The sequence below is a fragment of the Electrona antarctica genome, assembly GCF_951216825.1.
Source record: "Electrona antarctica genome assembly, chromosome: 5".
Classification (NCBI taxonomy): Eukaryota; Metazoa; Chordata; class Actinopteri; order Myctophiformes; family Myctophidae; genus Electrona; species Electrona antarctica.
Genome location: NC_136810.1, coordinates 42,910,753 through 42,967,614, shown reverse-complemented (window position 1 = coordinate 42,967,614; position 56,862 = coordinate 42,910,753). Strand labels below are relative to the sequence as shown.

The 56,862-nt window shown below is 41.9% G+C and overlaps 3 protein-coding genes across 5 annotated transcripts; 1 reads left to right on the top strand and 2 right to left on the bottom strand.

Moving 5' to 3' along the window:
* Positions 1-2,869: 2,869 nt before the first annotated feature.
* On the bottom strand, positions 2,870-25,299 carry nt5dc3 (5'-nucleotidase domain containing 3). 2 transcript variants are annotated; one of them, XR_013790121.1, is made up of 15 exons: positions 24,823-25,299; positions 23,951-24,135; positions 23,103-23,177; positions 22,880-22,935; positions 22,703-22,793; positions 22,213-22,350; positions 18,402-18,462; positions 18,095-18,197; positions 15,889-15,990; positions 15,184-15,265; positions 14,240-14,326; positions 12,115-12,255; positions 10,870-10,934; positions 5,474-7,001; positions 2,870-5,211 (listed from the first exon to the last, which is right to left on the bottom strand). XR_013790121.1 is itself a non-coding variant. In XM_079502450.1 (14 exons), exons 1-14 carry the CDS (start codon positions 25,124-25,126, stop codon positions 6,698-6,700), a joined length of 1,794 nt encoding a protein of 597 aa, XP_079358576.1. In that variant the 5' UTR covers positions 25,127-25,299; the 3' UTR covers positions 2,870-6,697. The 2 variants fall into 2 exon arrangements, 1 of the variants encoding a protein (XP_079358576.1); XM_079502450.1 differs by having other exon boundaries at positions 2,870-7,001.
* Positions 25,300-28,438: 3,139 nt separating this feature from the next.
* Positions 28,439-36,290, bottom strand: lrrc61 (leucine rich repeat containing 61). Of its 2 annotated transcripts, XM_079501119.1 has the most exons (10): positions 36,096-36,290; positions 33,617-33,712; positions 32,963-33,109; positions 32,800-32,860; positions 31,992-32,077; positions 30,580-30,645; positions 30,396-30,464; positions 28,913-29,041; positions 28,688-28,798; positions 28,439-28,510 (listed from the first exon to the last, which is right to left on the bottom strand). In XM_079501119.1, exons 1-9 carry the CDS (start codon positions 36,130-36,132, stop codon positions 28,692-28,694), a joined length of 798 nt encoding a protein of 265 aa, XP_079357245.1. In that variant the 5' UTR covers positions 36,133-36,290; the 3' UTR covers positions 28,439-28,510; positions 28,688-28,691. The 2 variants fall into 2 exon arrangements, with proteins under 2 accessions (XP_079357245.1, XP_079357244.1); XM_079501118.1 differs by having other exon boundaries at positions 28,439-28,798.
* A 1,064-nt stretch (positions 36,291-37,354) lies between these two features.
* Positions 37,355-53,527, top strand: cib2 (calcium and integrin binding family member 2). Its single transcript, XM_079501777.1, has 6 exons — positions 37,355-37,464; positions 41,381-41,415; positions 45,362-45,473; positions 48,505-48,652; positions 49,230-49,425; positions 52,205-53,527. Exons 1-6 carry the CDS (start codon positions 37,414-37,416, stop codon positions 52,224-52,226), a joined length of 564 nt encoding a protein of 187 aa, XP_079357903.1. The 5' UTR covers positions 37,355-37,413; the 3' UTR covers positions 52,227-53,527.
* The last annotated feature ends 3,335 nt before the right edge of the window (positions 53,528-56,862 follow it).

Sequence of the window (56,862 nt, the reverse complement as noted above, 5' to 3'; positions counted from 1 at the left end):
ATATACAGTATAATATATACTGTTGGGCGGATTAGGCCTGTATAGAGCGTCGCAGTCCCGCCCCTTTCATGACGACGCCAGGCCCAGGAAATAATTCCCAATGCATTTCCCCCATAGTACGAAGCCAACTCGAGTCGTGACAAATCATGACAACAAACACAATATTTTGGACCAAACAAATAATTACAAAGAAGAAAAACAAAAAATGTGTTGTAACCTGCCGTTTTCTTTCTTCTTTCTAATTATTTGTTTGGCCCAAAACATTGTGTTTATTCACTTTATTGTCATGATTTGTCACAACAAGAGTTGGCTTTGTCCGCGGCGTAAACGTCTTTAAATAAATACTTTTTGAAAAGTCTATGAGGAAAATTAATGGGGAATTATTTTCCGGGTCTCTCGAGGGGGCTGCGACGCTCTATAGGCCAAGGCAACTTGTGTAAATAGTTATTTTTCAAAACATGGGGAAAAAAATCTGTGTTCCAATGGATCTAATGTAGTTATTATTTAGCAATAAGCTCTTGTTGATACTTTTAGGTTGAATATCTATAAACCCCACAGACAAACTCAACTAATTTCAATCTGGCATGCCTAATTTGGGCATGTCATTATAGGCAAAATTCAGTTTTACTATGTATTTTCTTCCAAAAATAGCATAGGGCCTATCTACAAACTAACAATGTATAGAGGAAGCTGGAAGAGACCGACTGGGAAGTCCTCTCACTCCAGAGAAAGCTCTGATTCGACTCAGATTGGACTACAGTGGAGCGTTCGAGACATTCAATATGTCTCGTTTGTCGACCATGTGGCCAACCCCAAGGATGTTGTTCACTTGATCAGACACGGTTAAAAAAGGAGCTTGTGCGCTTGTGCGCTCCTATTTTCGCTACTTTTGTGCGACAAATTATAAAATAGGCCAATAGGGCATTTGTATAAATATTAAAGGTATATTCAGTGATTTGACTTAATCTAAATATCACTTATTTTTTCTCTTTTTCTGGATAATCCTCCCTACTATAGAGTGTGCTGACCATATAAGGAGTTCCTCCCTGTCCCCAGTGAGCCCCTGGGGTCAAAAAACCCTAGTTTCAGTTTTGGTGGCGGGTGGCAAAGCCTTCATCCAATCAGGATGCCTCCAATCATGATCGAGTGGGGGCGGGCCTTGGTGCACATGCTGTTGGCCTGTTGCACTTCCCCCCACTGTAGAGCGTGCATGTGCACATTTTGTTACCGGGGCGGACTGGGTGGTTTTCCAAATGACTGAATGCTCCTTTAAGGTAAGTTCAGATTCAAGGTTTTTTTATGGAGAGCAACAATATGAAATTAATTTCTGAATGCACAAAGCTGTCATTCCCTCCATTTACAGCATCTCACAAAGTCACTGAACCTTATCCATAGCATAGGAAATATCAAGTTTTCTTGATATGGATGGGGAAGCATGATCAAGCATGCCGCTGGATTAGGCTACAGCAAGACATTCTATAATCCTATTTATTAGAGATCAAGTGTGAAATGCTCTTTGCTCAGACAATTGCAAGCCATCAAGATAATGGAAGTATGAAGCCCCTTAGCTGTAAACTCACTCCTCTGATGAAAACCTTTCTTCTTAGAAGAAATGGTCTGTGGATCTTTATCAAGGATCACAAAGAATAAATACATCAGACAAAACCTTTGCCGTCTTGAGATCCTTCGGTGCTAGTAGACGGATTCTTCTTTTGTTCTCCAGTACCGTTGTACCACCTGGTATGGATGTTTGTCTGCAGCGCAAAAGTCACAACTGCTGCAACAACTGAACATTTGTTCAAAGATTGTTGGACAACCACTTCAGAGGCTATATACATCCACGTATAGCAGCAGTCTAAGCTTGGCAAGGAACATCGCCTCAAACACTACTACAGTACACTAGCCATGTGTTGTATGGAGAATATAGGTTGCTGCCTTCAGGAAGGAGATATGGTGTCCCAGCATACAATAAGGTCAGACTAAGTGCACACAGCAAGTTTGAGACCACCCGGTCGGACGCTTTCATATAACCGGGGAGCCACAGGCCCCAAAGCTCAAGGAATAGAGATTAACCTGTGATGTCATGACATACTTTTTATTTGTGTTTTTTCTATTCACTTGGTCATTAAGGTCCACAGAATGAGAGGTCTGCTCTGCCGAAAACATCGCGAAAAAACGTTATGGCCAGTGTCACGTGGCCACTTCTTTTCCTTCTCAAAGCTTCCTTGCCCAGAAACCAAGGACTATCTAAAGAGGACGGGAAGCGAAGACCGTATGGTGGACTATGTTGCTCCCTGGAAGGAACGAAACATGCGCAGTTGAGACCAGGAAGTTGTACATGCCCAAATTTGGGAATTTAAATTGTTTTAATTTTTTGTAAGCTAGAAGGCACGTGAACTTCTAGTTAAATCTACAAGCTCACAACGCATCATACTGTAAAACGTGAGTTTGTGGATTGTCTATTTAGATTTTTTGTAAAGCCATTTTGCAATAGTGGTGCAGCTGCAGCCAGAGCCTACGGCTATGTGGGTGGGGGTCCTACTTGGTATGGAAAGGTTTGGGAATCACTGCCTTAGGTTATGGAGCAGCTTATCTGTAATCCTTGTTGAAAGGACAAGGCAATTCAGGATTTCGAATATAGGTCTTATACCAGATAGTGAATCTGTCTATTTGAAAACCAATAAGGAACATTGCTATCCAACATGGTTTGGCAGTTTAATCCCAACAAATCCACTGACATAACCATAGAAAAGTGATTTTGAAAGAAAACACCCTATGTCTTATTACATTCTCTACCCTTTATATTACATGAAATGACCTCCAGAACGAATAACAAGAGCAACATTTAGAACATCACACAAGACACAAATTATGTTGGACCACTACCATTTTAATAAATAGCTAAATAAAAATACACTTCAGCAGAAGTAAAAACTCAACTGGAAAGAAATCCAGAAATACATGAGCCACGTATGCTTATGATAAAGGTGGCCAAAGCTATTCAAGCATTTCCCTTTTTCAAAAAGTATACAATCCATATCAGCTTTTACATTACTCAAATTACTCATTTGAGACATTCATCACACATATCACACATTTGCTGAAAAATAATCAAACCCTCAAACATGTCAACCATTGCTATATTTACTGGCAAACTGGTAAATAGTAATACTCGGTGAACAAGACTTGTTTACAAAGGTATGGGTGGCAATTGGCTCAGGAAGTAGAGCGGCCAGAAGGTCCCCGGTTCAATCGCCGGCTACTCCTGGCTTTGTGTTGAAGTGTCCTTGAGCAAGACACCGAACACTTAGTTACTGCTCCCAAAGCACCCATACTGTACTGTAGGTGGCGCCACTGCTTCTAATACGAGGGGTCGAATGCATAGAACTAATTTCCCCTTGGGGAACAAAAATACAAATAACAAAAAAAAAAGTGCAGTTTATTCCCAGTTGTCAGTAACTAAAGAAAAAAGAATCACACTTGTGTGAAGCGAGCGGTGCCTTTCATCACAACGATGATGTCTTGATGATGTCAACGTGGCGACGTCACGGACATTCCGTTCTCAAGCGGACAGGCTGACATACAAAGCTGTGCATTGGAGCAGCTACACCGCTCAACAAAAAAAAAAGAAAAAAAAAAGGTTAAAGCTCAATAGAGCGTTGCAGTCCCGCCCCCTTTCAGAACGACGAGGGCACCAGAAGAGAATTCCCCATTCATTTTTCCCATAGACGTTTTAAAAAGTATTTCTTTAAAGACCTGTAAGCGTCGGACAAAGCCAACAGCGGAGTTGACAAATCATGACAATATGATTAGAAAGAAGAAAACTCTAACAAAAGCGTTGTATCCTGCCCTGTTTTTCTTCTTTTTAAATTATTTGTTTGGGCCAAAGAAAATTTGTCATGATTTGTCAACTCGGCTGTTGGCTTTGTCCGAGGCTTACAGGTCTTTAAATAAATACGTTTTGAAACGTCTATGGAAACATGAATAGGGAATTCTCTTCCAGTGCCCTCGCAGGGGGCGGGACTGCGACGCTCTATAAGGAATACCTCTAAATAGTCTGTATGATGGTGTATGTTTATAGTGTGGTTCCCCAAACTGTTTTTTACCATGAATAATAAGTCTCTTGCTTCAGTCATTGAAAGTCCTTGAAACGGCAAATAGATGTAATCTGTCTCGAAGTGATTCGATCACATTGCTGTGATTAGATAACGCTGTGCGCCAAGTTTGCGCATGCACTGTGGGTGCGTGTTGATCTTAAAACGAGGCGTGGTCTATCGATATCAGAGAGCAACGCTATCTTCTCCAAAGATTTAGCGCCGCAACTTAAGACCAGCTTTGAGCTCGTCTAGTTTTTGGCACCCGGCCCATTGACAGCAGCGTCAACAATCAACAATTTGTCAAAATCCATTCAATCTGAACACAACACTTCCAACATTCAGCAATTGATTGTTTCCCAAACACGTTAGGCCTAATAAGAATTAAATCAAAACAAGTTTGTGCTGTTGTGCATCTCCAAAGAAAGACGACCTTGTGTGAGGAGAAAAAGAGAGAAAAAGAAATTCTATTTTATTCTTGGTCCTAAGAATGTTGTTGATCCCTAGCCGCCGTTAGAGGTGCATCAGCACTGCCCTCACAACTCTATTCATTCCATTACCATTTACCAGGTAACAATTACATTCTACCATGCATCACACTTTGCTATATTACTGCACAACATGGCACATTTTTGTTATCAGTCAATACAAGCAGTCAGATATACTGAGCAACATATTTTATTCAGAAAAATTGCGACCGAAGGTCGCAGTTTACTATAAAAACCTGCATCTCCCATCAGTTGGTCACGACTCATGACATCACGCCTCCATATGTGGTCACGCTTCGTGACATCACGCCTCCTGACACGTCACTCCACCATATATGGCCGTCTCCATATATGAAGATCACGACACTGACCCTGGATAGCCATACATGGAGAAGACTGGATCATCATCTAGATCTGCATATATGGAGCCGGCCCGGCAACTCTACATCTGACCTCAAACCCTTCCTCCCATCCCAAAGCGCCAGCACTCGCCCAGCAGTCTGCCGTCCCCCAGGCTGATGCATGCACACGGCCTCGCCCTCAGGGAGTCTTACTGATATTATATAATATTGTGTTGCTGAATCGATTATTTTGACACCACTAGCCGCCGTCCTGACATTCATCTGTCTCTGTAGCTAATAGTACAGTAAACTAGTAGACACATAGCTACAATAGTACAGTAAACTAGTAGACACATAGCTACAATAGTACAGTAAACTAGTAGACACATAGCTACAATAGTACAGTAAACTAGTAGACACGTAGCTACAATAGTACAGTAAACTAGTAGACACATAGCTACAATAGTACAGTAAACTAGTAGACACATAGCTACAATAGTACAGTAAACTAGTAGACACATAGCTACAATAGTACAGTAAACTAGTAGACACATAGCTACAATAGTACAGTAAACTAGTAGACACGTCCTCTTTCTGTCAACAAATATCTGTAATTCAAATTTCCTGTAATCCGCAAATTGTGACTGTTAATTGTGTTTTCATTACCAGTTAATCAATGTTGCTGCTAAAACATGCCACGCCGTGTCTCAGCCTCATTAATCCATCTATGCCGCACCCAATTCAGAACCGATTTACTATAATTAAAAGTTCTCTGTAATCAGCAAAGTGTGGCGTTAATTCGATGTATCAAATGCGAGTTTATTACCAGTCAAACAAATGCTCCTCACTGGCAGGTGAGCCAGTAGTATAGGATACAACAGCAGTGACAACAGACAGAAATGTACCGGTATGTGGGGAGGAATCAATTGGGGCTAAGAAGCAAAACACACAAAGAAGCCTTAAGTTCTTTCTGGATAAAAACCTCCCATGACTGCCTTAATTATATTTTGAATGAATAGATTCAAGATGGTTGGCTTACTAGTGCTATACTGCTTAAAAATATTAATATTTTATAAAAAATACACAGAATTTCCAGCTTATGTTATTAACATGACTAAAACCTCATTTACAGGTTCAACGTCAACAGTGCGAGGCAACGCATGTGCATTTCCTCAATTCAGAGCTTTACGTGAATGCTATTGTGTAGAGAGTATATAAGCCAAGCAGAAGGCAGCATGCGTCTTTTGTATTCCCCACAAGCCTGGTTTCCAGCCTGCTTCGCTGCGTTCCGTGTTTTTTTTTGTCACTTCGCTACTCTGGACAGGGTCCTATCTCCAAGGTAGGCGGGACATGTAAACGGGTGAAATCGACCCGTGGCTTCTGATTGGTCTGTGGTGCGGGTTGGGGAAAAAAACACCAGTTTGACGTAGTATTAACACATTCCCTCCCATTACACTAGGCGGGATCGTGAGGCAAGTGCCAGTCAAATGTGCAAAATACCAAAGTAGATCATCATCATTTGATGATCTACTAAGGACCCCTGGGGTTCTCTGGACCCCACTTTGAGAAGCACTGCTATACATTCTAAGCAGTTTTGGACAATTACGTTTTATGAATGACATTTTAAACATGAAAACAGACAGTTGCGTGCTGGTGTCTAATCGTGTGGTTCAAACTACTTTTACTGGGGACCCCCTGGAACCCCCAGACCCCACTTTGGGCCCTCTTACTCAGAGTCTGCCGTGGTCCTGTGGGGCTGTGGGCAGGCCTCTGCTCAGGCTGCCGTGGTGGTTCTGTGGGGCTGGGGGCTGTGGGCAGGCCTCTGCTCAGGCTGCTGTGGTGGTCCTGTGGGGCTGGGGGCTGTGGCAGGCCTCTGCTCAGGCCAGAAGGGCGACTCGTGCTGCAAGGGGGTGCGGCGGGGGAAGAAGGTGTGCTGGAAGTCATAGTTGAGCAGGCAGCTGATGGAGGCCATGTAGATGTCAGCGAAGCGCGACAGGCGGCGCGAGAAGTAGGTGGGGTTGTGGTACGTCCGGAAGAGGCTTCCAAATTGCTCGTTGAAGATGTCCTTGGTCTGGGACCTGTCAATAAATTATGAACCTTTATTGAAAGGATATCCCCTTGAGATGTATACCATCTCCTTTTCGAGGGAGGGGGTCCAACAGAAAATACACTAGACAAAATAATGCAACAAATACATCCATGCATTAAACAGACAAAAACAGAAAGCTCTCCCGAAACTGGCCGCTCCCACCCCGCCTAATCACCCAGACCCATAGAATCCACCCCACCTAATCACCCATAGAATCCACCCCACCTAATCACCCATAGAATCCACCCCACCTAATCACCCATAGAATCCACCCCACCTAATCACCCAAAGAATCCACCCCACCTAATTACCCAAAGAATCCACCCCACCTAATCACCCATAGAATCCACCCCACCTAATCACCCAAAGAATCCACCCCACCTAATCACCCATAGAATCCACCCCACCTAATCACCCATAGAATCCACCCCACCTAATCACCCATAGAATCCACCCCACCTAATCACCCATAGAATCCACCCCACCTAATCACCCATAGAATCCACCCCACCTAATCACCCATAGAATCCACCCCACCAAATCACCCATAGAATCCACCCCACCTAATCACCCATAGAATCCACCCCACCTAATCACCCATAGAATCCACCCCACCTAATCACCCATAGAATCCACCCCACCTAATCACCCATAGAATCCACCCCACCTAATCACCCATAGAATCCACCCCACCAAATCACCCATAGAATCCACCCCACCTAATCACCCATAGAATCCACCCCACCGAATCTCCACCCCACCTAATCACCCATAGAATCCACCCCACCTAATCACCTATAGAATAAGAGACTCCATGCATCAATGTATTCATATGAAGATACATATGGTATCATGCATTAATAACATTATTAAATGAATACACGAATATAAACGTGCACATGCAGCATGGATGTTAAATTACACGGTATTCACAGGCTTGTTTATAAGACACAGAGGGAACAATCAGAGGCATATTAGAAGCAGGGTATTTGAAGATGAGTAAGGATAGACGATTTAAAGATATTGAAGGAGTTAATGGATCTAATGGCCCCTACACACTGTAGGAGTTTTAAAGTTGTCGGCGAGTCATCAGATCGTTATGTATTTCACACCACAGGAGTCTTTTTTTTTAAATAGACTGTCATTATATCTGTGTGGCTTTCACACTAAACGATTGATAGCCGACTAGGCATCACACACTGCAAGAGTTCACCACGATGCAATCCAGACCTGATACATATAGGCTACATCATTTTTTTTTTTTTTCAATTCATTTTGACATCTCACGCACGTGCAGCGGTGCAGGATGCCGTGATAGACCGACACAGGTCGGTCTCTCTCTCTGTGTGCACGCCACACACACAGGAATAGCCAGGCTACACAGGGCAAAATGTTTGTGATAGAGTATAGCCTACGTGCGCGGCAGGACGTTAAATCTTGATTTTCATTGGGACTAGGACGGACACACACACACACACACACACACACACACACACACACACACACACACACACACACACACACACACACACACACACACACACACACACACACACACACACACACACACACACACACACACACACACACACACACACACACACACACACACACACACACACACACACACACACACACACAAAGTTTGCTCTGCACTGTTTATTCTGATGCGGTTTTATCAACATTATTCAAGTGAAATGCTTAAGTTTTGACTATTTAACAGCAACATTGGGCTAATATACGTAGCTACCAATATGTACGACACAGTGATTTACCCAAGGAATAAAGGTTATATACATTATCATCTGATCATCTATCAACAGTCGACAGACACAACCCATTTCATACTGTAGGATGTCCAGTCGGTGAGAGAGCCAAATTTCAAACCTGCTAGATATTCAGAAACGGTCGGGAAGGCATCGGCGAGCGTTTTTATCTGCGCTATATCTTCTCGCAGAGCCTTTCACAATTCACACACAGCGAGCAAAACCTTGGCGACCAAAGCCTGATCTTGCGTCAGATCGGGAGTTTTGTCCGCAAGCACCAAAAATGCTCCCAGACAGCATAATCGGAGCAAATATCGTACAGTGAGTACGAGCCATAAGGGAACTGGGAAGATTGTTCCAATCGTCAGGAGCTTTGTAATTGACAGCACGTCAGCAAACTTATTTTCTGACGTTGGTGGAGACAATGAGGTAAGGATACTCTGTATGCCTCCGGTTATATGAGCTGAAGGACAATGAGGTAAGGACACTCTGTATGCCTCAGGTTATATGGTGAGCTGAAGGACAATGAGGTAAGGTTACTGTGTATGCCTCAGGTTATATGGCGAGCTGAAGGACAATGAGGTAAGGATACTCTGCCTTAGGTTATATGAGCTGAAGGACAATGAGGTAAGGATACTGTGTATGCCTCAGGTTATATGAGCTGAAGGACAATGAGGTAAGGACACTCCTTTATGACTCAGGTTATATGAGCTGAAGGACAATGAGGTAAGGATACTCTGTATGCCTCAGGTTATATGGTGAGCTGAAGGACAATGAGGTAAGGACACTCTGTATGACTCAGGTTATATGGTGAGCTAAAGGACAATGAGGTAAGGATACTCTGTATGCCTCAGGTTATATGGTGAGCTGAAGGACAATGAGGTAAGGACACTCTGTATGCCTCAGGTTATATGAGCTGAAGGACAATGAGGTAAGGATACTGTGTATGCCTCAGGTTATATGAGCTGAAGGACAATGAGGTTAGGATACTGTGTATGCCTCAGGTTATATGAGCTGAAGGACAATGAGGTAAGGACACTCTGTATGCCTCAGCTTATATGGTGAGCTGAAGGAATGCACATATTGTTTTAGATATTCAGGGTAGTTAAAGTAAATGCATTTAAAGATAAATAGCAGCCAGTGAAAGTGCCTTCAGGATTTAAGTGGTACCAGTTAAGAGACTCGTATACATAACACAGTGGTGGGTCATATAAGGACACCTCAGTATACATCTACAAAGATTGTTACGTTACATTAAGAGGATAGGTTTGTTTCAGAAGTATTTTGATAAACAATGTCAGCATAGTCTAATATTGGGAGGATTCATTGTGAGATCATTCTTTTTCTGACCTGAAGGGTGAAACAGTTAATGGATCGATAGTACTTTCAGGCTGAATTTTACTTTTTGGACAACAGAGGTAATATGAGACTTGAATGAGAGTTGAGGGTTGAGCCAGAGGCCGAGATACACCTTTTCTATTTGTGTGCCATCAGCAAATGTAATAGATAAAGGTAAAGGAGTTGGTCTTGTGGAAAAAAGCATACTGAAGGACTTTTTCAATATCAGCTTGTTGAGGTAAAACCATCTTTGAACTGCATCAAAGGCAGCCTGTAGTGTACACTGAATTAGGGAAATTCAGTGTATCAGGGAGATTTTGAGGAATAGATGACTGTGTCATCGACATATAATTGAATGTGGCAGTCAGAAGAAATTGTGGGCAGGTCATTAATAAAAATGGAGAACAGCAGAGGACCCAGGGAAGAACACTGGGGTACGCCTTTCTCCATAACCATAAATTCAGATCGGTTCGCCCGATACGACTCGAGACCCACTGACGTCTAAGGTGGAGATATGAGTTAAACCAGAGAACGGACTCTCTTGAGAGACCAATGGAATGCAGTTTGTCGAGAAGTAGGTAATGGTCTACCAAAACGAATGTTGTTTCTACATTGGCAGCAGCCTACCAAGTCTAATTCCTTGTATGTGTTGTGGACAATGCACTAACTAACTCTGCTTCTGTGCAGCAGTAAATGTTTCTGAGAGCTCAAAAAGCGCAATATGTTGTGGTGGACAAACAAAATGTTCTTTACCTCATGTTCTCTCTCTCTTTGATCCACTCCTGGACAACAGCTCGGGAAGATGGATCCCTGTGGACCTGTTTCACAACAGAAGAGAAGATGAGCGGCTCGAAGCACACACTTCGCACAATTCATCAGTGAACATTCATTCATTTTCATGTTTCAGCCCTGAGGCCATCTAGCTAATTCTTTATGTATAATAAATAACCACACAAACCTTAGTGTCCCCTTAGTGTTCACCCATTTGGTGAAAACAGCAGGTCGGCTATAGCAAAGAGATTTAGGGCCCTATTTCCGTCAGTGCTAAAACCCTTTATACCTGAACTTCTTTGCCTTTTTATATTAACATATTCATCAAATCTCGTTCTCTCGGGCGTGGCGTCCTGGACAAAGGTAGATTAATCTCGTTTTCTCGGGCATGGCGTTGAAACAGTAAAAATTGTTCAACTAGCCGATCTACATCAACACGTTGTGAGCTTGTAGATCGACTATTTGAACTATTAAAAAAAAAAAAAGAAGTTTAGGAATAAGGGGTTTAGCATGGACGAATGGACTTGGTGGTGCATGGACTTGGTGTTAAGGGAAAAATGTACAGTGAAGAAAGTAGTCCGCACACAGGCTTTGCTCCAGTAGGGTTTTATTGTATTTTAAATATGAGCTTGTAGGTCTGCTATTTTTGAACATTTTGAAAAAAATCATTTTCAAACAGACATTTTTAGAATCTGATCTCAGGTCAAAATGGGTTAAAATACAATAAAACACTACTGGATCAAAGCCTGTGTGCGGACTACTTTCTTCACTGTATGTATCTACCTTAGTCCAGCACCAGCCAGGAACTGGATGTGCGCAAGCCACCTGCTTTTTAAACAAGGGAAAAATGTACCCCTAGGGTACACTAATAAACCTACTATTGTTTTTTTTTGTTTGTTTGTTTTTTCTATTCACTGTTTGCTTGGTTGCTCTATGGAATTGACATCCTCTAAAATCTGCCAACTATGTTGGCTAATATTATTAATTGTATATACCGGTAGGTAAGTATTTATACTGCAATCATGTCATTTGTAAATTATATACAGTAGATTCATATTTCTTATTGTGATATACATAGGTATAGGCCTCATATAGGCCCTTTGGGCTTCTTGTCTCCTCCTGGCACTTTTCTTTTTATCTTTGGTGTACCGTTTGTTTTTGTATTTTGTTTTTTACATCGTACTAAATAAATCAAATCACGTTCTTGCCGATTGATTGTGATCTGACCTGCATGTGTTCGATGAGTCCGGTCAGCGACTGCAGCCAGGTCATCATGTGGACATATTGCTGCGTGTTCATGATCTTTATCTCCTTCCTCAGCTCGGGGATGATGGCGCCCGTCCTCCAGCCATGCTTCAGAGTGAGATCCTGCATGCAGAGAGAGGACACCCGTCATACCCAATGAGAGGACACAGACGCAGAGAGGACACGCGTCATACCCAATGAGAGGACACAGACGCAGAGAGGACACGCGTCATACCCGGGGGCGGCGATGGCTCAGGGGTAGAGTGAGTGGCTGGATGGTAACCGCAAGGTTGCCAGTTCGAACCCGGGCTCCCCCAGAGTTGGTGTCGAAGTGTCCTTGAGCAAGACACTGAACCCCTAATTGCTCCTGATGTGCTGGTTGGTGCCTTGCATGGTTTCCACCGCAATCGGTGTATGAATGTGTGTGTGAATGGGTGAATGTAATGCTATCTATGTAAAGCGCCTTGGATAAAGGCGCTATATAAATGCACCATTTACCCAATGAGAGGACAGACGCAGAGAGGACACCCGTCATACCCAATGAGAGGACACAGATGCAGAGGACACCCGTCATACCCAATGAGAGGACACAGACGCAGAGGACACCCAATGAGAGGACACAGAGGACACCCAATGAGAGGACACAGACGCAGAGAGGACACCCATCATACCCAATGAGAGGACACAGACGCAGAGAGGACACCCATCATACCCAATGAGAGGACACAGACGCAGAGGACACCCATCATACCCAATGAGAGGACACAGACGCAGAGGACACCCATCATACCCAATGAGAGGACACAGACGCAGAGGACACCCATCATACCCAATGAGAGGACACAGACGCAGAGGACACCCATCATACCCAATGAGAGGACACAGACGCAGAGAGGACACCCATCATACCCAATGAGAGGACACAGACGCAGAGGACACCCATCATACCCAATGAGAGGACACAGACGCAGAGGACACCCATCATACCCAATGAGAGGACACAGACGCAGAGGACACCCATCATACCCAATGAGAGGACACAGACGCAGAGAGGACACACGTCATACCCAATGAGAGGACACAGACGCAGAGGACACCCAATGAGAGGACACAGACGCAGAGAGGACACCCATCATACCCAATGAGAGGACACAGATGCAGAGGACACACCCATCATACCCAATGAGAGGACACAGACGCAGAGAGGACACCCATCATACCCAATGAGAGGACACAGACGCAGAGGACACCCATCATACCCAATGAGAGGACACAGACACAGAGAGGACACACCCATCATACCCAATGAGAGGACACAGACACAGAGAGGACACACCCATCATACCCAATGAGAGGACACAGACGCAGAGAGGACACCCATCATACCCAATGAGAGGACACAGACACAGAGAGGACACACCCATCATACCCAATGAGAGGACACAGACGCAGAGAGGACACACGTCATACCCAATGAGAGGACACAGACGCAGAGGACACCCATCATACCCAATGAGAGGACACAGACGCAGAGAGGACACACCCATCATACCCAATGAGAGGACATAGACACAGAGAGGACACACCCATCATACCCAATGAGAGGACACAGACGCAGAGAGGACACCCGTCATACCCAATGAGAGGACATAAACCAAATGACTTAACCCATTGAGGACAGGAACCCCTTTTGGTGTTTTAAGGATTATGTTATACTTTAGCAATTGAAAAATAGCAGATCTACAAGCGCATAGTACGGCACTGAGTGCTGCGCTACGAGCTTGTAGATCTGCCATTTGTTTTTAATCTTGAAAACGTGGCGCAAATCTTTGAATATATATAGTTTCACAGCGAACATTTTTAACTCAAATCTTTGCTTCTGGGGGGTCCCTGGAACAACATATTTTCACTTTCTTGACACGCTTTAAGCTTGTTAGATCTGCTATTTCTGCTTCTTTTTAATGAACATTACATGAGACTTTAGCGTAAATACACCGTATTTAGTAGAGATGCCAATTTCCATCCGTAGTCCCCGGACATTGAACACTAAACACAGCTGACATAACAAGACATGAGAGTGCATGAGATAATAACTGTGCCTACTTACAGCCAGGTCACTGTAGATGTGATCTCCAAAATAGAGCACCTTGGACCCCCTCCACCCTGTCAGCCTCAGGAACTCATACAGGTTTCCCTGAATCACAAGCAACAAACAAACAAACAAACGGACCAAAAGAGGGGTGATTAGGGATGCACCAATGTATCGGCCGATATTTGCCGCTATCGGTCAATATCGGTATCGGCAACTAAAACTGACATTAACCAATGGCAGTATAGCCGATATTTATTTGTTGTTGAAAAGCATACATTTTGCGTTGGCTATGTTGGTTATCTGTAGCCTATACCAATTTGTAGATTCTAAAAATGTATTTCCTGTATTGAAGATGAATTTGTTTCTCTGGCACAAAAGGGGGAAATAAAAACAACAAAAACTAAATAAACATATCGGTATCAGTATCGACTATCTGCTGAATTGTAATTTTAAACATCGGTATCTGTAATGAATTTCCATTAAACTCTTGTCTTTCTGGATGTCTGGAAGGACCAGAACTCAACAGGGGTGTGTGCGTGTGTGACTGTGTGTGTGTGTGTGTGTGTGTGTGTGTGTGTGTGACTGTGTGTGTGACTGTGTGTGTGTGTGTGTGTGTGTGTGTGTGTGACTGTGTGTGTGTGTGTGACTGTGTGTGTGTGTGTGTGTGTGTGTGACTGTGTGTGTGTGTGTGTGTGTGTGTGTGTGTGTGACTGTGTGTGTGTGTGTGTGTGTGTGTGTGTGTGTGTGTGTGTGTGTGTGTGTGTGTGTGTGTGTGTGTGTGTGTGTGTGTGTGTGACTGTGTGTGTGTGTGTGTGTGTGTGTGTGTGTGTGTGTGTGTGTGTGTGTGTGTGTGTGTGTGTGTGTGACTGTGTGTGTGTGACTGTGTGTGTGTGACTGTGTGTGTGTGACTGTGTGTGACTGTGTGTGTGTGTGTGTGTGTGTGTGCTGGTACACAACACCTGCTTATAGATCTGTCCTTTCTCCAAGTGGTGAATCCGGTCCCAAAGCAGCACCCCTTTGGATGTCACTCGTCTGAAAGGTCTACAGAAAATACACAAACTTAAAGATGGAGTGCCACGATTTCTTTCCACTCTATAACATGATCATCAGGTATTATTATAATATAAGGAGGAAGAACTTTTTCCAAAAAGTGTACAGGCCAACAGCACGCACACCAAGGCCCGCCCCCGCTCGATCATGATTGACGCACGCACGCGAGTGGGTGAGTGTTCTCAAGCACCTAGAGTATGAATATAATGTTCAATGTATATATAATTTTACTCTCACTAAAGACTCTGGGCCCTATTTTTGTCAGTGCTAAACCCCTTATCCCTAAACTACTACTATTTTGAAAAACATTAAAAAAAAATTGCTCAACTAAGCCGATGTACATCAACACATTGCTTATAGATCGAACTATTCAAAAATTATTTTCAAATTAGTAAAAAAGGCAAAGAGGTTTAGGGATAAGGGGTTTAGCATGGACGGAAATAGAGCCCTCTCTCTCTTGATACTCAGGTGAGTTGAGAAAGGACAATTGCCCTCTGCTGCCACCTAGTGTATTAAATCACAAACACGCACGCAGTTTCAAAATTATGCAACTAAGATGAAAGACTGTAACTTTGTATACACACACACACGCGCACGCACGCACGGATTCTTACTTTCTCCTGTCGTTGAAGAAACCAGGTTTGTCAGCCTGCACAATAACCACATCAAACAGGTCCCTCCAGTCTTTCCCTACGATGTAGCTCATTCCCCGGTTCCTGCATGGGGGAAAACAAACAACAGCTCAGCATCAGGAATATCTGCACAATTCTCATGAGGGTTCTGTGTTGCATCAGGTCAATGGATAGTGCAGTGTGCAGTAGTAGTGGTCAGTGATATCAATCAATATCAAACTATTGTAATTAAGTACAATAAGCAAAAAGCTCTTCCAGCAAACTTGGTAAACCCACCGATTCAATACATCAAGTAGTTTCGCTGCTTGCATTAGAGCACAAAGTGGTCTGTTACAAATTACTTTACGGTTCCTGGTTTTCGCAGGTTTGATTCCAGGCCAAGCCAGCAATGTGTCGCTGTGTCCCTGAGCTAGCTCCCCCGAGCGCCTCGGAATGGCTGCGCCGTAGGCTGGGTAAATGCAGAGGACCAATTGCACGTATGTGTGCATATGTATATACAGTGACAAAAAACACTGCAATGAGTGGAGATAAATATTTGAAATATTTGTTGTTTTATTATTATTCCAGGCTGCGTACCAACCCAGACAAACTGCACCTATATATGTGACCAAATTTGACTGAGGGACTGCCATTGGATTTTTTTGAATTTCCATTTTTTCATGTCATGAAAGCAGGGAATCATAGCTTCAAATTGACATATTAGTTGTTCAGTTTGACCCACCAGTTTTGGAGATATGGCTTAGAGAGTAATGTCTTGCAGTAAACAGCGAGTTGAGAAAACAGGCTTGAAAGGTTCACTTCTGTGGTCTCTGTGTTTAAGCATTTATTTCATATTTACATGTTGATTTCAGCTCTGACACTTATTTCAGACATGCTCTAGTATGTGAAGAGTCCGCCTGTGCTATTAACTCATTTTGGGGGGAAAGGAGAAAAAAATGGGTTTTCTCCTCTGGTGAAAAGCTGGAATTTGCGCGATGGCAAGCTCTCAATCAAATCTCGTTAAGGTCAGAGATAGTTTAAGTTTAGTTTAAAATTAGATTTGTTTTTGGCTTTTGTGCCTTTATCGATGGTTACAGTGAAGGCGGACAGGAAAGAGGGAGAGAGAGAAGGGAAGAGACATGCAGCAAAGGTCGTCATGAACGGGACTCGATCGCGCAACGCTCTGTCAGGCCAGAGCCTATACGTGGCATGCGCCTGGACCACTAGGACCATGCTAAATTGTAAATGGCTGGGGTTAGGGATTTGCCAATTTAGGGTTAGGGGCCGGGCCATGGTTAGGGTTAGGGATTTCCAATTTAGGGCCATGGTTGAGGTTAAGGGTTGCCAATTCTACCGGAGGAGTCAGGATTTACCAGCCTCAGAGGACGTGGGCAAAAAGTCCCACTTCACGTCTTCTCGCCACTTCAGGTTCAACAAAGGGAGCGTGCAATGACATTGGTGCGACCCCACACTATGGTGCTCATGTTTCCTTAGTTTTGAATAAACACAGCTAACAACTACAAAATGCTTTTAACATTTTATAGTGTATTGCTTGCCATGAAGACTGAGACTGTAACCAAGGACACAAGTTGGATATCTTTTGATACTGTGTGAAACGCTCGTGCATGTGTTCCATAAAAAAGTCAGCATAGTGTCAATAGAGCCCCAATGTGAGTGATAGTCATGGCAACAGTAGTCTTAGTATTTGAAATATTAAGACTACTCGAAAGGCTCAAACGCAGCTTACCGGGGACTGTCAGACTGCTGAAAACTGTCCAAATAAAATGCACTTCAGCTGTTAATATTTTCAAGTGGTGCAACCACTTCATTAAGTAGCTTTGTGTGTGCCTGGCTGCGTGCCTGGCTGGCTGGCTGTGTCTGAGCACGAAAATAGCATTTGGTTGGTTTTCAAAACCAAGTGTCATTGTTGTGCAGCCTAACACACACAACTGTACTGTATATATGATGATACACTGGTGGTCCTGTGTACGTTTTTACTGTATATGTGCAAACATGTGAAATGACAAATAAAGTGAACCTTGGCTTGAACGTAGATGTTGAGGACCTGACAGTCCTCAACATCTACCTTTGAGGATACAAGTAGGGTAGAAAGGAAGACCAGTAACACCCATACCCAAATTAAAACTTTAAAAAAAAAAGATCAATTCTGAATTTTCGCTCTTTTTCAGATGTGACAAGATGGACTTACACAAAGTCAAATGGGCTGTTTGTGATGAGAAACATCTTTTTCCCAAATGCAGACAGCTTGTTCAACACCGCCTGACTGTGTTCACCATATTGTATGTATTTATCTGGAGAAAGACAGAGAGAAAGCGTAATAGGTAAAGAGACATGGCCTTGTGCAGACAATATGAATGATGAATACAATAATACCAGCCTTGTTATTCCTTCTTGGCACATTTCATGTCAAATTCTACAGATTTGATTTTCATCCCGTTTTTATAACCAGCTCAAACAAAGTAATGACATTCAGGGGAATGTTCTGCATTTATTACCGATATCCGCCTCCACGGCTCTATACATGATGCCCTTTACGTGAACATCTCCGATGGCCTCCTGTAAGAGAGAAAGTGAAAAACAGACACAGTCGTCAGCCAGGGGAACGAAGACTTCACAGACACAATGTTCAGCATTCAGGAGGGTTGGAATACTAGCACTTTGTTCTGCAGGAAAACACCTGAGTTTGCAAACACAAAGAAGTGCAAATTGTTTGTGCGACAGGAGGAGTAGCATCTCTGAATACAAATGCGAGTAGCCGACAAGAGAGACAGCCTCAATTGTTGTCTGGTCACTTTGTAGAGATGGGAGACGAAAAGTCTCTGATGGCTTGTCAGTAGTCAAGCCAAGAACAACAGTTTATCTATCGTTTAGCTGTAAACTGGAACGGACAGACGAGGTAGAGTTTGGGTGGGTTGGAGGGGGGACTACATGTGAGGAAGGGCAATTACCAATGTTTTAACCGATAACTTGAAAACAAGAATGAAACGCGTATCATTAACTGCCAGGTGAAATAAGCACTCTCCGTTGTGCATCTGTCCCCCCGTTTTTTTTTCTTTTCTCCCCAATTATTTTTTGTTGTTATTATTTTAACGTGTATGTTTCTCTGTGACGACCTCGCAGCCGTTATTTGCGTTCGTTTCCGACGTGCTTTTGTTGGTTCAATCACTGTGTTTTGTTCTGTAACTCCAGTTAGCTCATAACATTAGCCGCCGTAGTTATACTGCGGCGTTGCCAAAAGTCTGGGTTAAAACTTCTGCATTATGGCCTGGGCCGTGGCTCAGTGGTCTAGGCACCTTGGCTGGTAATCCAGTCTGGCAGTGTGCTGCGGGTTCGACTCCCGATTCCGACGGCCTTTACTGCATGTCATCCCCCCATTTCCTGTCAGCCTACTGTCTGTCCATCCATAAAAAATATAAAATAAAGGGGAAAGCCACAAAAAAACATATAAAAAAAAACCCTCTGCATTATGGCCTTTCAGGGCTTCAGGGCTTAGGCGGCGTTTCAGAGTATGGTTTCAGACTCGGGGCAGCCAATCATGACTAGGTCCTCAAAGCCAACCCGAGCGAAAATAGGCCAGGCTTCACCTGGCAAAAAGGGTGAAAAAAGGAAAAGAAAAAAATGGAAATTGGAAAACTGGAAACCGGAAACAAACACAAAACGAGTCCCTCACGTGATTAGATGTCAATTAAGTAAATAGCCAACTCTCAGTCACATGTAATGACAACAAGTTAGGCTAATAAAACTTGGAATGGATATTATATAAGCCCTTTCTACTGAACAACAATGCTCACTCCCCTTTGCCGAGGTAAAGAGATGATGCTAGAATCTGCTTTTGTCCCTTCGGTCAGTCTTTCAGGGCAGTTAAGAGCTCATTTGGGCAGGTGTGTGTGTGTGTGTGTGTGTGTGTGTGTCCGTCTGTCTGTCTGTCTGTCAAGTGTGAAAACATACATTCTTTATATTTTCTGACGTGCTACTTGGTGTAAAATCTCTGGGTAAGCCGGGTTGGCTTACCCAGGGCCTGCCAACTTTGGAAGGCAGTCATAGCCAAAAAATCGTAACTTTCCGAGGAATGCTAACTAATCTTATAAAATAAGAATTCGGAAAATGTCAATGACAGTTGATAAAACCTCCAGTTTATTATTAACAACTCATTCTGTGCCACGGTCATGCGCAGAACCACTGCATTAGAACATGCTACGGTACAAAGGCCACAGTGAACGGGGAGACAGCTGCCCTCAGAGCGAGCGCGAGCACACACACACGCACGCACGCACGCACGCACGCACGCACGCACGCACGCACGCACGCACGCACGCACGCACGCACGCACGCACGCACGCACGCACGCACGCACGCACGCACGCACGCACGCACGCCCTCAGAGTGAGAACAGAGGGCTCCCCTCCCTCTGAAAAAAACAGAGCCAGGTGCTGGGAGGCTCTGAAGCAGGCCAGCCAGAGCTCTAAAATTAGACACCAGTTTTTTTTCACACCTAAAATGTCACCGACTAGTATGCTCGGAGTCACGACAGTCCCCAACGTGCAGACACACGTTACCACACACACGTTCTTGGTTGACAGTTACAGTTATACTGATTGATTGATTGAATACTTTATTACAGTGGTTTTCAACCCTTTTCATATCAAGGCCCATTATTTATTATTTTATTTGAGCCACAGACCTCCACTTGCCTCTCAGACCTGGCCGAAACTTAGCATAACAGGCAAACGTCAATCAAAATAACAACTCTTGAGAGGGTAAAATTAAACCAAACGCCATTTGGTTTCATTTTACGTTCTCAGGAGTTAAAGATCTATAAGGCTCCATTTGGACCATTTGGTTACCACCTCTCCATCATTTAGCTGGGGACCCCCTGGAACCTCCTCAAGGACCACTGGTGGAAGTGGTGGTCCCCAGACTACTGGTTAATAAACCACTGCTTTATTAGACAGAAATGCAAACAGTACAGTCATATACTTGGTCTAAAAGGGAGGGCTTATTTCCGTTGAGGTCCTATAAATAATTACATTGACTCTTTCAACTTGCCCAGTGTCATAATCGACTTTTTTTTAGATCCTTTAGTTGGGATTTTACATTTTAGTGTCTCACTTGCGAGTACCGTAACCGTAACGTATTATTTTGAGCATGCTGTTTTCAGCATTAGTAAAATGGTGGCTGGCTAGCTGCTGCCTCACAGGTACATTTGGGGGGGAAATACTACCTTCCCAAATATAAAAATAAGCAGCCTGGAATTGATAATGTAGTCAGAATGTTTGCTCTTCCATTCAGCAAAGTTAACCAAGTATGTTTTTCCCCGATGACCTTGAGATACATCACTGAGGATACATCCCAGGTGCATCCAATGAATTTTTTTTTGTTATAGTTCTTCTATTTATAGTGACTCATAGGAATAGACTATGTGACAACCAGGTATAGTCTGGTGACCACCGGAATGTAGACGGCAACCGGGTGAGCAGTATGGGTTAGTGCCCCAGCCTGTGTCCTCCGTGAGGAAGAAGCCCAACAAACCCTCGGTGAGGCCTTTGAGAGGGCCATTCAAGCAGCAAGCGGAGCCCGCAGCACCACCTTCTCGCTGAATGAAGTGTCTGGTGCAACGCACAGGTCCTGGGCCTGGTGAGAGCAGGAGTGGACCTGGTGAGACTTAGGAGGGGCCAGGACAGGAGTCAACCCACAGAGCCGAGTCCTTCCATGCGCCAGAAGCTTACCTCCCAGACCTGGCAGAGTTGTTCTGGAGTAGTTCCAACGGATTGTGTGGCCCTGGTTTTGCCCTAGTGGGAATAATTGAGGGTAGCTACTGACGTAAATCGGGACTTGATCACCCCGGCTGGGTCGCCTGAGTGAGGGGTATGATGTTCCAGAGACCCGAAACCCTGATGACCATGGGATACATCACTGAGGATACGTCCCAGGTGCATCCATGCAATGTTTTTGTTATTTCCCCGTTTGGATTTGACATGAGAAAGATGTTGATTTTTCTCATTTTCTAATTGTTGTCAGAATGAATACACTTTAGACTTTACTTGAACAACTGATTTTGATTTGTACGGGTGGTTCATACTTAGTTTTGCGCTGGTTGATACTTTGCAGATCTGCTTCATTTTTATTTTAGACTAGTCATTTAGTTGGTTATAAAATATCCTTATTTAACATCAGTGAAATTTGTGGCTGCGCACATCCCTACTTTGAATTCCTGAATACCATAACCAAACATCTAACAGAATCCAGGTCCCCACAGAGATCGTTAAACAGAGTGGGAGAATATTTGCAATGAATACTGTACAGTACCTTCACATCTTTGTAGAGATGGACGGGCTCATAGTCAATGTTGTGTTTCATGAAGAAGTCATTGACGCACGACAGGAGGGTCATCTCAGGCAGGGAGAAGATGTCCATGTACTGCTTCATGGTGAGGCCATGGGAGCTCTGCAGGAAAAGCAAAAAACACCACCATTCAAATGAAAAACAACATACTAGACATTGTATTACATAGTTTTATTTGCCAATGTGTGTATGTGACCGATACATCAGAGGGTCAAGATTTATTGGTACACTCTAAAGCTACTGTAAGTTCTGAGCACTGCGACTGTCCACACACTGCACGCAGTAGGTTTTAGCCTGGATTAAAAATGTTTCATGGGACATGAATTTGCACAATCCGTGCAGGGAAACGTGCCTTAATCCTGCAGTAATAATAATATTAGTAAAAGAACAATGTTAGTAATCTCAGTCACACTGTAGTAGTATGGAATGTATTGTGTGTGTATTGCCGTTTTACCTTCCCATAGAAATCACTCATAATCTCTAGAGGGACATGGCTGCCCTCATACATGGCAATAACTTCCTCGTCAGGTACAGGATTGAGACCCCTGCAGAATAAGTGATTATATTTTTTACCGTGTCAGGAAAAAAGCATGCTCAATCTGTTCTATGCACTATGCGTTGCCATGCATACCTGTACACTGTTCCCAACTGGATGTAGTGAAAGGCATCAATCTTCATCAGTAGGCCCTAGACAGAGCAAAGTCAGTGAATGGATTAATGGCTCCATTTTGTGATTGTGCGGAAGACCACCATTTGAAAGAGCTAGGCTCTTAACAAGAAGATGCTGGAACCATTTAAATGTCAATGTTTTACTTTTTGAGTGGCTTAAAAACAGACAATGGTGTAGATCTCACCTTCTGAACGTCATAGTGCAGGCCCCTGACAGCAAAATTAGGAATGTACTCGTAGTCCCGGAGGCCCTCTGGGTACTAGATTAGAAATAAAAATACGTTATTGTGAGCATCAACAAAAAAATAAACAACAGATAAGAAAATAAGAAAATCCAGTAGAGAACCAGTGGAGAGAAACACAGCAAACGTGTCTTAGATTGAAATTTCTGTAATTTTCAGATTGAGGTTATAATATGTGTCCGGGTCTATGTGTATTGTGTAACATATAATGAGGTTAGTCTTACCGCTAACTAACCTCATTATATGTTACACATAAAAGAGGCTGTCGAACCAGGGGTTTGGGGGGGGGGGGGGGGGGGGGCAGATTGTGTTTTGTGCTTTGATCATTTCGTTTTCAACCCTTTTCATATCAAGGTCCATTATTTATTGTGGATTTGAGCCACAGACCACCATTTTGATGACAGTTGGCCTCTCAAGTTAAAGATCTATAAGGGTCCATTTGGTTACCAACTCTCAATTTAGCTGGGGACCACCTGGAACCGCCTTAAGGACCACTGGTTGAAAACCACCGATTTACAGTGCATTACTTGACGTCACACAGTTTCGCTAACAGGACTGATTCTGCCAGGATTGGAACCTGGAGCCGTGAGACATGCGTGTTGTTGTGTTGTGTCAGAGAAGAAATGGAACAGAAGAGAGAGAACACACAGTCCCACAGCAGCAGTACATACCCACCCATAATGCATACACACACACACAAACACAATGCACACGGTCACAGCTAAACCCCACCACACAAACGTGTGAGTGCGTGCGTGCGTGCGTGTGTGCGTGCGTGTGTGTAAACGCACCCTTTTTTCTGTGACGAGGATGTCACGTGCAATGTTGAAGATCAGTGTGTGCAGTTGACTGGAGTAGAATGCCAGGGTGTAGTCATAGTCAAAGCCATAAATCTCAATGTCGTCCAGGTTCATCTCGTTGTTGGCAAAGATGTTGTCGGGGTTAACCGAATTCTTTGTTATTACTGGAATCAAATCTATAAGGGAGGACAGGGAGTGGTTATGGTTATTAATAGTGATGCACCATATTATCGGTACATCGATATTGGGCGATATGCCATTAGAAATGAATTAATATTCTGTATCGAACTGATATCAAAATAATTCTGATATATTTCACCGATATTTTTATTATCGGATAACGATATAGGCCAAAATGACAATATTGTGCATCTCTAGTTATTAACTTTTCTATTGCAGCTGCTGGTAACTGTTCAGCACTTTTCCACACAGGAGTTAAACTCAGTCTTGTGTCTAGTTCAACACCTGAAAGGGGTGTATAATGTACATACATCCATAGTAGGCTACTGTACATTGATTTTGCCTCTTGAATAGGAATTAAAGTGGGAGTTCCATAACTTCCATTTCAACTGTACCATAATCAACAGGTAGCCCCTTGGTTACCTTTTCTGTATTTTGGACGGCGGTATGACACAGAAAAGGTAACCGAGGGTTCCAAAAGGGGCTAATCAACAGTATTCCACAGGTCAAGATGATGATGATGATGATGATGATGATGATGATGATGATGATTATGTTATTAGTAGTAGTATTTTATTGTAAATTTGTTTAACTACAAGTAGAGTTTACATGCAGTCATGTTTGAGGCAGTCAGTCAGAGATGACCCCTATAAGTCTAATATAGTCTATACATTCTTTCTTACCTTCGGTTTCTCTTTTGGTCTGGTGGTAAACAGACCACAGCCAGTCGCTCATGTTTTGGCCACCTGAAGAGCTGCTGGTACAAAATGGCACTGCTGTGGTGTTGTTGGCACCATGCTGGGGTCGTGGTGCCCACACATGTCCCACTCCAAAGTCCCGTTTACACACTAGAGTCCTGGGCTCTGATGATGGGTGTCTGAAGAAGAGCCTCCTCTGCTGTAGGACATTACAGACAACAGACAGCTTCTGCAGACACTCCGTATTTTTTAAGAGAGTGGAAAGGGACAGCGACATGAAGGGCGTCATGGCTCTCCTCCCGTTTGGGGTCGTCTAAACCCGTGTGTAGGTCGTGGTGGTGGGCAATATGATGATGCATGCGGTGGTCTCCTAGCTGTAAGTAAATATACACACACACCGCCGTTAGCGAATATTGTTAGTGCCCCCCGGGCTCCAAACCATGCACGACGTCACTTCCCTGTTCTAAATAAAATCCCATTGCCCGAACGGACATCACTACTGTGAATGGATAGTTGGTTGTCACTGGCAACCGCAATTGTGGACAGTGATATTTGTGATTATTGTACAGACTACAGATCATACAATTGTACAGACCACAGTTGAAAATGTAACTAAAGTAAACTAACCTATAAAGTTAACAGTCTTTTGTCAGTTCAACTTAATATGAAATTGATACTTGATGTTGTTAATTCAAATTATAATAACTTCACTAGTACCTTAGACTAGAGGGTAGGCCTACTCACCAGAGCCATGTAATAGAAGAGTTCTACATAACTCTGTCTATATCTAAGGCTCTGGTACTCACAAAACACCCTTTGTAGCCATAATAATAATAATATAATGGAACGATCGTCCTTCATGACAGTCATGTTTCAGGGCTAAAAACGTTTTGTTTAGCAAAACTGTGTGACGTCAAGTAATGTATAAATGATCAAAGCACAGAACTCATCTACAATCTGAAAATTACAGAAATTGTTTATTTATTCTAGTCCCAATGTGTGCCCACTCTTGGCTCTTTTTTAATTCAGTTTAGTTCCACTTTATAGTTTATATAGCTTTATATAGCTAGTAGTCTAATTTCATCAGGTAATTTTGGTTCCAGTTCATCCCTCAATATACACAAGCCTAACTAAAATGTCATGCCAAATACAGGATGACTGGTGGAATAAGTCTGGTCTGGTGACACAAGGTTACAGAATGACTAGCAATAGATAGATACACATGCTCACGCATGTTAGATAAATTCTGACACGTCATGTCAAGTTGGCCACTCCATATTCTGTTGGTCAACACATATAGAACTTTGGGCCCAGACCGTGTTCCATATAGGTCATATTTTGTCATCTTGCCCTTTTATCATCATTTTACTCTTAGCCTACTGCCTGTTTACACAGGATTGTTCATCTTATCCTTTATATTATTTTATCATATTTATATTATGGATTTCCTGACGCCACATTCAGATTTAATATCTTATATCTTGTTTACTCCTTATTCGGTCTCCATACTGTCTGTCCCCAGTCAAGTAAACTTGCCATAATGAAAGGTCTATTTTGATTCGAGACTACATGTATTATTTTGACCTTGATGCCTAGTGAGAAAAGAGATAGCTGCTCAGTGGGAGTCAGGGAGTGTTTCTCTCTGTCGAAAGTTCACAGTGCAGGGAAAGTTATCAACAGGTTGCCTGGCAACGCCAGCGTCCACGTTCTCCTGGCTTGAGGCGACATCAATGATACCAGTCTCATCATCCATGTGCTGGTCCAATGAGTGCTCGACAACCAGCACCACCGTGGATATTACGGATATGAACTATTTACCAGCCAATGAACGTTTATCAACAACTGACGTGATCTGCAGTATAAGCCAGGAACATACTGTGAAGAGGTTCAGGTTCAGGTTCAGTTCGGATCCATATTGGAACAATTGAATACTCTAAATTATAGTGATGTATTGTACTATTATTATTATTATCTGAACCATGTAGCACATTCTCTATGTAAATTGACTTTATTACCTACTAAAAATTACAGTTAAAACCTTAAACTTCCTCTCAGAACTTTATTTCCTCTGTCTCCAATTCGTTTTTAAGGTATCCTTCTATTTTTTATGGTACCGTGGCTGTCATTCAAGATTTAAAGGGCTATCCACTCATTTGTAAGGTAAATACAGCACGGTATTTGGTCTCCCTGCTGGGTTATTGAAGGTATATATTTACAGTCCTTTCTAATTAGCATTACAGAATAGATATCATTTATTTTGATCCATTAAATGGCCTTTCTCGCCATCTTTCCAACAAATTGATCCTTGGGTCGCCGGATTTTTATACACAACAACGCACCATATATTTTAACTCATTCTCAGGTACTATGTGTAAATCTGTTTTGGACCTTGTAAAAAAGAATTAGTTGTACAGTCTTGCAGCAAAGTCAATATCTGATGTTAGAAAGCATGAGGACCCCCCACACAGGGAAAAGCCTTTACTTGTACTCTTTGTGGAAAAAGCTGTATGAGACCTTTCAGTTGTATACTTTTTGTAGCAAAAGCTTGAAAATAACTAGGACCCACTTAAGAAAACCCTTTACCTGTAGCCTACTGTTTGTGGTAAAAGCACTCAAACATTCTTTATTTCCCTGACTTAATTGATCTCCTCTGCATGGTAACATAATTATTTTTATGTTTCTTCTTTTGTTTTTGCTTTTTGTTTTCTGACCTCAATTTGACAATCACCCAAAAAACCTGAACTTTAAGATATGGATCTATCCATCCAAGAAAATGCATTTCAAACACTCAAAACTATTAACACATAGATCACACCATCAAATTAACGTAAAATTAGATTTTATTAATTTAAAAAGAAAAGAGCAGCTTATTTATCAGTTTCTGTTATGAGACAGAAATGGCACTGCCGGCAAGGAAATAAGGTCTTGCTGGCAGTTTAGCAACACTCACTACAACAAGGTCTGTTGTCTGACTCTGACACCACATTTCCAGCAGGAGGAGCCATAGCATTGCATCAGACACAGTGGCATACTATACAGTAAGTACACCATCAGTACATTCCTTTAATTTGGATTCACAAAGCATCACTTGCGACTTGTAGCAAACAGATTGTAAGATGAATAAGTACAGATCTATGTTCATAGAAACAACTGTATAAGTAAAAATGGATAGTTCTGATTCTGATGCATGGCTATATACTGTAGGCAACATTTTAATTGTGTGGTTGTTTGACAATTGTTGTGAAGAGTTTATCTATGGACATTATGCACAATCTAGCTGTCCAAAGCTACACCATATTCATGGTATAAAAATGAAAATACACTACTGAGGTATGAATTACATTCAGTCTTTGTAAGCGCTGTACTGTCCACCATTTGGTTAAGCTAATACTAGAATGTATGATATAAAACTCACCAATTACAAGAAACTAAGCTAAGCTTCCATCGCCAGCTTACAATATGGAACATTTCAGTTCCCAAAAGGACCAAGCAATGCAAAATGGAAAAGTATTCTTAATAAGAGAAAACCTACACAAATACTAAAGCACAGCTCTCAGCATAGCCTAAAATGCTACAGCAGATTGCAGAATGCACCGTGTGAATAAACAGCCCTATAGGGATGTCAGCATGGATCACGCTTTGAAATCACTCAGGGTTGTATCATCCCTCAAACCTAATGCATAGGACACAGGGACAGTTTCCGTCTCACATTGCAGGAAACATCAAGCATGTGAGTGGTCAAGCATTTGGATATAGCACAGTAATAAAGGGGAAAAAAACAAAGACAAGAAAACTACAGTACATTGAGACGCAAAAACGTCAACCGCACACACAAAACATAAAAATATACCATTTCAGACTGCATACTGCTTTGGTTGCTTCTTGAGGCTTAGGGATCGTTCCGTTTGTGAAATCATGTGTGTTGCTCTGTTGTTCAGGAGTCTGCATTCATGAAGGACATCTGAAAATAATGGGAGATTTGACACTGGAGTACAACTACAACACTTGGTAACCAATTTTGCACATTGATGCTGCTCTGATGAAAATGGTTCTGGGCAAAAACAAGAACTCTTACCACTGAACTGTTTGTAGGCTTCTTCAATAATGGCATTGTTGTTTGACCTCTTTATTTCCCAAAAACTGTCCTCCACCCATGGCTTGCAATCAGAGTGATCAGGGAGCTGTCCATTCTTGTATAAACCAGCTAAACAGAGATTAAAACAAAGGGTAAGATGTCAAATACAACCCTCACAATATGTAACAAACTACTCATCTACACATCTAGCTATACATTCCAGTCAACTCTGTATGCCTGTGTCTGGGCGACCAAACTACTTTTCTTTTCTTTGGAAAGGGAGGTGATAACCACATTTTGACATCATTCAGAACTTCGGGTTGCAGTATTTAACACTTTGACTCCCATTCACAAGTTACACAAGTTAATTGATAACGACCTCGTTCAGCATCAGTGTTAATCCAATAAGACCTGAGGTCAAAATTCAAAAATAAATCTTCTAAGTCATGACAGTTTTCTGAAAAACCTGTTTCTGTATCAGTGGTGCTCAAACTATTTCATGTGAAGGAACCCCAAACTTATATGTAATTGGCCATGACCTCAATCTGAAAATATGTTGTTCCAGGGACCCCAAAGAAGCAAAGATTTGAGTAAAAAAATTTCGCTCTGAAGAATATATATTCAAAGATTTGCAACATTTTCACGATTTTGCAAAAATAGCAGATCTACAAGCTCGTAGCGCAGCTATGAGCTTGTAGATCTGCTATTTTTCAATAGCTAAAGTATAACATAATGCTTAAAACACCCAAAAGGGGTTCCCGTCCTGAATAAACGATGCTGCCCACCCTCTTTTAATGGCATCATCCTGTTGCATAGAGATAAGGTCAGCATGTTGTTAGCGTTCCTTGCCCTCATCTACCCAGCCAGACCAGGGAGTTCTACAGTATCATTTCTGTGGTGTACTGTGGATGACAAGGATATGGCCTCTTTTAGCCATAGTACATTGTTTACTTTCATTATTGGTACTAGTCATTGTCAGTTATTAATTTGTATATTTCAATAGTAGGTTTGTATATTTAAGTTATGATAAATCTGCTAGTGCCATATTTGTTCACAAAGCTTAAAAAGGACAGAATTTCTCTTTTTCTTTAACTGTTCCAATGTTCAATGCCAAAAAGACAATTAAACCATAATCCAAATTATTTTCTGTGAAAATTAACTGTCAAGTATCATCATCGTGACAGCCCTATTCATTTACTAGAATCAGAATAGTTTCGACGTGGTGTCTGGTTGCTAGGATCGAGCTTACCAGCACTCCACGTGCCTCCCAACTTGCCCCAGACTATTCATAAGTATTCTGACTTGGGTCTAGGGTTATTATCCCGCCCTCCCTTCCTTCCTTCACATCAAACAGCGACACACACCGATGTACCTCATTGTACAGGCTGCAGGTTTCTGCGTTACACCATTTATTTTTTTAATCCTGCTAGTCAAGCTTCTAGTCCTGTCATTCAGAAAGGGGTACAACAGAAGGTGAATGTACCTTTGATGGTGTCATCTATATCTCTGCATAACTGATATAATTCACTCCCACGGCCAACCACTCTTTCACCTACAGTTGAAAACAGGAAAGAAAATAAAGAATTATATATGTATTATTATTATTTTCCTGGAGGGACGGATGTTACCAATCAACAAACAAAAGAATCATGCAAAAACCATCTTACCATCGAGTACTTTGATGTTGTGGAACATTTCTAGGAGTATATTTCTATATGGTGTGTTCCTGCAAACTAAAACAAAACAAAAACATGATTTTAGTTTATTTTACTGACAGTAATGTGTCTCTGTGTGAGACAACATACATATTATGGATGTTAATAGTTAATCGCTGTTAAGAAATTATTCAATTAAACTTAAGTTAATAATTAATCGAAAATACTGAAGTTCTATCATTGGGTGGATTTCTGTGCCGTCTGCAGGTGCACGTGGCCGAGGAACGCACATGTGGGCCGGTAAAAAAAGGTTCCCACCAGCCATGGTAGCCACAGAAACGTCTTGTGATGTGACAGACAAGACAGTGCACTTTTCATGTAATTATCTTCCTCTTACAAACTTACAAAGATTCCATTGCCTGGTATCGCAAATGGTCAAATAAATATATGACTAAGGAATATAATATGCCTTTTGTATTCTTTCTGTAGATCAGCAAAGTGTAGATTTTTATGTTAGACATTGAGGGAAATTAACATTCTCAGATCAAATAAAAACTGCGCTTATCGACTAACCGGTTAATTGATCGATAAGGTTATCAAAACGTATCAATTATCAATTAATGACTTAATCGATAATTCCCATCCCTAATACGTATGAGAATGGATAAAGAAAGAAACCATGTACAATACATATAGGCTAATATGGGAAATATTTGTAAATAAGTAGCCAAAAACATTTTGACCTTCCCCCCCGGCAATTGTTTTCGTAAATAAATGCTTGGCCAAGCTGGATGCACAGCGTTGGATTCGAACCCCTAGACTCCACGGTAGTGGGCAGGTAGATAATGATTGTGCCAACACTGCCATCCGAGCACCCATGTACACATACATTCATATACTGTACCAGTAGGACACCTGAGGGCGAGACCTGAGGACCTGAGGGCGCAACCTCGCCCTTTAGGCCATACAGTATATGGAGCGTGTCTTGAGTGTATAGGGTTAGATGAGGTCAGATCAACATATGGAATGTCAGAACAGGTCAGCTCCATATATGGAGATCTAAGGGTGGCATCGGGGCAGTGTCTTGAGTGTACAGGATTTGATGAGGGCCCAGGTAAGGCCGGGCCTTAATTTTCGGGCCTGTTGAGAACTCTAGTTTTTTCCGGCTGCCGGGCGCGGCTGCACAAATAACTTTGGGGCAGGCCCGTCTAGAGTTTAAATGGACAGGTATCAGTCAAAAGGGAGACATCGAAGAGGAAGGATGGATGGGGAAGGATCAACATATGGAATGTCAGAACAGGTTCTGACATATACGGTATCCATATTATATACTAATATTGATGACATCAGGGATCTCCATATATGGGCTTAATTGCGACAGCAGCATTTGTATTCAAATAACTGAAATGGTCATATAACTTTACCTGGATTGGTATAATTATAAGTGTTGTCTTTTAGTCGTATGTTCTCTAGCTTTCTCAACGACTGAAGGTAGTGGAAGTTCTCAATGCTGTTGAAAAAGAGTACCAAAATAGTAATGAACAAAACAGTTTTGAACACTTCTCTGTAAACTACCATCAAATCATTATTTTTGTTTGTTGTTCTGGATTAAAGCTGCACTATGTAACTTTCCTCTTCCACCCCGGATTTGAACCCGGTTTCCATTTTTATCATTGAGCTAATAGAGCCTGCCTGCTTTCTCAGGGGATAAATGTAACTTGACCCATCAGGTCAACATTTGTGTCATATCATAATATGATATGACACAAAAGTCATATCATGACCTTTGACACGATCTAAATAGAAGAGCAGGGAGACCAACCAAATGTACATAATGCCGCTTTAACTTAATCCAGCTCTTAAATGTAAGGTGTAATGTAACATACAACAAAATGAATAATTAATTTGAAGAAATAACGTCAAAGCTGCCATTAACATTCCTTTATATCACTCCAAACTGAGTCAGAGTCATGTTAAATAATAATGTTTCCTGGGTATGGTACTGAGTCAGTCATTATGTCAGATTATAGAATGATACCTGGATATGGCATTGAGTCAGGGTCATCACGTCACATAATGATACCTGCATGTATGGCACTAAGTCTGAATCATGTCCGATTGTAATTATATTATAATGATACATCGATGTGGCATTCAGCCATGCCATATTAGACAGCATAATGAAAGCTGGTGATGGCATCGAGACAGTCATGACATGTTACATAATGATACCTTGCTATGGCATTGCCAGCCACATTTAGGCTCTGTAAACTGTCACAGCTGCCAAGGGGTTCTGAAATTAGAAGAGCAAATTACACACACATCAAGTTCATTTCTATTAAACAGCAGTTCTTTCAGAAAGGAGAGGAAATGCCACTGGATCAGAAATTTGTACCTAAATTGGAAATCCTGTTTGCAGACAGATTGAGCACAACAAGAAGCCGCAGAGATGAGAGGGGAGCCAAGTTTGTTATGTTATTTCCAGAAAGGTCCAGTCTCTCCAAATTGATGCATTCCCCAATACAGCCGAGGTCATGGATTCCTACAGTATAACACACAGCACACATTCGCACACATTTTGACAATGTTAAATAAAAACACTCCTCGCCTCTATTTTGGGCAAGTCATTGTACACTCACATAAGCGGTTAAAGAAGCATCCATTTAACCCAGTCAGGACAGGAACCCCTTTTGGTGTTTTAAGCAATATGTTATACTATAAGCTCATAGAGCTGCACTCAACTTGTAAATCGTGAAAATGTGGCGCAAATCGTTGAATATATATTCTTTCAGAGTGAACGGTTTTAACTCAAATCTTTGCTTCTTGGGGGGTCCCTGGAACTACATATTTTCAGATGGGGGTCTGCAGCCAAATACAGATAATTCTGGGGCTCCTTGACATGACATATTTTGAGCACCACTGACACAGAAACATAGGTTTTTCAGAAAGCATTTTGTAGAATCTAGTGTCAGGTCTAAATGGGTTAAGGAAATGAAAAATCCTCATCCATATCCATAAAAAAACAATAAGAATAATCATTACACCTTACCAAGTCCTCTGAATTTGAGGAACAAAATAGATTCCAAATTGAATTCCCCTGTATGTGACTTGAGCTGTACGGCAGTTATCCTCTCAAAGGCTGTGTCTGAAAGAAGAAGAACGATGAAAATTCAGTGCACGCATGCACACACGCACGCACGCACAAGCGCACGCACGCGCGTGCGTTGTGAGCGAGTCATTATTTCAGCAAGGTCTCAGATTATTGTCTCTTCTGTTCACAGAGAAACAAGGAGACAAGCCCTGCAGCCATCTATAAATAGTAAGGTTGTACCATCCAATTCAAGTAGCCCACTTATGTTCCATGATCTGACAAGACATGGCAGTTTCATTACCGGCTCCCGATGAGAGGAGTCACAACCGGACACATACTCTCTTGTCGTTTATCAGCTACAACAGTGGTTTTCAACCTTTTTCAAATCAAGGTCCAATATCTTTGTTCAGCATTTGAGCCACGGACCACTATTTGATGACATTTAGCCTCTCAGACCCAAGACTTAGAATATTTTGTTTTCGTTGGATAAGATTTTCTCCACAATTCCATGCTGTAATGATGTGGTACCATTAGGAGAGATAATAGGTAAACGTTGATCAAAATAACAATTCTTCTAACTCTTGAGAGTGTAAAATGAGTTCATTTTACACTCTCAAGAGTTGAAGATCTATAAGAGTCCATTTGGGTAGCCTGGCGCGGCCAGACTCATAGCGAGGGTTCACTGATGTTTCCTCCCCGCATATGCGGGGAAGAATCTTCAGTGAATCCCCGCTATGAGGCTGGCCAAGCCAGGCTACCATTTGGGTACAAACTCTCCATACAGTATTAGGGACTTTAAGCAACGACAGCTCCGGCAGTCCGCTTCGGCAACCGGAAATGGATCAGTGCTCGATACATCTACTTTCTACTACGGAAGAACCTACACTTACACGTAGTGTCTACAACACCATGTCATAAAATAAAGTTTATTGAAAGTAGCTGTCATACATTTACACCGATTGCTCCATCACCTCTCTTATGATGTGTAATGTGTTGGCATGCTCTGAATGAAGAGATAACACTAATACCATATGTCATATAACCATGTTTATTAAAACGGTTTTAGAATAACACAGATTGCTTCAGCACCTTCCTCTTTCCACTGCTGTTCATGTCCAGTGCATGTAAGAATAGGCTAAGCAATATCGGCAAGTTAGCTGACACGCAACGGGGTGTTTAAAAAGAAAATGGGTGGGAACCCATCGCCGACAGCTACGGCGATTGCATCATAGCCGCCGTACTGCCGCCTAGAGGAGCCGTCCTGAAAACAGTCGTTGCTTAAAGTCCCTAATTCATCTGTATGGAGACCACCTGGAACCTCCTGTCCTCAAGGAGTGCCATCCCCCCACTTATCTCATGTCTAAAATGATTATTTAGCAAAAATATGTTTTTTGACTTGTCATTTACTTTGATGGATACGATTAAGCATTTTAAACCCAATAGGCTATAGGCCTACGTCTGCATGTTTAAATAGTGTGTCTGTGCGCGTTGCACACATGCACACAATGTGCATGTGTCTTATGGGGCGTCCCTCCCACTTAAAAAAGTAGCACTACAACACTGTGTATACAGTATACCAATACATACAGTATATACACAGTATATATAGAGAATGAGATTGTTGTAGTTTTACTTCTTATTAAAATGGGTATTTTAAATTGTTATTAAGACAAACATGCAATATGGGATGCCCTGCCATCATCAGGACAGTGGTTTTCAACCAGTGGTTTGGGGACCACCACTCCACCAGTGGTCCTTGAGGGGGTTCCTGGTGGTCCCCAGCTAAATGATGGACAGTTGGTAACCAAATGGACCCTTATAGATCTTTAACTCTTGAGAGCGTAAAATCTCTATATGCATGGTAGGCTACCAATGTGCAGTGCCACATCAAATGCAGCATGGAATTGTGGACAAAATCTTATCCAATAACAAAATATTCTGTAGTTTTGGGTCCGAGAGGTTAAATGTCATCAAATGGTGGTCCGTGGCTCAGAAGTCAAAACCAGAATAAATAAGGGGCATTGATATGAAAAGGGAAATGGATTATCATCATCATGGGGATTACAGACAGTGCTAGCCCCTCTCGGAACCCTCGTAAAGGGTTTCTGACATTTGGATGTTTACCTTTTGTAAACATCCAAATGTCAGAAACCTTTTACGAGGGTTCCAAGAGGGGCTAAGACAGTGCATGCATGGCACAGGTGGTGATGTTAGCTTAGCGTTATGCTACACCGCAAGATGTGTGGATTGACATGAAAGTGAATGGTTGTGGTTTGCTGAGGTGATGATGATTCTTTGGTCTTGTGGGATTGTTTTACAGAAACACACCCACTGTCCCACACATGTTTATACGGCTGGATATGAATGAATGGAACACTATAGCGTATTGCTAAATTGCTAACATATAGCAACATAATGCTTCTCCTTCACAACTTACCTCCATGGTCTTTATTATTGTCTCGCTTAGAGTCCATACTGTATTATTCAGCAGCCAGCAGGATATGCTGAACCTAATGCACTGAATATGACCCACACACTGTCAATGTGAATCTGGCATCTGTCCGTCCCGACAGGGTTTATGCAGCTTACGCTTTTTAAATAAACTTTATTGAAAATTATTCAGGGTTTACAATGTATGCAGTCATCCGCTGTGATGGTGAGGTGTGTGTGTGTATGTGTGTATATGTGTGTGTGTGTGTGTGTGTGTGTGTGTGCGTGGGTGTGCGACTGTGCGTGCGTGCGTGTGCGCGCGCTCGATCAATTTGGAGGACCTTTCCTTTCTGAGATAGAATAGAACATTAATTACGTTTACAGTCACACTCTTAACTGACGTTACAAGACCAAATTTTATTCTGTATCATATGATACAGAATAAAATATAATGAAAACAGTTGAAGTAGGCCTACAGCATTTTGTAAACAGAGCTACCCGGCACATTGCATATGTTATACAGGGTATAATACGGCCTTTTTTTTTAAACAAATAGCAGCATTGTTTATTTTATTTTTTTGCAGTCACTTTGGGACAAATAACATTTTTTTAAATGAATTAAGCTTTTAATAAATTAAGCTTAAAATGAAACCAAATGGACCCGTACCCGTACGGGTCCATTTGGTTTCATGTTACGCTCTCAAAAGTTAAATTATTGTTAAACATCGTCATTACTTAATTAATTCACAGGAAGTCTACACAATTAGAGAATGTAAAATATTATTTTTGATTATTGATTATTTTGATCAATGTTTCAATACAGCATGGACTTGTGGACAAATTGGGTCTAAGAGAGGATAAATCTCATCATGGTGGTCCGTGACTCAATTTATTCCAAATAAAATAAAATGAAAATGGTTGAAAACCACTGCCTTAGGGTCATAGACGCCCTCTGGTGTTGAACGGTGGTTCGCTGGTTGTAACTCAAGCTGCATGCGGACAGCAACCGGTGCTGAAACGGATCAATTCACACGCCTCCTCTTAGCAAACAGTACACAGTACACCCTGGTCATGTCTCTAGATCATTTTGAATTTCTTTGCTGCCGCAAACCCTTTTCTTTTTTCTTTTTCTTGTTTTCCTTTTTTTGAATCCATGGGGGACATATTATTTTGGAAACGCACCAATACTTTGAAGGAATTCAGTCGACAGATGTGCGGGGGGTCTTGATCTTCCTCCTGGACCCCCTAAATGCATAGATTTGAGAAAACACATGGAACTGTAAATGTAATGATTCTGTACAGGAGAAAAACAACTCGATTAAGAGATGGGTAATAAGCAGACCATATTTACGGACGAGCAACTTGATGCATACCAGGTAAAGCTTCCGATTCTTCCTCTGACTTATCTTCACATGTCAGTGTTATTATAGCCATATATGAGCATGGCATGGCATATAACAGCATATCGTGCAATATGACAAGTCTGTTGTAGCTATCTTCAAGGTGCATTTAGTCTGGTGTAGCCTGTTATGCGTGTGTGTGGGACTAATGCTTAATTGAGAAAATGTAAAGTATAAGCATGAGTCCTTAATTACAATGTAGATTTTAACAACATTGAAATGAAAAGGGATTATTATGATCATGGGTGGTGGTGGCGGCATGTCCAATAAAATCCTGTGTTAGGTCAATTTAGTGTAGATATGTAATTTATCCAAAGTTAAGGAACTAACTACCGTAATTAACTAATGTTAATACAGTTGTGTGATCCACCCGATGTGAGTCAATGACTGATTTTGAATATGGGTCATAATTGGAAATAGTATCCTGCATGGTCAACATATCTGCAACAACAACAAAAGGCAATGGCTAAAATGACCAAAGACCCTCTGCTGATGACACTGAGAATAGAATTTTGCTAAAAGCTGTCAAATAGCAGGCCATATTTGTATGTTTTAGTAGTGCTCTACAAGTAAAATCCTCAGTTACAATAAAAGGATCAATCTGGGAACCCATCTGCAAAACAAAGGGAACACAGCAGCACCCTCTTTTCCTTTGAACTGAGAGTCAACAGTCTGTCTCGAGAGACTACAAATGGATAAATAACATTGAGGATTGTACGGGTCCATTTGGTTTCATCTTTCGCTCTCAAGAGTTAGATTATTGTTAAACAGCTGCATTACTTAATCTACAAGAAGTCTACGCAATTAGATACTGTAGAATAATTGTTATTTTTGATGTTATACCTGTTGCCTGTTATCTCTCAAAATGGTATCAATACAGCATGCCAATTGTGGACAAAATCTTGTTCAACGATATCAAAATATTCTTTAGTTTTGGGTCTGAGAGGCTAAATCTCATCAAATGGTGGTCCGTGGCTCAAGTAATAAAAAATGGGTCTTGACATGAAAAGGGTTGAAAACCACTGCATAAAGGATACATTTTTAGAGCCCATATGAAATTAGATTGTTCCGTGCTTACATCATGTGCAATGATGATGCACAATAATGTATTTAAAACAAATTAATAGCAGAAGGCTCTGATTTCATTTCAACTGGAGGATCTCGAGGTCTTCAGGGCAACATCTGACATGATCTGAGAAGCCCTAACCTTTTGTACTCTGTAACAATAGATGCCTCGTCCTGTGAAGAAACGCCAGCTACCTGTATGTCTGCACAGGTTTATCATTACGATTAGGTGTGACTTAATTATTGATGCCAAGCCTCAGTATGATGGCATGCCTGGAAACACTACCCTTGGGAGATAACTTACGGCTCAAGAGCTTCTCTGGTTACTTCTGTTGCTCTTAACATGCCCTTATTTTAGAAATAATGATGTTGCCTATACAATTTAAAGAATCGGACAGAGTTGCCATGTGGGGTATATGCCTGTATCGGATAATTGCCTCAGCACACTGTTCACTACATTTGAACACTCTCTGAGTTCCAAATGGATACATTTAACTCTGAGGATTTTACTGTGCAGCAGACTTTAGACACGTCTTCTTGCTTTCTCTATTTTAAGTCTCTAAACTGGATCGTGAATGTACCGTAGATGACATTATTACAAATGTAGCTCCAGACGACTCAAATGAGCCACGATAAATATTAGAAGGAAGGCTGTCCTGTACTGACTGGTTTACATACACTTAGTTAGTCTTGTTCACGAGTGAGGGGAGGATGGAGAATCAGAAAAGATCAGCCATAGAATCGGAGCGGCAGGGGCGGTATTGCAGTCGCTGTACCGCACTGTTGTGACGAAAAGAGAGTTGAGCCATGGGCAAAGCTCTCTATCTACTGAGCAATCTTCATTCCTACTCTCACCTATATGGTCATGAAGTGTGGGTCATGGCCGAAATAATAAGGTCGCGAATACAAGCAGTCGAAATTAGTTTTCTTCGACGGGTGGCTGGCATCTCCCTTAGAGATAGTGTGAGAATTTCAGAGTCGCTGCTTCTTTGCCTGGAAAGGAGCCAGCTTAGGTGGTTCGGACATCTGGTTAGGATGCCTCTCGGGCGTCTCCCTAGGGAGGTCCTTGAGGCACGTCCCACTGGGAGGAGACCCTGGGGCAGACCAAGGCGCAGTTGGAGGAAACACATCGACTCACTGGCCTTGAAACGTCTGGGGATCCCCCAGGAGGAAGTCACTAATGTTGCTCTGGAGAGGGAAGTCTGGAGCACTCTGGTGGAGCTGTTGCCCCCGCGACCCGATTATCAATAAGTGGTTGAAGATGGATGGATGGATAGTTACCATGCAAAGTGTTTCTACTATATTATGGCAGTGCTTCTCAAACATTTTCATGTCAAGGTCCCCCAAACTGACATATTATGCCACGGACCGATTTGAAAAGATAGAGAATAGAGAGTGTATAGGCTAACTGATAATGCTCTGGACTGGTTCACACGCAGCTCAGCCTGTACTGATAAGCCTTGAGACTTGAAATAACATGAGATCGTCTTGATTAATACCTGAGGGGAACGAAACAGGGAAATGCAGTGTGCAAATGCATATCGATAAAGCTGCATGTTACAGGAAGAAATAGTTTACCTCAGAAGTCGGAACTTACACACACGCCTCAACGCAATCTAAAATACAGCAAATATCTCAGCGTATATCTGGACAGAAATAAGGCAGGCGTGGTAATGAATGTGCAGGTTCAGCACAATAACACTAATGTGCATGTGCAGACTGTGCACTGTGCACATGTGTGCAAACCTCTGGTGGCTCCAGAGGTTTGCACTCAGTGTATGAATGTGTGTGTGAATGGGTGAATGTAATGCACAATCTATGTAAAGCGCCTTGGATAAAGGCGCTATAATATAGCGCCTTTATCCAAGGGTGTGTGTGTGTGTGTGTAAATGGTAAATGGTGCATTTATATAGCGGCTATATAAATGCACCATTTACCATTTACACACACACACACACACACAAACACACACACACACACACACACACACACACACACACACACACACACACACACACACACACACACACACACACACACACACACACACACACACACACACACACACACACACACACACACACACACAAACACACACACACACACACACACACGATCATGTTCCCTTGCCTCAATGTGTGTATTGCAACTACCATGGGTGACACAACATTCTGACAACAAGTCATACCTTTAGTGATACTTGAGACCTCATTCAGGGCTTAGTGTAATAGCTAGGCGTTCCGCTGACTTCCAAGGCCCCGTACTGTCATTCTATATGCCACCCGAGCCTGTCATGCATACCAGTGTAGTCCATGTCGACTCCTAATACTGATGGTTCTCTAGCCAGCCAAGTAGTTCATTGCACTCAACCAACCCGGTATCCTTTTCAGTCTTGGAACAGGGATGCCAGGTAATTACGATAAGCCGTTAAGACCTCAGGCCGATTCTACAAGATCTCTTCTAAATCCTAACAGTTTTCTCAAAAACGTATATTCATATATCAGTGGTGCTCAAATGGGTGCTCAAGGACCCAGAAATATGTATGTGGCTATCAACCCTCATCTTAAAATATTTGGTTCCAGGCACCCCCAGAAACAAAGATTTTAGTTAAAAATGTTTGCTTTAAAAGCTACGGATTCAAACTGTTTAGAACAACTCTACGTTTAGGACAAGGTACTCCCTGTGTATAAAATATATGATAACCATTTATTTTTACCAGTAATCTTTTTGTCCTTTGTGTTTTGGGCATTCTTTGTAGTTAATAATTTGTTTGTGTTTTTGTTTGTGCTAATTCATGCTTATTCACACTGCGCTTACTTTCCTACAGGACTGCACTTACTTCACACGCAAAGAAATCCTTCGGTAAGTGGAGCCACCCTCTTTCTTGCATCTACCTATAACTCAAAAACATTGCATGGATGCACCTGGGACGTATCCTCAGTGATGTATCCCAAGGTCATCAGGGTTTCGGGTCTGGCAACATCATATACCCCTCACTCAGGTGACCCAGCCGGGGTGATCAAGTCCCGACTTACGTCCCAGTAGCTACCCTCGTTCAGTCCCATTAGGGAAAGACCAAGGCCACACCATCCGTTGCTCCGGAACTACTCTGCCAGGACTGGGAGAACCAGATTCTGGCGCGTGGAAGGACTAGGCTCTGTAGGTTGACTCCTGTCCGGGCCCCTCCTACATCTCACCAGGTCCACTCCTGCTCTCACCAGGACCTGTGCGTTGCACCTGACTCCCAGCGCCAGGCACTTCATTCAGGAGTGGTGGATTATAATGGCCCTCCTAAAGGCATCACCAAGGGTTTTTTGGGCTTCCTCCTCACAGAGGACACAGGCTGGGGCGCTAACCCATACTGCTCACCCGGGTGCCGTCTACATTCCGGCTGTCACCCGTCTCTCCGGTGGTCACCAGACTATGGTTGTCACATAGTCTATTCCTATGAGTCACTATAAATAGAATAACTATAACCAAAAAAATATATACTTATGCTATTTCTATCTATCCCTTGCTGATCAACATTTTGGTAAAACAGACAGTTGCAGTAATGTTTATGTACGAAGCAGGGCCAGCCAGACATCTGGGGGCCCTAAGCAAGATTGGGTTTAAGCCGCCCGCCCTCACTGTAGCGCATACAAACCAAACCAACTTGTGACTTATGGTGTTATATTTCAAACAAGATATGCATACTAAGACTCTGGTGCGTTTTTGTTTCTGCAACGATACATACCCAGACAGACAGACAGCATCAAACATAATCCCTTAAAGATGATCTTGGGTATGATGATAGAACTGTGAATTTAATAAACTTCAGTGGTTTCATATAATTGGATCAAAATTCACGCGTAAGGATTCATGTGCTGATATTACAGTAGGGCACTCTGTTGGATTAATCTTTGCAGTTCTCAATAGAATGACAGAGGCAGCTTTATTTGAATCTAAAATTAAATTTTATCAAATGTAATGATCCATTACTGAAAACGAACCTATTTCATGAGATTATACTTGTCATGTTTACTGTAGCTAGATGACATTAATCATGGATATTTTTATAGCTCCATATTATGGCGCTCTCAGGTTGCTTTTTTAATCTAATCAGAGCATGTAGAATTGACCGTAATGGAATTACAGGTCATGAAATGTGTCACGGTCATATGATCAGTATTTCAGTAAGTTGATACTTTGTCTGTTTTTGCTTTGGCTCACACTTGTAAACACAAGAACACAAATAGTCTAGACAAATACAGATATTTGTATTAAACACAGGACACATTTGTATAGGATATTTATTATTTGCATTTGGTGAAAAAATAACATTAATATTGACACTAGACTCTAGAATTCTAGACTCTCTTTTCCTTTGCAATCATTCCCAACGTTTTCTGTTAATAACAAATTGCCGGACAGTGCCCCCCCGACTTGTGGATGAATGCTGAACTGTTCCTCCACAATGACATTGAAACTGCCTTTGATTACAAGGCCAGCGGTGCGCTGAAAATGAAATTGACCATACCGAAATTGATCTCCATCATCGAGCGTAGTAGCATCGCATGCTTTATGACCTTCATAAAACATCCCAAGCTTGTGTTCCCAGCAGCACACACCATGACACAGTTATGAAGGTGAGAGACAAAGATCATCATTGATCATTATGAGGCGATCGCTTTGTGAGGTCCACAGCTCTGCCTGAAACATCATAGTTGGTTTTACCCAGGAACAGTGTTGATTTTTACAGCAAATTTAGATTTAGATTTAGATTTTAGTTTTAGTCATAGTCTCTCGAATAGTTTTAATTTAGTTTTGGTCACATTTTAGTCACCTGGAATGTTACTAGTGTTAGTCTAGTTTTTGTCGACTAACTATCATAAGATTTTAGCCGACTTAATGTACAGTTGATTTAGTCGACTAAAATGTATTTTGCTGGGCCTTGATGCCGTTATAATGGCTGATTTTACACTTGTTGAAAGTAGCCGATCTACAAGCTCACAACGCGTCGGGCTGCGATACGTTGTGAGCTTGTAGATCTGCTATTTTCAGCATGCAACCAAGTGTAAAATGATGGAGCTCTTCCTCTTGTCCACTAGTCCCTTCCTAATGTTTTAGTCTAGTTTTTATTTGTTGAGGAAATTGTCAATATATTTAGTCTTAGTTTTAGTCATCATAGCTTAGTTTTTATTTAGTTTCCATTTCGTTTTCGTCAGTTAAAGAAGGTAGTCGATGAACATTTTTTGTCATAGTATTAGTCGACGAAATCAACACTGCCCAGGAATACAGGTGTGTCATTCTTATCCATTTTTGTCTTTTCAATGTGCATCATGTGCATAACAAAAATCTAAATTCCATAAGACTCGTACTTTAACTCTTGTAGTTCACTTTATTGCATTGCATGAAGGAACAAAATGAGCATAATGGTCAATAGGCAGAGTTTGTTTGGAAGTAGGCCATTGCTTTTTAGTTTGGAACGATGTTTGCATTGATTTTGTTTTTTCAATAATCAAAATTAACCGTGGCTTGTTAAATGAATGTCAATATGAAGATAATTAGAAATAGAACGTTTTAAACAAATTGGGAGGTTCCGAATGAGATAAATGATAGTATGTTGAACTGTTGTTGCAGTGGTGTTGAAGTTGAACGTATCAGGACATACAGTAAACCAAGCAGAATGCTGAGTTACATTAAAAAGTTCCAGTGCTGTTGTACTGTACTGTACTGTACTGTACTGTACTGTACTGTACTGTACTGTACTGTACTGTACTGTACTGTACTGTACTGTACTGTACTGTACTGTACTGTACTGTACCGAATATCAGTAGGACCCGTAGAATATGCCTTACGGTTTGTCCAGTAAAAATGCCTTTACTATAGAATTAACTGTTGTATGACCGATCATTGCAGCAGCAGCTGTGTCATTTTGGCAGGTTTATTTGATTTCAACTTAATGAGTTTGTCCTCTATAAGAGCAGTGACCCCTGAGATGGATGACACTGCTATAGGATGAGGAAGGACGCACGTACAGTAACAGGGATGTTCAGGGGTCAGAGTGTAAGAGGCTTGTAGATTACTGCCGACCTCTGATGACACACTGTGTGTGTGTACGTGCGCGTGCGTGCGTGTGCGTGTGCATGTGCGTGTGTGTGTGTGTGGTAGTTTCCCCAAACAGTGGGTCGGGACCCATTTGTGGGTCGCTGACACATTTTTATGGGTCCTGCATGCATGCGTGTGAGCGTGTCTGCGCTGTGTCAGAATACATGACCTCAGGTGTATCTGTCAGGGAATGTATATACATTCGAAAAGACCGGACATCTTTGGAAATAATCAGCATCATAGACCATTATGTTTACGCTCTTGTTACACTCATTTGTTGTTAAGGGGGGTGGAGGGTTCCTTGCTTTACTTCAGCAGCAATAGTCTTATTTTGGTAAGCCAGCGGCTCCCAAGCTTTTTAGCCTGTGACCCAAAAGACAAATTAGACGTTCCACTGGGACCCAAATTAGTGAAAATAGCAGATCTACAAGCTCACAACGCACCGCTTCACGCCACGTGAGCTTGTAGATCCACTATTTTCACTACTACTATTTGTTTTCCCAATTTATGGAATGTCTTGATTCATGATTGTTCTAATTACTTAGAACAATCGTTTAATTTGGTATTAAAGAAAAGGTCTTTTTTTGGGGAATGTTTTTGAAAATGTTTTGAAAATAATCTAATGTAGGAAACCTCTCTCTCTCAGGTGTACTGAAACCTGATAAATGGATTTGATAATACAAGCTATTGCTGTCTTTTATTTATTTGTGTGTTCTAGGTTGCACGGCAGATATCATGAGCTGGCCCCACATCTTGTACCGATGGACTACACTAACGACCCAGACTGTGAAGTGCCGTTATCCTTAATAGTCAACATGCCAGAACTAAAGGTAACTTAAAATCGTACTAAAACTGGATAAAGTAGGCAGGCAATTATGCACATCCCTTCGGTTGCACCAAAAGCCTCCGACTATATGCTGGGCTGTTCGCACCGGGGTGCAGACGTTGGTCCAACACAAATGCGTGAGTCAGGACACATGGCGTGGCCGGTTAAAACTCAACCGTGGCTCCCGACATGAGTTGCCGGTTACGACACACGTGGCCGGTTAAAACTCAACCGACCCTGACCCTGAACTTCTTCAGGCGCCGTTAGCATGCAGTAGAGGCGTTGTTGTGCCCTTTTCAACACACAAGTGGGTGTGAGTGACCCACTTATGGCCGTCGTCTATATGTGTGTGCCAAGGAATTTGAACTCACTGACTCTCTCCACTGCAACTCCATCGATGTAGATTGACGTGTGCTCCCTCCTCTGCCTCCTAAAGTCCATAATTAGCTCGAAGGTCGTTCCAGCATTGAGAGCTATGTTGTTTTCCCGGCACCATAGCGCCAGTTTTATTGACCTCGTTTCTATAGGCCGTCTCACTCACTGGTGTCGGTGATCAGCCCCATGAATGTAGTGTCGTCGGTGTACCTCCTTGATGACATTACAGCTGTGCGTGGCCATACAGTTATGTGTGTACATGGAGTACAGGAGGGGGCTGAGCACACAGCCCTGGGGTGCACCGGTATTGAGCATTGGGTCAGATGTTATATATTCACCATCTGCACCACCTGACCACGACTCGACAGAAAGTTCAGTATCCACCTGCACATGGTCGGGTGCAGGTGCAGGCCTAAGTCTGATTGAAAATGGAGGACCCTGATGTAAACAAGTCTGAGTGCTTTTCATGGTTATAGCCTCAGTAGCAGAACTGTACCCATTCTACATTCTGTGAATACAAATTTCAATCAATCAATCATGCAAGACTTGCAGGCCAGGCACAATTGTGTTGAAGGCCGCATCTGTACATTTGCAAGTTAAATGGCAAAGGGGATTTATTTCCCCTGAGTATTGCTCTAGGAAATGAGAGAAAACTGTAGGGCTAGAGCTGGTGTGACAGCGACCACCTCCTCCCGCTACTGTTAGCTGAATCTCAGACAGCTGCGCACTGTTAGTGAGATGCTCTTTGGAGTGCCAAGCATGTTGCTTGAGTGAATGAAGATGACCACGGTTGTGTCAAAAGCATGTGTGAAGTTCTGGTGGGAGGTGATCTACGAAACATCTATGATCGATCTAAGATCTATGAAGCAGGTCATTTAAATGGCTAATAGGATTTATTACTTGGAAAGGACCAATATCACATGAGGAGAACGATAAAGCGATAGATGACCTCGTGCATCGATCTGTTGTTTTCTCATCCTTTCAAAGGTCCCTCCCCTTTTCAGTTACTAGTGGACACAGATAGAATTAACGTTCAACAGCTGTAGGCCTGTTACACACACACTGAATGTCCCCACACTACTGGGAGGAGTATTGTACAGTGTGAGCCAAGTGTGTGACCTTAGTTTTCTGAACCCATCAGCCACCTTCACTGTTGTTTGCACCATGCCACATCCTCTGGGCTTGTGAAGGTTAACATTATGTGAAAAAGTCTCTCAGTCTATACTGTTGTATGTCCCGTTTGTGAAGCACTTTGCTATGCTGTGCAACATGAAAGAAGCATTTATCTGGCAATTTTCCTCCTATACATATTAGGCAGATGTGCTGCCCTGGAGGTGGACTAATTTATGTGGAGTCCACCTCCAGGGCAGCACATTTTAGCACAGTCTCATAATGTGTCCTTCCATTGGACATAATTGGCCTGTGCCCATAAAGCTGTCACAGGCCAGCTGCAGGAAGACAGAGACCACTCAAGCAAGGATTGATGAAGGCATGGGAATTTACACGCAGGTCTCCAAAGTCCTGTAATGCATCATAACTGTAAATCTAATCCTTGCTTGCCTCAGCATTTGCGTTAATTGGCTTTGTTGAGGAGACTGCCGATTGTGCCGAACCAAAGGCCTTTTTCCGGGGTCCATTCAGGAATCACAGAGTTCCTGGTACAAAAAGCCATTTTGTTGTTACAGTATGTGAATGGTTCTTTTGGAGCTGGAACAATAAGGGCCTTTCTCTGTCCCGCCCCACTCCCATTATTTGCAGCACCAGGAAGGGTGGGGCGGAGGGAAGCGGGGCGGGGTCGACATCAAGGACTGTCTAAAGAAGACGAGACGCGAAGACCGTACGGGCGACGCCATGTTGCTCCATGGAAGGAAAGAAACATGTGCAGTTGAGACCAGGAAGTTGTACATGCACAAATTTGGGCATGTACAACTTCCTGGCTGAAAATCATTTTAAAATAGTTCAACTAGCCGATCGACATCTACACGTTGTGAGCTTGTAGATCAGCTATTTTAACTATTTTAAAAGGTTTTTTAAAATAGTACAAAATGGCAAAATAAGTTTAGGGATAAGGGTTAAGGGGTGGCGCAATTAAGATATAGCCCTTAGTCTGTCTTCTCTTGGGAGCGGGGTCTGTCTGTGTGAAAGACCATGCTCAGCAGAACACACTACAACCTACGTTTTGCAGCATATAAACAGCCTATAAACACAGAATGGCCATGAAACTGTCATGGTCATGACTGCATGAAACATGTAACACCACACACAGTTGTGAAAAATCAATGCAACATATCAATTATTCATATTTTTTTGTTGTTTGATTATCAAGTTCCTGGATGCGTCAACTCAACTCAAACTATATTTATAGAGCACATTAACAAAAACATGATCGACCGAAGTACTTTACAGAAAATGAGAGGAAAAGAAATAACAGAAAAGTGTAAATGCGTGCACGCGACCTCACCCTTTAGGCTAGGGCTTCTCGCCCTTAGGCGTCTTACTGGTGTATGCTGTTTTGTTTTCTTATTTATAAATACAGTATACTGTGTGGTGCAAGATTAATTTCCATATTGACCAATACTTTTTTATTAGTGTATGTATGCTATTCACGTTTTTTGTCAGACACATTCAATTATCCAACGTTTAACCTGCTTTATGTGCAGGAGAACCCGTTCCGAAACCGGATAGTGGAGTGTTTCTCCGAGGATGGCCAGGGGAACCTCAGCTTCAATGACTTTGTGGACATGTTCTCCGTCCTCAGTGAAACGGCTCCCAGAGAGCTGAAGGCCATATTTGCCTTCAAGATATATGGTAAAGATGGACTTCTTCTCTAACAAACCTTCACCGTGGGTTCCTCCTATAGGGTGTGGTTTTCTGGTTCCACTGAAAAATCGGCCATTCATTTTTCCCATAGAGATTTACAAAATTATTCTAAGCCTAAACCTAAATACCTTTTTTTGCAGTTTTAATAAAATAAAATAAAATAATAATCAAAGGTTTTATGGTCATGATTCACCAGGATCATTGATGACTTGATTCTAGGCTTAACATAGGCCTAATAGATTTAAATATCTTTGTAAATCTCTATGGGGAAAAATGAATGGCTGATTTTTCAGTGGAACCAGAAAACCACACCCACTGCTATATGCCCTAGCTATACCCTGGACTGTGTTTTATTGGTTTCGTTAAATTCTTTATTGTATTTTTACTTTATTGTGCTATGTTTTCCTGTTTGTTTTAACTTGTTGATTGCTTGTTCTGTGTACACTGTTCAGCACCTTGTGACTTTGTCTTGAAAGGTGCTTTATAAATAAAATGTACTTACTTATTACTAAAATGAATCTATAGCTATTGTGTTGATTTTCATGTTCCTTGTGGTGGTCCACAGATTACAATGTGGATAATTATCTGTGCAAAGAGGACTTGGAGAAGACTCTGAACAAGTTGACGAAGGAGGAGCTGACTCCGGAGGAGGTGGACCTGGTGTGTGAGAAGACCATCGAGGAGTCCGATCTGGACGGGGACAACAAACTCTCCTTCGCTGACTTTGAAAACATGATAACTAGGGCTCCTGACTTTTTAAGGTAATGTATATGCACTACAGAAAGGTTCTCTCTGGTTATATTATTACTATTAGGGCTGGGACGTGATTAAATAAAATAACGCATTTAATTCGTTTTTCACCACAGAACTTTTCTCACTGGACGAATTTCAGGCATACCAGCAGTAGAAGAAGCCCATCAGAACACTTTGTTTGGCCCAGTGGATGGGACATTTAGATTTAAAAAACATTTAAATCTAACATTTAAACATTGATTCACTCGTATACCAAAATATGTTTTAATTTACCAAAAAAAGCTTCTCTCAGGTTTATGTATAGACTTAGATAGCACTTTATGTAGACAGCACTAGTCTATATAGTATATATGCATAGTTTCATTATATAGATATTCCACTGTTACGACGTATGATTCATGATAACTACTTTTTGTTCAGGTGACGACCTGACCAAATGACCAACCTGAAAATGAAGACCACATGTTCGCCACATGTTCGCCACCTAGTCGACTCTAAAATAGTTGCGAATTTGAGGGGGCAGAAAACAACTTCCGGTTGTCCCCATTCGTTGTCCCCATTCAATAGAAGTCTGATCTATGTAGAAGAGCCGCCATTGGACTGCAGGACTGGCACAGAGTTTGCGTAACTCTGGCTCTGGTCGACTCCAGGCAGGGTTGCCAAGTCCGCTTATTTCCAGCAAAACGTTTGCAATGTTAGAATGTCACTCAATATAACTTCACACCAAACGTGGCTGCATACACGTTACTAAAATAATAATCATACCAATATGGGGGGGGGGGGGGGGGACAACGGAGACAGTGCACGCAAACGGCCGCGAAGTGCGAGGTTGTGACACACAAACATACACGTTACTAATAAAACAAAACAAAACAATTATTATTATTATTATTACAACGGAGACAGCGCTTCTTTCACCTGACCATTATATCACTATATGATTAATTCTTGTTTTTTTAACCAATATTTGAAGTTTTTCAAAAGACTTAGGTCAGGATTTAGAAGGCGTTTTTAGAATCGACCTCCATGCATGTGCATGTGTTAATCAACACATGCATGCCATGGTCATGATGCATTTACTGCACAACCCCCAGTTGGCTGTTTGTCATTATAGTGGCTCTGCTCTCATTATTGTCAGCCTGAGCCTCCAGTATGTGTCTTCATCTAAATGCAAACGACCCATGTCTGATTTCATTGCCAGCCAGAAGCATAAATCCCTGCTGAAACACCAATCACGTATTGTGACCAAAGGTCGCAGTTAACTATGGAATCGTGCATTTCCCGTGTGTCGGGCATCACATGGTGCCTAGGTCTCGTGACATCATCTGACATCATCAGGGATGAAGATGTGGAGACCCTGATGTCATAGTAAATGCGCTGTCACAGTTGGTTGTTGCAGTATGCAGATCCGTGATGTCATCAATATTGGCCAGCAATTATACATCTGACCTCAAACCCTTAGATCTCCATATATGGATATATGTCAGAACCTGTTCTGACATTCCATATGTTGATCCTTCCCCATCCATCCTTCCTCTTCGATGTGTCCCATTTGACTTATACCTGTCCATTCAAATTTCAAACTCTAGACGGGCCCATGCCCCAAAGTTATAGTGCAACCGCGCCCGGCACCCGGTGAAAACTAGAGTTCTCAACAGGCCCACCTGTCCATTCAAAATCTATACAGGCCTGCCTCAAAGTTATTAGTGCAGCCCGGCAGCCGCCGAAAACTAGAGTTCTCAACAGGCCGGAAAATTAAACCCTGTACACTCAAGAGAATGTCCCCGCTACCACCCTTAGATCTCCATATACTGTATGGAGCTCACCTGTTCTGACATTCCATGTTGATCTGACCTCATCAAACACTGTACACTCAAGACATGCTCCCTTACTGTATATGGCCAGTACAGAATTAATTCCATGTTGATCTGACTCCCCATGCCAAAGCTCGCCCAGCAGGCTGCTGTCACCCAGGCGGATGCGTGCACGTGACCTCGCCCTTTAGGGCAAGGTCACTTCTCGCCCTCAGCCTCAGGCGTCTTACTGGTGACGGATGGCTCTGTATACTGGTGTGGTATGTCTGCAGGTAGAAAGAGGTCATTCTAAATGATCATGAAAAGCAGATAACTGTGTTTTCAGAGCTCTGCCACCATGGCATATGTCTGTTACGTGTGCATGCGAGGAGAGTATAGGATCTTAAATGTACAGATCTCTGCCAGGCTGGGTGGCCTACCCTACACCCAGAGCTGTGTCAGCCCTCGGGTGTGGCAGTAGTTGAGAAGCCGCGGGTGAAATCGAGTTGTACTTGAAACTTTGTGCATTTGTGGGCAGAAGTGAAAGTGCTGTATAGCGTTGCTGTAGGAAACCATTTTTGAGGGTTTTGATAATTCTTTTTGCATAAATCAGTGCTATTGAACACCCTTACGTCTGTGTGTTGGTTAAAAAAACAAAGCAAAGTAGTAAAAGCGCTTCGGACAGACTCCATGCATTGGATCCTCAGACTGTGTCTGCTAAAGCAGCCAACTCCACCACCTCTCCCCTTCCCATGCAAGTAATTGACAATATATATAAAATCACAATACCAACTTTGATGAGGCCGTATTGCTTTGTTTGAAGAATTTAAGGTTTTCTTCATTTCCTGAAAATTTTATATTTTTCATTTCCTGAAAATTTTATATTTTTCATTTCCTGAAAAATGAACATTTTGGAGTTAGCTGTTTTCCGACAGCAGAGATATACAGATTGTGAAAGTAAAGTTTTCGCATTTTGTCTTACTTGTGCCTGCAGTACCTTCCATATTCGAATCTAAGAGGGCCTCCACGTTGGTTACACGGTGAAGATGCTGGACACATCAGGACAGACCCTCCCAGACTCTACCCAGACCGTGCTACAGTATACAGCAGTGGTTCCCAAAGTGTGGTCTGGGGACCCCTAGGGGTCCTTGAGGGGGTTCCAGGGGGTCCCCAGCTAAATGATAGTAAGGAACCAAATGGACCCTTATGGGTCTGTAACTCAGAGAGTGTACAAATGGAATCATTCCATTTGGAATCGCTCAGAGTTAAATGAACTTTGATTTTACAATATACATTGGGGTCCCAGAGATAGAAATGGGGGACCGTAGCCTAATTCAGGTCAAACCTAAGGGTCATTGAAATGAAAATGGTTGAGAATCACTGCTAGAGCCGTAAAAAAAATCTTCTGTTATGGGTGTCCTTGGCATATATTTTCTAATGGGGGACCACAGGCTATAATGAGTCAATTTGGGGATCCTTGACATGAAAAGGTTTGAGAACACTGGTGTACAGTATTCAACAGCACAGTGCCTATACCGTATCTCCAATTCCTGTCAACCTTCACTCCTCCTTTCCCTGCGATCTGTGAAGTCTGTTTGAAGTCTGGGAAACTGTATGGCTCGTTAAGACTGATTCTCAGGATGACTCAGCTCTTTATGCATTCATTTACTTTCTTCTTTGATGAAACGCAGGTTGTTTCGTGTTTTAATCTCCAGAAATAATAGGGCTTGACCAGAATGTGTCACATGTGGGGAGAAAGGACTACTTTTTACATTTTCTAGAAAGAAAAACAAGGTATTGATATGAGCCCTTTTTACTGTATCTACTTCTGCCAGACACTGGCCTATATTAATATATGTTGGATATATTAAGGTTACACAAATAACTTATATATCAACGTTTGTTGCACATGAGATATATTGTACACAGCAGATATTGTTTGAAACATGCCTGGAGTGTGTTCATTTAGCTATGCAATAATTTGATCTGCAACCTGCATGAACAGAACTGTGCTCTCTATCTCGTTTACATTGCTTTGGTCATGTTAGTTTGTGTCCTTTCTTGTTAGAACTGGAGCACAATGACAATCACATCTTACTATTTTCCAGTTGAATGAAGGGCTCTTGTTGTCTGTATTTGAATATATTAGCCTCTGGCATCTGTACATTTGATCTCCCTGTTGTCTCAGCTAATTCTTTAATACACATTTCCCAGTGTGAATAATGGGGATACTGGGCTTAACTTTTAATAAAGTACTCTTCTGTTTGTTTTGTGTGAGCATTTTATCCCTGCATTAGTCTCTTCTTTGCTTTCACTGGACATGGGCACAAACTGTGTGCATGCGCACACATACAAACATTTCTATATTTTTCTTAACAGTCAAATTAAAACGTAATATTGAAGAATGGAGACATCAGCTTTTTTTTAAAACATTGGATTTACATGGAGGCACAGATATGCAGGTAGGAAGTATGGCCTTCACATTTAAAGTAAATCTTAAAGATTACTTTCTAAGTCATGAATCCTTTCCACTGTTTCCAGTGACTGAACTGACCTGAAACGTGTGTGAGTTATTACATACTATGTACGCTACTCAGCTCATCTCCCATTCAGGATGGTTGAGGAACAATAAAGATATCACATCATTATGTCTATGCGTATCCCATTGTATAACCCAATGACATCTTTAAGCAGAATGAGATCATTATAGGAGTAAGAGCTGCTTCAGCATTTACCATTGGGATTACATTGTATTGCCATGCAGCACAAAGCCCAGCATATTTCAGTATTTAGAAGCTGTCCTTCGTCATGTTTGTTGGGTGATGAACCAAATGGACCCTTACGGGTCCATTTGGTTCCATTAGAACACAGAGAATTTGAGAGCCACAGTTGAACTCCTAATGTGCCATAGTGGCATAATAAATAATTGCCATACTTATTCTGAAGAAAACCTGGAGACTTGACATTCAGTAAGTGGGTGTTATGATAAAAATAAGAACATTATAATGGTGAGTAAAACAGAAAATGTAATATTTGCCACGGACACATTTGTCCGTGTAGGTGACCCCTGCGAGAATGATCTTCTAATGGTGCATAATAACTATTAGGCTACCTTACGAGTTACGACATATCGACAGGTAAGAGGGCTTGATCATGAATATGCTATTTGCATAATCAGTTAGTTGGACTTGGGCGAATGGGAAGGAAATTGAGTCATCAGAGAAGGCAGTGCCACAGATATGCAGTTAATTCCTCATGCTGTTACCTCCAGCTTGCTTTAATAGGGGCAGCATTAAATATTCGGGGCAATATATCGCTGATGGTGCGGCTTCATTAATTACTGCCCTCACACAGAGAACATCTGCTGATTTAGATTCCGACGACAGGGCAGCTTCTGGTGGACTGTGATACGGGGGCTCCGTGTGGCTATAAAGCAGCCATACTGGAGCTCATCTCAGCTGTCCCCTGGTGGAATTAGAGTATTGGACAGTTCAGAGTAGGCAGCCTTGTTTGGCTGTATTTACAGTCACTTGCTGTATCCTGGACACCATTCTTCACTCCATTCTCTAATCTAACCAGTTAGGAATTAAACTGGGGCCATTAGGGTTACATGCATAACATGAGCACTGTGGAGTTATTTATTTTATTTAACAGTTCAATTATGGCACTTTGAAAGAGAATAGGCTACTACTGAGGTGGGACAGTGGACAGTCTGCCCTCTGTGAATATGGTCTCCAGATTTAGCACCCTTAAAACACATTTGGCTAATATTCATGCACTCAATTTAAATTAAATTTGTACTTTGTGATCCATTCCACTTTAAAAATAAATGCTGCTGAGTCATAACACTCATACAGTCCATGAGTGTTTTCTATGGGCACACAAATCCAGAATTATATCAATCAGCTGTGACATGTTATTAATGTTCCTATTCATGTGAGATAATTATTTCGCAGATTTCTAATGTTTTCTAGCATAAACTATTTGCTGATTGATGAGTGAAATATATATTTCCACTGATAAACGATTTGCACATCTGAATATTTCTCCAAGGCACCTCTACTGTATGTGCCCCACGCAATTAAATGTACAGTTGGGTGCCACCGATATTGTCCCTTATCATTTGACCCATTTAGGCCTGACCTCAAAATTTAAAAAAAGAATCCTTCTAAATCCTCCAGTTTTCTGAAATAAATATTTTCACGATTTTTCAAAAATAGCAGACCTACAAGCTCGTAGCGCGCCACTCGGTGGCGCGCTATGAGCTTGTAGATCTGCTATTTTTCAATAGCTAAATTATAACAATGTTTAAAACACCAAAAGGGGTTCCTGCCCAAAATGGGTTAACTGTCCTTTTGCGCAGATCACGCAAACCTCAGCAAAAAGAAAAGGACAATATCGATGGCCTCCAACTGTAGGCCTAGGTCTTGATAGTAAGATATATAACACATTACGGTTGTATCATTATTTGAAATAGAAGTGTTCGAGTTATGACTTACTGTTACATAGACCAGATTCCATTACTGATTACAGGGCTCAACAGAGCACGCCTATATGTTGTCAAATATTCAAATGCAAAACAAATTGCTTTTAGGCTCATCGTTATTTGAATGGAAGAGAGCAACAGAAAACAAAATATCAAGATCAATGAACAACCTTTAAACTACATGACCACAACTTCCCCTACCTGCAGCTGCACACATGCTGCTGAGGCCTATATGCAAATGATTCTACTAGAAATGGAGCATGCTGCTGATGGAAGCAGGCTTTAGTCAAAAATATTTTCATGCTCTGAACACATATTATGCACATTGATTAAGCTCAATTCCCCTGGCTGTTCGGTTAGACATTACCATAACTGTGAGGTTGCTCTTATTTACATCATTACATTACAGGTTTGTTTGTCCAAAATACCAAAAATAACAACATTCCTTACCGGTAAGTTTCTTTTTGAAACCAAATGTATTTCTTGTTAGTCAAATGGGAGGTAGCCTATAGGCTAGTTTATGCACTATATGCACTCTCCTTTCTCCAAGTGGGTTACTGTTTATTAGCTTAATGTCTGGTATTAGCTAGTCTGGCACCTTGTTGATCGCGATGAAGGAGCAACTGCCATTGAGGTGTGCTCAAGACCTAGGACGGTTCCTTTGTATCATGCAGTCTTTTAAGACTTGTAGTAAAGCCTTTTCACCTTTTTGCAACAAACTTCACAACTAAAGGGCCTTTTTCCTGTGTGAATCATCATGACATGTGACTTTTCAGATTACACATTTGGCAAAGCCTCTAGCACACACTGTACAACAGAAGGGTTTTGTATCATCATGTGACTTTTCAGATTACACATTTGGCAAAGCCTCTAGCACACACTGTACAACAGAAGGGTTTTGTGACTTTTCAGACCACACATATCACTAAAGCCTCTGCCACACACTGTACAACAGAAGGGTTTTGTGACTTTTCAGACCACATATATCCCTAAAGCCTCTGCCACACACTGTACAACAGAAGGGTTTTGTGACTTTTCAGACCACACATATCACTAAAGCCTCTGCCACACACTGTACAACAGAACTCACCTGTATGAGTACTCATATGTCGTTTCATGTGGTCTTCACGAGAAATCCTTTTGCTACAAACTGTACAAATAAAGGG

Bases quoted from the DNA above. Each gene is read 5' to 3' on its own strand.
- nt5dc3 (XM_079502450.1), bottom strand. From the start codon at position 25,126: ATGACGCCCTTCATGTCGCTGTCCCTTTCCACTCTCTTAAAAAATACG. The intron at 15,991-18,094 runs GTAAGTCCATCT...TCCCCCATGCAG, and splicing joins AACAGCCCATTTGACTTTGT to GAACCGGGGAATGAGCTACA. The intron at 15,266-15,888 runs GTAAGAATCCGT...TATTTTCTGTAG, and splicing joins TTCTTCAACGACAGGAGAAA to ACCTTTCAGACGAGTGACAT.
- lrrc61 (XM_079501118.1), bottom strand. From the start codon at position 36,132: ATGGACTCTAAGCGAGACAATAATAAAGACCATGGAG. The intron at 30,646-31,991 runs GTAAAGTTATAT...GTTTTGTTTTAG, and splicing joins TTATAATTATACCAATCCAG to TTTGCAGGAACACACCATAT. The intron at 30,465-30,579 runs GTAAGATGGTTT...TTTCAACTGTAG, and splicing joins CAACATCAAAGTACTCGATG to GTGAAAGAGTGGTTGGCCGT.
- cib2 (XM_079501777.1), top strand. From the start codon at position 37,414: ATGGGTAATAAGCAGACCATATTTACGGACGAGCAACTTGATGCATAC. The intron at 41,416-45,361 runs GTAAGTGGAGCC...TGTGTGTTCTAG, and splicing joins ACACGCAAAGAAATCCTTCG to GTTGCACGGCAGATATCATG. The intron at 49,426-52,204 runs GTAATGTATATG...TTGTGCCTGCAG, and splicing joins AGGGCTCCTGACTTTTTAAG to TACCTTCCATATTCGAATCT.